The following is a 72,089-nucleotide window of genomic DNA, read 5'->3' as shown; positions in this document are numbered from 1 at the left end:
TATTATATTAGTTTAATGGAATGCTTTGCTTAGGTAAAGAACGATAAAGTGCCCAAATGATTTGTAGATTGATGAATATAATAGCAAAGAAATTTGACAAAATAAACAAATCTCTTCTTTCAGCTCTTGAACATGGAGTGGTAGAAAATACGAAAATAGCCTGCTCTGAACCTGTAAAAGCAAATCAACTAAATGAAGATGAGGAATGTAGGACTGATGTTTGTCCAAGTTTAGGTGGGACGTGGATGAAAAGAGGCCATACTTCATTATATGGTGTAACATCAGTTATCACAATTGATACAGGCAAGGTGTTAGATATGCAATGGGTGTCGAAATATTGCCATATATGTTCCATAACATCAACATTGGACAAAGCCAACGCCAACTTTAAGGGAAACCATCTTTCATCATGCTCCGAAACTACACTGAATCGAGTGGAACCATTTAGGTTTCGGCTGTGAAGATCACTTTCAACAGTTCAGGGAGGAAATTTTGTGTACAATATACAAGATATTTTGGCGATGGTGACTGTAGTGCGTTCAAGTTAGTGGCTGAAAGTAAAAAATTTAGGGAAAGCTATTAAATAGTATAGTTAGAGTGTATTGGTCATGTACAGAAAAGGATGAATAGCAGAAAGAGGCGTCTACTCAAAGATAACAAAGTACAGAAACTTGAAGATGGAAAACCGTTGGGGTTTAAAGGAGGAATTACGGGAAAGGATGTCGATTCTCTACAACTATACTATGGGAAAGCCATAAGAGAAAACTTGGGTGATCTTCAAGCAATGCGAGAGGCTATGTAGGCAATCTACTTTTATAAATAATCATTAACACTTTTAATAATTGAAGACTACACATTGAAAATTACGTATAATTATTATATTTTGAGAAAACTGATAATATCTATACATTTTGTTTGTGAAAACTGATATAAGAAAATAAGATTTGATACACCATCTTTGATGTTAATCCGTATGTGAATGACACATCAAAATTGATATTTTGCAATAATATGAATTGAGTTATTCTAGTTGTAAAATAATACCTTATTTAATTAATCAATGAAAAATTCTCATTAATCCTTTACCTGCAAAACTTGTTGGATTCAAGTAATTTTTTAAAATTATATATTTTAAACTCCTGTTTGAAGATGCGCTCCAACGCTGTGTAAATTTTTAATTTATGTAAGGCTGAAACAATATAAGGGCAAAACAATATTTTGATACAAACATTGTAAATATCAAAAATAGTTACATATTCACCAGTTGGTACAATACATGGTTTTCACAATTGGGAACTGTATGTTTTCTGAAACTGACAATGCTAATGTCTACTTATCACAATATGCGAAGAACGATATGTATTTGGAAGTCAAGTAGACAATAACTTAGTTCTATTGACTTTTTCAAGTATGTACACATTTTAATTTACATTTCAAAACAATTATGATCCAGAAGAGCAAGCGAATATAGGAACAAGACATGCATGAAATAAAAAGAACAACGTTCTTAATGATTATATATAATTTTACATGCTCTTACGTGAGATAAACAGAAATTACTGATGATATGTGTACAGGGATTTTTGACAGCTTTTATCTATCGCGATCCACCAGCTTTGTTACGAGAATTAGGTGTATGTAGTGTAGACGTGTGGCTCCGCTGTTACTCGGTGCCAATCCACCAAAATAGTTATGACGAACTATTTGTGATCTTATCAAACAGTATGAGTTCATTACTTAGAATACCACACTATTCCACTTAGAAAGGATTACAAGTGGAGAATTACTTTATTTATGTGTATAGGTCTTTTGTACGTTAAATGCTAGTATGGCAACTCCTGCTCCGTCTCTTCCTTGCAGCTGACGGGTTTGAAAAAGTCTCTATTACACTGACCGTCATAAATTAAGCAACAAATGGATACTCACGAGTATAAGGAAAGTAAACGCATGGCGGTGAAAAAAACTATTATTGAAATTAAAGAAACATCTATTTTATACCGTACAGCAAGGAAAATTATGAAACGAAAATAAGCTCGCGGAGGAAAAAATTATATTGGACGTAAGTGGCACTCAAACTGAAACACACTGAAGACACAAAAAGATAGTTTGCTGACACCAATAAGGAATATACTCACAGTGCATAGCAATACAGGATTCACAACCTTGTCTTATGCAGGCAATAAGTGTTTCTAACAGATCATTTGGTTTCTGGGTCCATTGTTGACAAGAAGCACATAAAATATCTTGGAAAATTTGTGGAGTGTTATAAGGCTTACAATGCGTTGCCTCAGAACATCTCATATACGCTCGATCGGTTTAAGGTCCGGGGACCTAGATGGCCACTCCATTCGTTAAATATGGTACTGCTCGAAGCAGTGATCGACCAATTGTGCTCTATGGGTACGAGCATGATCGTCCTTTAGAATAAATTCCTGAACTCTAGCACGTGATTGAGGTACAACGTGACGATCCAGAACATTATACCTATAGTACTGAGCTGTCATTGTGTGACGCAAGAGAACGCAGATCAGCACGTCCTCCAATAGAGATGCTACCCCAGAAAGGCAAATATGAACCATCATAATTTTCCCTTTCAAGAATACTGGATGCATGGTAACAGGTTCCTGTTTCTCGCCAGACCAATCTAAGTCAACGATCACTGTCTACAGAAAATCTACTCTACCTTAAAGAAAACTGACTGTCATTGCTCCTGGGTCTAATTCACATGCGCTCTTGTTCAAATTGAATCGCTGCCTTTTGTGACACCGGATAAGGAGTATAGAAACCACTGGTCTTCTGGCATACGACCCAACTTCGTGTAGTTGCCAGTGTAGTGCACTCGTTGAAAGAAGACGTCACGTGGCAAAGACAGTCTCCACATGCACTTGAGTTGATGTTGCAGACATGATTCTTCGACTTGTCAAACGGGTATTTCGATCATGATTTCTGACGTCACTCGCAGACGACCAATACTGCAACGTCACGAAGCAATTTGCATTCTTTGGAACTTTCTCCATAACCTGTTGAACACTGCTCGATCGATAGTGAGCCACCGGGCCACGCCGGCCTGATGCTGCTCTGTTTCCAATCGACAAATGGTAAGCTAGCGTAATTCATTCGGCAAATGATGGCTCGTTGTCATATTCGCGTGTTTCACTCCACTAGACTTGCCTCTGCACTCTACACACAATGTTAGCCAACAAGTCCGTGAGTTTATGCAGTCCTCGCCCGTACCTAATACTTTACGATGTCGTGTGAGGACAGTATAATCGCAAGTTCTTCCTCACAGTCTTTCCCCGATCTTTGTCTATGCTCGTTATATTGTGACATCCATTTTTCTTGTACTTCATCATCCCCTCTCTCGTCTTTTATTTTAATCACACATTTTGTCTTTGTTGCTAAATTTATGACTGGCAGTGTAGTTTCAGACCAGAATACCTTCATTAGTTCGCTGGTTTGAAACTGATCTGAGATATCTGGTACCCCAATTGAAGAGAAGTCTCAGGGGGATAGAAGTATAAGAAATGAGATTCCCGAAAATTCGGTACCAGTATCTACTCGATTCCTACACTCTTTACTGAAAACAACAGGGCTTGGAATATGAATTCACTGAAGTGATAATTCCTTTTCGTAATAAGGTAGATTTATTATTAAAAGATAGGAATATTTACAATAATTTTAGAAAAAACGTTCGTTACAAAATCTGCTAACTTACATAATTGACTGAGAATAACTCCCAGAGTAACATTGAGAATTTACACGCCAGACTGCCGAAAAACCAAAGACGTGATAATCTTTGCTTTAATTAATAAGAACACACTTAGCTGTGAATGATGAACAAAAAGAAAGAGAAAAAATACGAAAAAAAGAATCCAGACTCGAGTAGAATATTACGCTGGTATAAGCCTCCTAATCTCCATCAAGTCTAAGCATGATGCTGCCCGCCGAGTTTTCTAAGTTATCTTCAAGGTTGCCAAGATACTAAAAAATTTTGTTAGCTCTTTGTATGTTCTTTCTGCTTCGGCCTCTGTGGCTGCTGCGCGCCTGCTTTTTGACAGGAGTTGAAGTGATCGAAGACCGTTTCAAGGACAAATCCACCTTCTTTCATAGTGTGCTACGTCCCATTCTCTGAACTTGAGGGGATGGAGGGAGAGGGAAGAAACTGATTATTCTGCACCTTTCGCTTCTAGCACCAATTGCAGTCAGGTGGAATAATGCCTCTAGCGGACTTTGCGCAGGTTTAAAATCACGCTGGGAGAGTTGTTTTAATACTAACTTTTGTTTCTTTTCTCTTTTTTTTTTCTTTTGCAAATGAGACTGTAGTACAAATTTATTTCCTTTTTATAGACTCATTATATGCATACAATTATTTGCATATCTGTGACTAAGAAAAACTACCAGAAAGCTTTTATGCGCGGGAATGATACCCGATGAAGGGTCAAAATTTACCACTTTTTAGCCTGTAAATATCAGGATGCTATTGGGAGTCTAGGTTAGGAAAACTTTGTATAAATAAAGATGTGAGAATTTAACGAATGTAAAATGTACACTTGTTTCCAAAAATTGTCGCATGTCTTTAGAAATTACATAAACAGAAATAACTCCCTTTCTTGTGATAGAAAATGTCACGCTTCTTGGAACTAAGCAGAAAATCAAAACTCATATTTCAAAAAACTATTTCAATAACAAATTAAGAAATAAGTCAGTTATAATTAAAAAAAGAAACTTTCGTCGAAATATTCTAAGTTCCATTTTCGTAAACGTGGCAAAAGCGCTGCGAAATTTCCAAAGAGGGAGAGAATTTTATGCTTTGTTAGAAATACAACGTAAAGCTGTCATTAGGTTACTTACTATACATGTGGCACAGCTCTAACAAACATTGTTTTTAAGTATTTTACATTTAAAGAAAGGACTAAATAGAAATAACGTACAAAAAGTGCGAAGCGATCAGGCATTTTGTGTCAGTGGTTTCGTTATATGCGTCTACCAAGGCGCAGTCTTTACCGTGCCTTTGTAGAGTAGTCGGTTAAAGCTAGTTCTTTACATACTTTATTTTTCCATGACCATCACTTCGAATTCCACACCATACAGTAAGTTTTATTTTAAAGAAAAACTTGATTCTGTGAATTCCTTAAGGAACATTGCTTTGTTCTAATAATGCTCCATAGTATTATTCTCTTCCTTCTAGTTTATTTGAATATTTCCAAATAATTGAGAATTATGTTTTAAAAACATTAAAAATGTCAAGAATTTTATAAAAAGTGGAAGCTTCATTTATAATCGTTTTGATAAACGAAATGAGAAACTTAAAAATAGTGAAATTTTAAGTAACATATGACTATACTTTTATAAAACAGTAATTAAATAAAACATTTACTCCCCATACTTTCTGCAAGGAATATCTAGGAAATAGACAGAAATAATGAACTAAACTATTAGAAGTCGATTAAAAATTACTAGCTATAGTTCGAAAGCAAAGTAGAACATTCTCTCTGCTTCATGAAAATAACAAACATTTTACAAAAATATTGGTATTTTTGCTATATCTGAATTTTTTTTAGTAAACAAATAAATAAAATACAATTATAAAATTCAATCACTGTGACTCGATAGCCTGAAGAGACACTGTGCCGGCGCGATTCTTCGGCTTTCTTCGTAGCACACGAAGGGACACGAAGTTGATACGAACCAAGGGAAAGGGTGTAGAAAGAAGTAATGACACTCAGGGCCTGATAGGTATTGCTTGTCACATGTTCTTTGCAGGATAGTATCTATTGCTTCTTGACGCGATGGAAGATACGAGAAAATCGGTTCAGTTAATGTAATTGACCATAAAAACTTTTAAAAGCAGTGGCTGCTAGTAAATCAACAAAATAAATTACGTTTGCAGATGCAATTTCCACAAAAAATAACACGAATAGTGTAATAAGCAGGGAAAGCAGAGAAACTGTTATATGGTAAGAATATAGCAAAAAGGAAAAAAAGCACCTGAGTATGTGGCATAGTAGATAACGTTCTAATGTAGCAATGAGTTGATCTATGTTCGAGTCTTCGTCAAGTGAATTTCGTTTTCTCTCGCCGAAGGAACAGCCATTATTTGTAATATTTACTTTTTATCTTTTCGTCAAAGGAACAGCCATTACTTGTAGTATTAGAGTTTTATAGGAGATGTTAATGAAATATACCGAAAAACTCTAAGAGGTAATTCCTTATAACGAAAAAAAGTGAAATTCATATGGACCTGTGGGGAAAAGTGCATAGTTTCAGTGTTAAAGCTGTGGAAAATTGCGGAAAACCAAAACTTCAATATGTCATATTTCGATTTTTAGAAATTGTGGCTGGTGGTTTTTATCAGGTCAAGGAAGTCCCGCATACGCAATCCAGAAATGCATATTTCATTTCTAGTGGATATACAGAGTATTCCATACCCGGTGAAATTCCCAGACATACCATCAGCCGAATTTTGAGATACGATCTGACTTCACGATCGGTCCAAGGTAAGCAAATGATTAGCCTTGATAGCAGTGAACACAAACACCTTTAGCGCGATGTCGGAAGTGTTAAGAATCGTCACCACCAAGGTTTCTCGTATCGGGGAAACGCATGCTGCAATGTTTGCTTTCATGCTTATTAGTGAAGAGAACGTGAAATATACTGTGACGAAATACATTGCATCACACATAATTGCGAATACAAAAAAAAAAAAAAAAAAATAAATAAACATAGAACTGCTGGTTCCCAACACTTCCGACTTCCCTCCGAGGCATTGCATGTCCATTATTGTTAAGGCTTACCTTCTGCCTACTTTGGACCCTCTTTGAAATCAGCGTATATGTGAAAACTCTATTGAGAGCATATCGGAGAATTTCAACCTGCAAGGAATACCTTGTATACCAATTAAAAATAGACGAAATATGCACATTTGGATTGTGTAAGCATGGCTGTCATTACGCTAATAAAGACCACCACCCACAGTTTCTGGAATTCGAGACAGGGCCTGTTTAAATTTGGATTTTTTCCGATATTGGTCAGCTCTAGCTCTGAAACTATGCACTTTTCGCCAGAGGTCAATATGAACTTTTTCTCATATTTAGATGTGAGTAATCATCTCTTAGAGTTTGTCGGTAAAGTTCATTAATACCCTGTATATGGTTCCATTCTGTTAGATTTTTTCTTGTTCTTGTCTAAGGTAATAATATAAGACTGAAAGTGTGATAATACCTAGGTAGATCAAAAGTAACGGTGTTGTAGATTTCTTTCCATTAATAATACATCACGCTTACATCCAAAACTAATTATACGAGTAATTGAAGTTTAAGTAGAAAGTTTAGTGAGTCACCACTGAGGAGAAGAGCAAAGAAAATATCCTGAGGCGCTTTAAAGTGTCTCTCTTATCACTGTGTTAACTATGAACTGAACATCTTTTTTTTGAAAAAAAAACAATAATGTTATCAATGAAATACTTCTCTGTGTGGAAACATAAAGGGAAGAAAAAGAAACAATATTAGTAAATTTGTTTATTATTATGTGTTTTAGTATGTTGAAAAAAAGAGATCATGTTGACTATTTAAAGAGAATATGGTTAATAAACTAGTGTTCATACCGAGTGGAGAGACAATATGTATTCTGGAAGGTCATTTTCAATTTTGGAATACAAACGTGAGAATGAAAAGAATGGAACATTTATGGAATCAACCCTATAAAGAGATTGATCCTGATGGTTGATCATTTAGTTTAGGATCCCCAGTTTAGTTGTTGAACCATGTCTTATGTAGTCATGGTGCTGAAAGGGATGTTACACTACCAGTGAACCAACTGATCAGTCTTATAACTATCGGTTTGAGGGAAGAGGATTTGTTTTTGAACCATGAAAGTCTATATTAATCTACAAACCATGCACGGAGGAATTTCCACGTAACCCGAAATAGATTAGTCACAAATCTGTGTAGAGAAGTTGATCACTCCCAGACCTATTGTGACCCATAATTAAAATTGATTTTTAGCTTCCTAAAATTGAGCTTCTAGATTCCTTATACGGGCTCAAAAGATCAGTATATCTACATTATAAAATTGAAACTCACTATGTGAGCCTTAATCTCTTGAACCACGCGACCAATCTCAATCAATTTTTGACGTACATGCGGTTCTGGACAGGGGGTGTTGTTAGCAATTCATTTTAATGGTAGAACTAAGGGTTGAGGGAGGAAGGGTAGATGGAAAAAATAAATAAATCTTAATAACTCTTGAACCACCAGACCGATCTCGATCAAATTTTCAACATAGATGAAGTTCTGAACTGGAATGGATTTTATCATTCCACTTTGACTGAACAACGTAGAGGGGAGGGGGAGGGGGAGATATATATATAGACACCAATATAAATAAAAATAAAGTGACTTTGTTTGTTACTTAATAACTCTTGAACCACTCGACCGATTTCAATCAAATTTTCAACTAAATGAGGTTTGGAACTGGGAAGTTTCTGTATCATTTTACTTTGACGGTAGATTTTAGGTAAGTGGGATGGCAGGAAGGAAAATATATGGAAATGAGTAAAGCTTAGTAACTCTTGAACCATTCGTGCGATCTCGATCAAACTTTCAACATAGATTAGGTTCGGACCTGGGATGTTATTGCCATATCACTTTTACGATGCAACGTACGGGAAGAGTAGGGGTAGATATATATTAAAAAATTAAAATAAAATTGACTGTCTTTGTGACTTCATCACGCTTAAAAACCCTACCGATCTTAATCAAGTTTTCAACATAGATGAGGTTGAGACCTAGAGTAGTTATATCATATCAATTTGACGGTAGAACAAAAAGGTAGGGGCAGGGGAGAGATGTATGGAAATGAATAAAACTTAATAACTCTTGAACCACCCAACTGATCTCGATCAAATTTTCAAGATAGATGTCGTTCTGGCCTTGGATAATTTTTATACTTTAACTTCGACGGTGCAAGGTGAGAGAGAAAGAAGATATGTAAGAAAATAACAATGAAAGTGGCTGTCTTTGTGAGTTCATCACTCTTGAACCACCCAACCAATCAAATTTTCAACATGGATGCGGTTTGGGCCTGGGACAGTATTTACCGATATCTATTTACTTTGACGATAAAAATTAGGTGAGGGGGAGTTAAAAAGTAAGTAAAACTTTTGAACCAAACGATCAATCTCGTAAAAATTTTAAACATAGATGAAATTAGGGTCTTAGTTTTTTTAACATTTCTCTTTGACAGTAGAAATTCATGGAGGGGAGGAGATACCTAAAGTAAATAAAACTTAAAACACTTGAACCACTGGACCGATCTCGATCAAGTTTCCAACCTAAATGAAGTTCGAAACTGAGGTGGTTTTTGTCATATCACTTTGACGGTGTAACTTTAGGGAGAAAAAGAAGAGACATTTAAAAGTGATCTAAAATGACCGATATTAGTTATCAATAGCTCTTGGGCTAGCTGAGATTAACAGTGACACTTCCGATGCTGTTTAAATCGAAATTTAGTCCCATAGTTTGAGATAGGCATGAGGGAGAGATATATAAATACGATAGAAAATGACCGATATTAGTGGCGAATCTATAGATTTCCATGCTGTTGAGACGAACAGTGACACTTCCGATCCCGTGTTTCGCAACATGGGGAGAGAAGGGGTATATAAAAACAATCGAAAATGACCAATATGAAAGAGCGCATTAGTAATAGTAAAAAGTGACTGATTATCGGAATTATAATTTCTGAAATTACTCCAGGGAACCGGATAATTGATGCCCGTATATTCTACAAGTAAAAAATAGAATTCATAATTCGTTTAAAAATATAGGCTGGAGCAATCTTTAAAGGTCAGTTTCGAACTAGTGAAATAGCCATTCACCGAACGAAAAGAATATGTTTATGGAAATATTATGTGCGAAATATTCAAACCTGTTCCCCAATAGAATAGCAAATCAACCGGTGTGAAATTAGTAAGTTCCTAGTGAATCCAACTGCTAACTGTCTTCTAGATCTAATTTAAACAGCTAAAAATTCTTACTGACTTTCCGCAGTTTATGAACACAAAATGGGAAATTAAGATATTGTAGCAGTTGTCTTACTTTCTTTGCTAGAGTTGTAATTTCCAAAAACGATGGATCACATGGTCACAGATTTGCAAAGAGGAGTTTAAATGCCGAGCTCCATCTCTCTATGATGAAACATTCATGAGAAAGTCTCTTTTGGAGTATATTTTTAATATGTTCTTTCCTCGCTAGGTACATGTATTGTATGAAAGTAACATGAGAAAAGCCCTGCCAGAGTTAACTAACATGGGGAAAGCAGAATTTGGTAAATGAACTTCGAGGCCATCGTTCGCGAGGCAGTAGTGCACTGGAGGAGTGCAATAGTCAGAAATAGTGGGAAAAGGCGTCCTAAAGATTCTAATTCAGCGCATGTATGACACGACGTATTAAGTTCTCAAGTGAGGGCATGGCAGAGTTAGGATGATTCACGACTCACGTGCAAAGGGTTCCTGCTCGAGTGATTTTTTTCCTTTAACAAATAAAGTAACCATTTTTAACTAGAAGTAAAATAATAATTCATCATATATTTATAATATATAAAATAATAGAATTGCTCAAATCAGTTGAAAAATGTTTGAATATTCCATGTTAACTAGCAATAGAATGTAACCTATTCCGCGTAGTATATTGATGGCATGGGTTATATTATGAATTAAAATGAAAATTTTGAGTTTTAGGTCCCACGTTATGCCGGCTAGGCTAAAGGAGACGGTGAAGATGAAAAATTAATGAAATGGTGGAAAGAAGAAAGTGGGAGGAAACGGGAATACTCTGTGCACACTGTGTTTGTCTACGACAAAGTTCACTTGGCGGGAGCAGGGTTTGAACCCGGAATCCCGTGACCAGAGGTGAACGCTCTATCACTGAGCCGCCGCGGTCCGGAGTTATATTATGGTTAGCAGAATCGTGTAAAAAATGTTCTTGACGCGTCTATATCTGTGAACAGTGTGCAAATTGACCAGACATTTGCAAGGGAGGATGGATTGTACTTCAGACGACAATAGAATGGCAAAGTATGACAGTTGTATCCAGAGGCGTCATTTAGGGAGAACAGGAGGACAATTACCTCTCAAGAGTTTGAGGAATAGATATCCTTTAATCGATTGTCTACTAATATACTAATCCTAAACGTGAAAGCCTTATGTCGGTGGTGCTCTTGGTCCCTAAATTGAAGTCTGAAATTACGCTGCTAATTACAGTATACATCCACTATTACCAAATTGAATTTTTCGCTCATCCCACTTGTACTTCCCACACTATCCATAAATATAGACACGAAGCGACATGAAATTTTTTTGCACAACGACTGTGCTAACCATAATATAACGCGTGATATCAATGCACAACGCGAAATAGGTTACATTTGATTCCTAGTTAACACAGAACATTGAAAGATTTTACAACTGATTTGAATATTTCTATTGTTTCATGCATTATAAGCATATGGTGAATTAACATTTTATTGCTACTTTATTGGTTGAAGCTAAAGAGAAAAAAGTTTAATCGAGCGAGGAACCAACCCGGATCGATTTGCACGAGGATAGATCCTCCTAACTCTGCCACGTCATCACTTAATAACTTTACGCGTCGCATCATGTATGCGAGAGTCGGAATCTTTAAGACGTGTTTTCTGCACTATTTCTGGTTGTTGTTCTCTCCCAGATTGTAATGTATGTAATTATATGTGCACTAGTATCTTGCGAAGCATGAACCCGAAGTTCATTTACCAAAGTCTGCTTTCCCCTTATTAGTCTCTTGAGATACTGTTGTTAAAGCATAAATTTTTACACACTCTTTCTCAATGGACTTTAGACGAAAGAAACAAAGCCTTCGCTCGTAAACGGTGATAATTATGTTTAAAAAGTAACTTCAAATGGTTGACACTTTTTTACGATGATGCGATAGATAAAAAAATAATATGAGTAAAACAATTGACGGAATCCTCTCTACTATTTCTTAAAAGTGGAATTTTCGAAAATGTTAGGATGTATGTCTACTTATTTATAATAAGACATTTGTATCGAGTTAAACGGCGGTAACTTGAGAGGCTCTGAGGTTTTTTATTATTAGCCTAATTTTTTAATCTTTATCACCTTTTATATACGCGCGTTAATTGAAGTAAAAAATACAGAAAATTGTTAAAAATTACCTATCTTAATATTTTTGTTTTATTAGAACGAAAGACTCAATATATTTCAGGCAAAATTTTCTTGTAGGCCTTATACCTAGAGAAGTACTTATAGTGTAGCCAAACTCATACTCTCATTTAACTCAATATCGTTTGCTTACTTCGCAACAGATTTTGAGGCCGGTCATAAATGATGTGACCCCTGATAAGAGAAACCTCATATATTTCAATCAAAATTTTTCTTCTACTCCTTATATCTTGAGTTCTACATAGATTGTAGCCAAACCCAAACTATCACGTAACTCAGTGTAATGTCCTTATTCCGTCGAAAATACGAACACTTGATTTAGGGACCGTTCAATAATTTTGTGCTTCTGATTCAGAAAATAATTATTGGCCAAGATCGCAATCTTTTGATAATTTTGATTATCATTGATAAAATTGTTGGCCAAGATAGCAATCTTTGGATTCATTTTTATGATCATTCCTAAAATGGTAGGCGTCAAGGAGTAAGCAAGAATTGGTTTCATAACGCTTCTTGACGAAGGTTACAGCGCTAAGCAGGCCGCAGAACATGTAGACATTCACCCTAGAACAGGTCAGCGGTGGGCACATAGATATCGTGTTACCGGAGAAACAATTCGTGGTCGTTGTAATGGAAGATGGCGCGTTACCACAAACCAGCTAGACCGTCGTGTGGTTTAAGAAACCAAGGAAACACCCCATTCAAGTTCGCGTCAACTGCGACAAGCCGCTGACTTTCCTGGATCTCGTCAAACAGCTATTAGGCGACTCAGGGAGACTAATCGCTTGTCTTGGCTTGCAGCCATTAAGGAATTTCTTTGTGCGAAACACATCAGACGTCGACGTCAATCTGCAGAGGAAGATATGCTTCGGAACTGAACAAGTGTCATTTTCAGCTATGAATGTATATTTTCTTCTGCAAATGATGGACCAGTCTGTGTCTTTCGTGAGAGAGGTTCCAGGTTCGATCATCAATATATATGGTAGTAGCGATCCAGCGGACGCATATCAGTGGCTGTCTGTGGCTGGATCTCTGCGGATGCATTTGGGTACCTTCGCAGGTAGTAGTTCTAATCCGAGGAAGGTAGTAATTACAAAAACTGTACCACCGATCGCAACTGAGTCAATGCTAATTAACAAAAGTACATCCTAAAAATTGGATAACAAATCATTGAATCCTTCTGATATAGGAATGAAGCTTGAGGAACTCTGTGCTCAAATAGCTCAATTAACAGCTAGTGCAGCTAGTGTTCTATGTATGTCTAATCAACACGATGAATTGTTGAAGAAACTTGAACTAGAGATTAAGGTTAGTATTCAACGGGATAAAGATATATCCAAGCTAAAAGCGGAAAACATTGAATTGAAAAAGCAATTAAAATTACAGGATGTGGAAATAAAAATCTTAATCAGTATGGACGTAATAAAAATATTGAAATACATGGTATACAGGAGCATACTTCTGAAAATTTAAAGGTAGTTGTAATCGGCATGGCTCAAAAATTAAGAATAAAATGTGGGGAGGAAGATATTGATGTTGTTCGCCGATTATGAAACGGTAAAAGTAAACCAAAAGCAATAATTGTACAATTTACAACGCGCACAGTGAGAGATAGGTGGTTGACTAGAAGGAATACGGGTTTAGTTAGTAATAATTTAGTGTCTGGAAGTAATGATAGTAGAATATTTGTGAATGTAAATTTAACTCCTAAAAATAAGCAATTATTTTGGAAAGCTAGAACAGCTACAAGAAATATACAGCATAAATAGTGTTGGGTAAATGGCAATGGACAAATTTTAATTAGGAAAAACGAAAATAGCCAGGTTATGATTACCAAATTGAAGAAGATATACCAGGATTTCCAAATTCTATTTCAGTGTAATCTTGAAATATGTAGGCTAAAATTTAAGATGGCAGTAGTTAAAGGTACGTTTGATATATATTACCAGAATGTGAATGGGTTAAGAACTAAAATTAACGAATTTTACCTAAGCTCTACCATGTTTAATTTTGATTGTGTTGCCATTACTGAATCATGGCTAAAACATGAAATATTTAATAATGAGTTGTTTGACGATAGATATTTGGTCTCTAAAAAAGATCGCAACCTAGAGCGTAGTAATATGAAAGATGGAGGTGGTGTTCTCTTAGCTGTTCACAATAATTATATCTCTGAAAGAATAACAAGATTTGAATTGCCAGATAATGAGGATTTGTGGGTAAAAATCCAGTTATCAGATTTAACATGTATATATATTTTTATAGTGTATTTCCCGCCACATAGTTCAGAAGAAAAGTATTTAATTTTTTTCGAAATATTGAAAGCTTTAATGAATTAACATTATCTCAAAATGTTTTTATTATAGGAGATTTGAATATGGCTCTTTTAACAGATTATTTGGATGGTAAATATTTTTTAAATTTGCCTATTTTAGAGAACAATGTCTTACATAAAGTCTTTGTTCGGCCGCATTTCATTATTCTTTTGTTTTGTATTTGGCAACACTGGATAATGTATAGTACTTTATAAGTGTCAACGTGGTGTGTGTGACTGCATAGTGTGTAGGTGCTTATGCATAGCAATTATTGTATTTAGTTGTGTGTTTACAATATAATAAATAGTATATTGTACAACAAACTTTGTGTTCAAAATAATACAGTCCACGAACATTAAAGTGGTCCTTACCGACCGGATTTTGTTCCAGTTGTGCATGTGCGTGGTTTGCGAACTTGTGGCGCAGTATCTTCATTTTGTAGTGCATTGTCAAAGTGGTGCAGAATTATAACAATGGAAGAACTCATAGGTAAGAAAACTGTACTTAAACGTGAAGTGACAAGGTTAATACATAAAGTGAACGAGAATAAAGACAAGCCTAACTTCAGTATCAAGCTGTACACTGAACGTGCTACGCAATTACATGGCGATTGCACAGAGCTCATTACAAAGTTCATTTCTTTGGGTGGTGAAAGTGAGTTTGCAAAATATGACGGAGAATTTAATGAAGTGCAAAATAAGTTGGACTCTGTCTTAGAAATTTTGTACAATATGCAGTCACCTAATACTGAACAGGTAAATACATCTAATAAACAGTGCACAGATGTGAAGTTGCCAGACTTAGAACTTCCTACATTTTGTGGTAGAGTGCAAGATTGGCTATCGTTTCGTGACTTATTTGTTGCTGCTGTTCATAATAACAATCGATTAGGAAATGCTCAAAAGTTGCAGTATTTGAAGACAGCTGTATCAGGGGAACCTGCTATATTGTTGCAGTCTATTTCCATATCTGATGATAATTATAAAGTAGCATGGGAGTTACTTAAATCAAGATATGAAGACGTGAGGGAGCTAGCAAATCATATTTTGAGCAAGTTGATTACTCAACCAGCTGTGAAGAATGAGTCATCAGGTGAGTTACGAAGATTGGTTGACAATAGTGTTCAGTGTGTGTGTGAACGTAAATCCTTGGGCCTTCCAGTGGAACATTGGGATGTGATTTTAACTTATCATGTGGGTGAGAAGCTAGATAAGAACACCAGAAAACAATGGGAGCTTTCATTGAAGAAAAACGAACAACCAACTTTCGACCAGCTGAAAGAGTTCACATTACAACGTGCCAAAGCGTTAGCTGCAGTGAGTGCAAGGTCACCGGCAGACACGCCTGCTTTAAAAACAAACAAAAAAGGCAACACGTTAGTGCATCATTCAAGTCCAATTGTGTCATGTATCATGTGTAAAAATAACCACAAGCTATACAAGTGTCAAAAGTTCATAAATATGTCAGTGAATGATAGGCATAGTTTTGTGAAAAAGAATTCGCTTTGTTTCAATTGTTTGACCTTAAATTGTTCCGTGTATAAGTGTAGTGTGAAGCAGGGTTGCCACACTTGCAACAAAAAACATCATACTTTATTGCATTTTGAAAAGAAGGATAAAGTAGATCAAGTAAATTGTTCTCATTCTATAAATCAAAAACTAATTCCTCAGGTGTTGTTGTCCACCGCTGTCATAAATATCAAAGATAATGCAAATAAGTTGATACAATTTCGTGCACTTGTCGACTGTGGCAGTGAATTATCGTTTGTAACTGAGCGTTGCGTCCAGAAATTACGCATAAACAAAGAGAAAATAAACATGAGCATATCAGGTGTTACTGGTTCTAACGTTGGAAATTCTCATGCAATAGTTGATTTGTGTTTTCAGTCATTGTACAGTAATAATAATATTCATACTAAAGCAATAGTAGTCCCAAGAATCACAAGTAACTTACCCAGAGTAACTATTCAAAATATTGGTAATTGGGAAATTGTAAAACAAGTAAACTTAGCAGATCCACAGTTCAATAAAAGTGGCGCTATTGATGTGTTGTTAGGTGCTGATGTTTTCCCATTATTGTTGCTCAGTGGGAGACACGTAGGTACGAATGGAGCTCCGTCTGCCATTGAAACGGTGTTAGGTTGGGTATTGTGTGGTCAGATTAACTTAACGAATAACACATCAAGTGTTCAGTCATATTTTGTTTATGTTGATCTCAATAAAACATTGCAAAGATTCTGGGAAGTAGAGGAGTTGCCAACTGTACAACATTTATCCGTTGAAGAGCAAAAATGTGAGCAGTATTTTGCTGAAACTTATAAACGTGATGTTGATGGTAAATACATTGTAAAATTGCCTTTTAGAGAAAATGTTGAGCCTCTAGGTGTATCACGGGACACAGCAGTAAAGCGATTATGCCAGATGGAACGTAAGTTACAGAAAGATCCTGATTTATGTAAACAATATTGTAATTTCATGAAGGAGTACTTAGACTTAGGTCACATGGAAAAAATTCCTGATGTAGAACTTGATAAGCTTGTATCTGAATCTTATTATCTGCCGCATCATTGTGTCTTAAATGAAAGTAGTTCTACCACTAAATTGCGGGTTGTATTTGATGGTAGTGCTAAAACTAGCAATGGAGTATCTCTCAATGACAACTTAATGGTAGGTCCAAAATTACAAGATGATATTATCCCATTAATATTAAGGTTCAGAACTCATCCAATTGCATTGTGTGCTGATATAGCAAAAATGTACAGACAAGTTAAGGTAGAGCAAACTGATTCTGATTACCAGAGAATAGTGTGGAGAGAAACAGTTGACCAACCTATTAGTGATTTTAGATTGTTAACTGTTACTTATGGAACCAGTTCGGCTCCATATCTGGCTGTAAAGTGTTTGCAACAGTTAGCTGTAGATGAAGGTTATTGTTATCCCAGAGCTGCAGAATTAGTCATGAATGATTTCTTTGTTGATAATTTAGTTTCAGGTGCAGCTGATAGTAGTGAGGCAATGGTATTGTACTCAGAATTAACAGCATTATTACAAAAAGGTGGTTTCGAATTAAGAAAATGGTCTACTAACGACATGAATGTGCTAAATAGTATACCTTCTCACTTAAGAGAAACTCAAACGTTAATTTGTTTTAATGAAGATGAGAATGTAAAAGCTTTAGGTATACAGTGGAATCCATCAAGTAATTCATTTTCATTTTCTATTGTTGTTCCCACTTCTAAGTCAGTAATGACAAAACGAATGTTACTAGCTGATATTGCAAAATTGTATGGTCCGCTTGGTTGGTTATCTCCAGTATCCATTGTTGCAAAATTCTTGCTACAATCATTATGGAAATTAAAAATTGAATGGGATGACGTACTTCCAAATGATATTGCTCGCTCGTGGGAAGCATATTGTCAAGAATTGCCATTGTTGAGACAGATTAAGATCAAAAGGTGTATTTCTTCTGAAAACATTGTGAAATATGATCTAATTGGGTTCTCAGATGTTAGTGAAAAGGCGTATGCTGCAGTAGCATATGTACGTTGTATAGATACATCTGGAAATGTGCAAGTATACCTGATTGCTGCAAAGACCAAAGTTGCCCCTATAAAACAAATATCAATACCTAGGTTAGAATTGTGTGCTGCAGTATTGTTATGTAGGTTAGTCAATACGGTCATTAAGGCAATGTTAATCAAGTTTGAACAGGTTGTCTGTTACACAGATTCTACTATTGTGTTAGCATGGCTTTCGTCGTGTCCGAGTAAATGGAAAACATTTGTGGCTAACCGAGTATCTGAGATTCAACAATCAATTTTTATTAAATGGGCGCACACATCGAGCAAAGACAACCCAGCTGATTGTAGTTCTCGTGGTTTGAATCCGTCACAATTAGAGTCTTATTCACTATGGTGGAATGGGCCAAAGTGGTTGATGGAATCAGAGTTACCTATTGTAAATATTGATGGCAAAAATCTAGATTCTGTTCAATGTGAGCAAAAGACTTCAACTGTTAACATGCACATTAAGGTCGACTGTACAATAGTAGATAAATTTTCATCATTATCTAGGTTAGTTCGTGTTACTGCTTGGTGTAAAAGATTTATTAGGAATAGCAAAAGTAAACAGGAGTTAAGATGTAGTGGACCATTAACTACAAAGGAGTTGTCAAATGCATTAATACATGGGATAAAACAAGCTCAAGAATCTGAATATCCACTTGAGATAAAATACTTACGTATGAAAAAACCTTTGCCTTATAGTAGCAAACTATTGTGTTTAAATCCATTTCTTGATGAAAATGATGTCATGAGAGTTGGAGGCCGCTTGCAAAATGCTAGTGTAACATATGATTTCAAATATCCTATCTTACTTCCAAAACATGCTAGAATTACAGAACTTCTTGTAAAATCTGAACATATTAAGCATCTTCATGCAGGTTTACAGTTACTTTTATCTGTTTTGCAACAAAAGTTTTGGATTATTGGTGGTCGTGACTTTGTAAGGAAGATTGTAAAAAGTTGTGTAACATGTCACAAACAGTCAAGTGTAACAGCCTCTCAATTAATGGGTCAACTTCCTGTTGGTAGAGTAACACCAACTCGTCCATTTTTGCATTGCGGTTTAGATTATGCTGGTCCACTGATGTTAAAAAATATGAAAAGTCGAAATTCAAAATTGTTCAAAGGTTATGTAGCACTCTTCATTTGTTTCAGTGTCAAAGCAATCCATTTAGAATTGGTAAGTGATGCTTCAACAGAATCATTTATTGCAGCTTTGAAACGTTTTATAGCTAGAAGGGGAAAACCTACTGATATTTACAGTGATTGTGGTTCAAATTTCATAGGTGCAAACAGAGAATTAAAATCCTTACTGAAACTTGTAACGAATGGTGATTCAAAAGAGTCTGTATGTAATTACCTCAGTATGCAATCTATAAATTGGCATTTTAATCCACCATCCTCACCTCACTTTGGAGGCATATGGGAAGCTGGTGTAAAGTCTGTCAAGTACCACTTGAGACGTGTAGTTGGTAACACTATACTCACATTTGAAGAAATGTATACAGTTTTGTGTCAGATTGAAGCCTGTTTAAATTCTAGACCATTAACTGCTCTATCTTCTGATCCTAATGACTATCAGGTATTAACTCCTGGTCATTTTTTAATTCATGATGCATTAGTAGCAATACCTGAACCAAATTTATGTGAATTAAAAATCAATCATTTGTCACGCTGGCAATTAACTCAAAGATTGGTCCAACATTTTTGGAACCGTTGGCAAACAGAATATTTGTCTCGGCTGCAACAAAGGCCAAAATGGTGGTGTAAACATGCTAATATCAAGGTCAATGATTTAGTGTTAGTGAAGGAAGATAAGACATCTCCTTAGCATTGGAATTTAGCAAGAGTAGTTGCTGTTCATCCTGGTGTAGATAATATTGTTAGAACTGTTACTATTAAAACTAGCAAAGGTATCTTTAAACGACCAATTGTAAAAATTTCTCCTCTTCCATTTAATGAAAAATAACATGTAGAATGTGTAGTGTAGAGTAATGTGTGGAATTATATGTAGTGTTGAAATGATATTTCAAGGTGGGCGGTATGTTCGGCCGCATTTCATTATTATTTTGTTTTGTATTTGGCAACACTGGATAATGTATAGTACTTTATAAGTGTCAACGTGGTGTGTGTGACTGCATAGTGTGTAGGTGCTTATGCATAGCAATTATTGTATTTAGTTGTGTGTTTACAATATAATAAATAGTATATTGTACAACAAACTTTGTGTTCAAAATAATACAGTCCACGAACAGTCTTTTTTTTTAATTTCTCACAAATCAATAAAGTAAGAAATCTAAACAATAGAATTTTAGAAGTTGTATTTACTAATGTATTACATGTTGAAATTCTTGAATCTGATGTTCATTTTGTTCAACCATAACGTCATCACCCATGTTTGAATATTAGTATTCCGTTTTATAAAAACTGTAAGACACGAAATGAAATGGAAGATGTAGTCTACAACTTTTGTAAGTGTGATTTCTTGAAACTTTATGAGTTATTGAGATGTAAGAAATGGGATTCCTTGTATGAGATTAAGGATATTGATAATTGTGTCGAGTTTTTCTATTCTGAATTATATGGAGTTTTAAATGAATGTACACCTAAAAATATAAAAAGGAAACGCTCATATCCAGCCTGGTTTACTCCTGAAATAATAAAGAAGAAAGAACGTTATAGGAAGAAATTTAAAAAATCAAGACTACTCAGATTACATGCAATTTGTTACACTAAGGACACAAGTAAAAATTAGTATTGCAATAGTTTTTTCGTGATTATAACAATGCAATAGAAGAGCAAATCGTAAGTGAACCTAGGAAATTTTGGAACTATATTAATAAGAAAAAAATCTTCAAACATAAATCAATCAATACTTGAATATAAAAAAGAAAAAATTGTTGACAATAAATTGAAATGCGAAGCTTTTGCTGAGCATTTTCAATCAGTATATAGTTCTGAACTACCTAATATTAAACTATCTGATATTTTTTTTAGACTTTTCTGAATGATGTTTCTTCGATTGTAGATACAATGTAACTTTATAGGATCACTGAAACAGAAGTAATCGAAGCTATTGACAAAATGAAAGGTAAAAGGTCAATTAGTAATGATGGTATACCATCTTACATTTTTAAAGGTTGTAAGGAATTTCTTGTTAAGCCATTGACCTACATATTTAATCTGTCTATCACTCATTGTTATTTTCCTGCAAAATTTAAGATATCAGCAATATGCCCAGTTCCCAAAATTAATCCTGTAAAATTAATACAAGACCATAGGCCGATAAGTTAGATTTCTTCTCTAGCTAAAATATTCGAATCAGTAATTTGTAAACACCTGTTAATCACATTTCACAATATCTCTCTGATTAACAATATGGCTTTAGACATAACAGATCAACAGTAACAAATTTGTTGAATATAGGTCCAGCAATTAGTGAAGCTCTTAACTTAAGGTCTCAAATTGTTGTAGTGTATACAGATTTAAGGCGACCATTGATCTGATTAATCATGAAATACTTCTTAACAAGATTAAAGAATCTGGTATTTCAAATGAATTAATCCGGCTATTTAAGTCATATTTGAGCAACAGAATCCAATATGTAACATATAACAATTGTAAATCTAAACAATATTCTGTATATTCTGGAGTACACCAGGGATCCAATTTAAGGCCTTTACTATTTTTTTTATGATAAACGATTTACCTGAAGAGTTCCAATATTCTTCGTGCCTAATGTTTGCTGACGATACTAAATTATACAAACAAATTTCTACAAGAGATGACTGTGAAAAATTACAGAGGAATCTGGTGAGGTTGAGTGAATGGTGTGAAAGAAACAAATTCGAACTCAATATTTCAAAATGTAATGTTGTAACATTTTCAATCATAAAGAAACCTGTTATATTAAAATATATTATAGGAAATCAAGTACTGGAGAGGAAAGAAGTTGTCAGGGATCTGAGAGTAGGTTTGATGTAAATCTAAAGTTTACATATCATATGAATATCAAAACAAATGAGGCGTTTAAAATGCTTGGATTTATTAAACGGTCGTGCTGTCATTTTAAAAACATAAAAACAATATTAATATTATATAACTCTTTTGTTAGAACAAAATTAGAGTACGCTTCTATAATTTGGGAACCATTCTACCGAACACCAAAGCAACAAATAGAAAAGGTACAAAAAAAATGTTAAAATACATTAGTTATAAAATTGATAATATACTAACTCGTTATGTATCTTACAATATACTTCTCAGGAGGTTTCAGCTTTTGTCACTGGACGATAGAAGGTTTATTCAATGTGTATTGTACTTGAAAAAACTTATTGATAAGCAAGAGGATAATATGTTTTTCTTAGGTAAATTATCATTCTGTTGCCCACGTCAAAACCTGAGATTCAGACAAATGTTTTATATGCCTGACAACAAAAGAAATTTAGCTAAAAACTCTCCGTTGTGTAGGATATGTGATAGAGGCAATAAAATACATTCTATGGGTCTGGACATATTTCAATTAAAATGCTCAATATTTAAAAAAAATGTGTCCAAATGTTGCTTAATAAAGTGTAAAGATTGTTATTATATCTGGTACTTATTGACTGTACGTGAACAAAACACGAGTAATGGTTAGTTGTTAGAATTACTTTGCATGTAGCACATTCTGCACCATTATAAAATTAACAATTTGTTATTTGTAATTATCTTCGGGTGTTAAGAACAAATAAATTATTATTATTATTATTATTAATGATAATAATAATAATAATATTAATAATAATATAGGATTGATGGGCGCCATACAGGTGCGCAATATAAGTTCATCTTGTAGAATATTATGGTGACATCTGTTCGCGAACGTTATCCTGAGGGAGCAATCTACTTTCAACACGATCGGTCTCCTGTCCATGTGTCACGAGTTGTCCAAGAGTGGCTCGGAGGGCGAAATGATGTAGCGTTAATCAATTGGCCTTCACGCGAAGCAAATCTTAATCAAATAGAAAATGTCTTGACAGAAGTAAAGAGGTGTTTGAGGGAAAAATGGGCTAATAAATTTCCTAGAACTTCCAATGAGCTCCGGGACTCGGTCGTTAATGCTTGGGAAGATCTTGTTGCGAATGGCACGGGCTATGTCCGTCGAATGATAGAAATAGTCCAAGAGCCCAGACACATTTATTTAACCCAACGAGGCCAAAAGGTTTGAAAGTCGATTCTAATGTGAAAAAGTCTCAGGAATTCGAAAATGTAACTCTTACAACTGTAAACCAGTCATGATACGCGCTACAGGGTGTTTAAGAAGTAAAAGTGTTACAATTGTAAGATTTCACCTCATATAATTTAAAAAAAATAATTTCATTATCTTTCAAGATAGAAACTTCTTTATTGCTTTATTTCCGAGAATATACTCCAGATCTCAATCTCAATAGTAAAACTTTTTATATGGCCGCCATTTTAAAATATGGCAACTGAAAACAGAAAAGAGTCATTTCTGAACTACAATTCTTGTGTTTCACGACCAATAATGAGGAAACAACTATGTTTTTGAAAACAACTTGAAGTAAATGTAATTAAGCATTTTAAGAGCTTGCAAATGACACCTATATCATTGCTATATCTTTAAAAATAATTGAGCTAATTAATTTTATGTAGTGTTATGTGTATTTGTTTTAAACTTAAATGTGAAAAGTTTTAGGAGATTTATAGCAAGAGTTCATACACATTTATTTAACCTAAGGAGGCCAAAAGATTTGAAAATCGAATAAAATGTGAAAATGTCTTAGGAATTCAAAAATGTTACTCTTACAACTCTAAACCAGCCATAATTCGCGCTACAGGGTGTTTAGAAAGTTAAAATATTTTTAAAAAATGATGCTCTAAGAACATTTATGTAGTGCAAACTGTTACTTGAAACTGTAAAAGCAATTCCTAATAGTGTCATGTTTCAAAATGCTAATAATATTATTTTTACACAATATTTAACTTTTTGTGTTATACAGGGTGGTTCGAAACTGGCCATTTTAATACAAATTCTGATAAATACCGAAATTAACTGTAGGATCATACAAGAGTATACATATTGAAACTGTTGACAGACATGTGTGAAAGCAATTGACAGACTTGTAATATTTTTTTCTTAATTTTCATCACTTTCACTTTTAATATCTTCTTCACTGGAAGATCCACTCTGAACTTCTTCGTCTGTATCATAATCACAATCATCTTGTTCTGCTGAAAACTGGTGTAGTATCTTTTGAAGAATGTGTTCGCCCTCAAACCACAAATTCATAATTTCCTTCAATTATACACCAAACATTGTCTTCAGGACTAAAGAGAACAGAGTTCTGGATGTTGGCATTTTTCCATAAACTTGCAATATAATTTCCTCTTTCTTATTTTTTGCATTAAGACTGGTAGTGATGGTGGAATAGAACTCTGATCAACTCCTTTTATGTTACCAAGAGGGTTTTTACCTTTGTTAGGACCATACTTTCTTACAAATAAATCGAATCGTGCATTGTTAACAGAAGTACACTTAGGTAATGAATACATGGAGCATACAAAATATTCTAAATTTCTGATAACGTTATCACTGATGTCCTGCGAATTTCCTAGAGTGGCGAAAGTTTGCTTAAAACAATTTGAAGCTTCCAGTATGTGCATGGGCAGAATTTTACCTTTTCGCATAAAACATGCAGTAGAGTCGCATCCTGTAAAAGCATGGAATGATGGAAGAGCATTACAAAGATCAGGTCCAAGTATGTTGGCAAACGCACTGATTTCTATGTACCTTCTTGTGTTGTTACCAGAGATGGTCATTTTTCCTAACCCTCCCTCACCCTCACCCTCAATTGACGCCCCTCACCCTCACCCTCCATCACACTCACCCTCCATTGACGCCCTCCACTCACCCTCCCTCACACTCACCCTCCATTGACGCCCTCCACTCACCCTCCCTCACACTCACCCTCCATTGACGCCCTCACACTCACCCTCCCTCCCACTCACCCTCCATTGACGCCCTCCACTCACCCTCCCTCCCACTCACCCTCCATTGACGCCCTCACACTCACCCTCCCTCCCACTCACCCTCCATTGACGCCCTCCACTCACCCTCCCTCACACTCACCCTCCATTGACGCCCTACACTCACCCTCCCTCACACTCACCCTCCATTGACGCCCTCACACTCACCCTCCCTCACAATCACCCTCAATTACTTTATCGCCCTCACCCTCCAACGCCCTCACCCTCAACTACTAAAATGAGGGTGAGGTGAGGGTGAGGGCGGCCCTCATGAGGGCAAAACCCTAAAGATGAACAGATCATGTGATGCTTTGTATTTACCAAGAATTCGCGGTATTTACGGTTGAAGACACAGCACAGATGGATAAAATAATTCTTGGAAATGCTGTCTGTTGTTACAAAGCAATATCATTTTTGCACCTGTTACTGCTGTCCACATCGAAGGAAGGTATGAATGTGCATTACAGTTAGAAAAAAAAAAAAAGCTGAAGCAATGAATATAACATTTTCGCACTTTTCTTTCTTCTTCCTGGCCGGGGTCTATATGAATAGTTAACAGAGTTCAAGTAACTTTTTAAACAAAATATAACACTTGTTATTATCCTGGTGCACCTTTGGTCCACGTGGTACCGGGTTCGAATCCTGATGGCCAAAGTTTTAAACGCATTACGATAATTAACATTCCACCTTAAACTGTAGGTGTAGGTCTGGTATAACACTGGTGGTGAAAAGGGACGATAAACTCAAAACCTTTGTAAATCAGTAATCGAGTAAAGTTTGGCCTTTAGATCAGGAGCGTCATTTGAGGTTTTGCTTGGAGGGGGCAAGACCCCATGATATAAGTAAAATTTCGCATTTTTCACAGATTTACTACCATTTTATTGATAAGATCTATATAAATCTCATACTCAGAGGGGGCTATTGCCCCTCCCTGCCCTCCCTAAATGACGCCCCTGCTTTAGATTCTACAATGCTTCTATAGAATATTGTATTAATATGACCGTAGTAAGAAATGGAAAAAGAAATAGTGGCAAGCAGGAGAAAAGGCAGGCAGGTATTGAAGAAAGAAAAAGAATACTGTCTCCTAAAAGTATTTTTCAAACAATGTTCTGTTTGGCCTACTGCATTATAATTTTCATAATGTATGTTGGCTATTTCATTTTATTTTATTATGTTCGTAAATAAAATAAATAAATAAATAAATAAATTTGTAAACATACATTATGAAAACCATAATGGAATAAGCCAAATAGAGCATTGCCTGAAAAATACTTTTAGGAGACAGTCTACCTGTACTGACAGAAACCCATCGGTTCGGAGAAGAAATCTTACTGTTTCAACAGAGCTAGTGATGTAGTGCATGGTAAAGCGAGAGATATTATTATTATTATTATTATTATTATTATTATTATTATTATTAATAATAATAATAATAATAATAATAATAATAATAATAATAATATTATAAAATATTTTTATCGCCTTATTCCTTATCAATTTCGATTGCAACTAGCATGAGAAATTCTCAATTTTGAAAATCAGATTTTTAAAACTAAAGTTAACCCTTTTTTTTTTTTTTTTTTTTTTTAATCTGGAATGGAATAGATGAATTCACGTCTGAGTGTGAACCCAAGAAATATGGCTATAAGGAAACCTCACAAAATATGCACCATACTACATCAAAATAAAATTTAAAAAAAAAGCTTTTCCGATGGCAATCGTAGAACACATTTACAAACTAATAGTAGAGCCACTTGTACACCACGTGAAGTATGCGGAATCTTGCTGAGATTTTCCGCTTCAAACTTGCTCTGTTTCAGAGATTTTAACCATACCAAAACTGTTCTTTTTCGGCTTGGGAAAGGAATGCCATTCTATCTGTGTAGCTGTGTAGATTTGAATTCGACATGGACAATATACCGATTGTAGATTTGGTCTTAAGTGTGATAGTAATGCATACAATTGTATTAGGCGTATATTACTACACGCTAATGGGAGAAAGAAACGGACGTGGATGAGTTACTGGATCCGGCGTCATCATGGACACGGGATTTATTCCACTCTTTTTTCCAGAACTAAGACTACAAGGCTCATTATCGTACCAAATTTTGTTTTCGTTCCTTATCCATTAGTTCTTTTTCGTTTCTCACCAGTATTAACGTTCATTGCATCCATTTCTTATATGCAAGAGTGCATAAAATTATGTTTACTAGTATAATATGTCACAAAATAATAGGAGAGGTATCAAAACGGATATCACAGGAAAAAATAGATGTAGAAATGAGAAGTTCCCATCCTATCTTAGATTGTGGAGAATATAAATACTAACGTGTCCATACAAATATTTGCTGAAACTACAAAATGTTGGTACTCACGACTAAAGCAAAACCACAAGTTATCTTCCGTGAAATAAAAGAGCTTGGGCCAATGTTAGAAAAAATCTTATCTATAGCATATGTATGTACATATGGGAAATAGAGAACCATATAGAGCCAAAAAAGAAACAAAATGTGAAACTATCAACTCAGTTATTTTTTTTTCACCTGTCAGTTATCCAGGACCGCAGTTAGGGGTTAGTAGACGGGGTACGTGCCCCGGGCGCCGGATTGAGATGGTGAAAAACGAAGATTTTTTTTACTGTAGCTATATATTTACGTTTTACGTTGGGGAAGGGGGCGCCAAAACAAGATCTCGTCCCGGGCGCCAAATAGCTTAGTTACGTCTCTGAAGTTATCAACTCTCAGAGTTTAATGTGCCTTGCATTCTTCATTTACAGTTCTAGATCTGTAGTTCTATAGTAATTCATCATGCTAAATTGAAGTCTAAAATCAAAATTTCGTTATCATTGTTGCTTTTTCAGTAATACAGGGTGTTACATAAGTACAGACACATGTTCAAAAAAGTTCTCTGAGAATGAAATAGTGATTAAGAAGTTACTGGTTTATATTATGTTTTGTAGTGGGTGTCTTTGTTGTCTCTACTGATACATAAGCAGTCGTCTAATAACATACTGGTTCATGTTTTTCTTGATTTCTCATTCATGAAGACCTGAGCTTTAAGTAGGGGGCAGCGGTGGCTCAGTGGTAGAGTGTTCACCTCTGGTGTTTGGGGTCGCGGGTTCGATCCCAGCCCTCGCCAAGTGAACTTTGTGGTGGACAAACACCGTGTGTGTGGGTTTTCTCGGGGTTCTCCCGTTTCCTCCCACTTTCTTCATTCCACAATTTCATTCATTACTCATCATCACCGTCTCCTTTAGCCTAACCGGCATAAGCGTGGGACGTAAACCTCAAAGATTTTTTTTTGAGTTTTAAGTAAGTAGAGTAACAGCTTAACCTCACAAGAATCAAAGTTAGTATTAGATTGGATTCATTGGAAGAATAAACACTGGTGGAAAATCTTGTTAATCTCTGAAAATCGAAACTGATAGTGTTGCCAGATATTACATTGGAAATTTCCTTTTCTAAATATACGCCGTGTTGTGTACATATATATACATGAACTTAGGTAATTTCGTCACCGGAAATTTCGCCACCGGAATTTTCGTCACAGTAATTTCGTCACCGGTAATTTCGTCACCAAAATATTAGTATGTAGGTTATTTCGTCACCAAAACATTCATTGCTCTTGTACCGTTCTGTGAATCCAATCTCTTGGACTTTTCTCCACGTCTAGTGAATCAGGTGAAAAAAAAAAAAAGCAATGCTGTACACGAGTTGAGATTCCGAAAGTTGTCTTTAAAGTGTGCATTTCCGCTATCTCGAAATCCATAACCACAGTTACAGGGTCCGGGTATTCACTAAATTCACTGCACTGATGCACCACCGCACAAAACAGTTCTTCATATGAATGTTGTGTCTTGCTCTGCATTAAGGCATACACCTAGTAAAGGATTTTTTTTTTTTTTTTTTTTTTTTTAGGAGCCATTGGAAAGTAGTCAATCCTCCATCCATGTTTCACTTCTCAATAGCTCCATAAGGCTATATTTAAAGAAAATTGTTAGAAATATTTACAGTATATGTTTTTCTTCCTTTATATAAATTTGCTTTCTTGACATATATATCCAATAACAATTTGGCCAATGTTTAATCAGAGTTGAAATATTGAAATATAACATTCTTCTTTCAATAGCCCCTAAAAAAAGATCACTCTTTTCACATGACTCAGTTGACGTGGATGAAGGTTCAAGAGTTTGGGCTCAGAGAACGGTACAAGAACGATGCAAATTTCCGTCTAGTTTGCGGGAAAATGAACGGATTGGCATATCTTCCCATATTTATTTGCAATTTTCTGTTCTGAAATTTTGATATTGGCGAAGCTTAATATTTGTAAATAGTGATACACCCAATAGTTCCCCACGTTGCCTTTGCTTTTAACATTTGCTGAAGCTGGCACTATTTTCTTGCACTGGTGCTTGCTCCTGCGTCGAGTACCCGAAACTTAAATTTTGCAGAGTTCAACGTCAACCGAATTGTTTTCCAAGTTTGATTAAAATAACGTAAGTTGTCTAGGTCATTTACTTTGCCTCTACTTAGTTCAAGAAAGATGAAAAAATAACCATGACAAAATTTCCTATTTGATAATATTTCTGACAGAATCACTAAAAACTTTTATCTCATATCTCAAATACGATATACAAAATATGTAACTATTTATTTAATAATAATAATAATAATAATAATAATAATAATAATAATAATAATAATAATAATAATAATAATAATAATAATAATAATAATAATAATAATTATTATTATTATTATTATTATTATTATTATTATTATATTTCGATTTGCTTCAGTTGAAGATTAAAGAAAGCAATTTCAGAAACGGTTTCTATTCATTCATTGTACTTGTATTATGTTCTAAAAGACACTGGTGATGAAATTATCATGACAAAATTTTCGGTGACGAAATTACCTATATGGTAATATTTTGGTGACAAAATTACCGGTGACGAAATTACCCTGACGAACTTTCCGGTGACAAAATTACCGCCGCCCATGTATACATACCGTATATGCCGTCAATATTCTTAATACTTAGCAGTGCCATGTACTTCTGGGACACCTGGTAGCGAAATTCTAATTTCAAATTTGAATTCAGAGTAGTGAATTATTACAAAAATATGACCCTTGTGAAACTGTGTTATTAATTAAGATAGTTTTCATTCCACCAAATTTAAACCAAAAATGGTGCTTTTTTTCACCTTTCCACCTACCAATTTCATTACTTTTTTCCACCAAAAAATTCTTTCGTTTTTTTCGCTCCGTGGGTTTTTGGTGGTGTCCTAAATTCAGTATGAGGACAGATTGTATTAAAATTTGCAGAACTACTCCTAAAATTAGGCCAAACTTACAGAAAAGTCGAGATTTCGTGGAGGGGAAACCGAGTGTCCAACACAGCATACGCCCCTGACCTCAGGCAATTTTCAAGAAATGTGTTATTTTCTTCCTCAACTCCCCTCAGCTCTAACACTCTAATTTTTCATGTACATCTGTAATTTTGTCAAATTATTTTCGACTTGAGAGCATCAAAGATGGATTTACGAGATGCTTACATATTTCACATTAATTACTATATCATCTATGAGGTTTCCATATATATATATATATATATATATATATATATATATATATATATATATATATATATATATATATATATATATATATATATATATATATATATATATCTGTGAATTCATGTGCCAGTGTTATTGTAAATTTGTATACAAGCCTAGTATTAATACAGGGTGTCAAAAATCAACTTAAACTTCGGGAGATGAGTGTTTATATCAAATCAAAGTAAAACGTTTTAATACATATAGGTCTTAAAACGAGTTCTTTCAGTATTATAAGCCGAAAAAGAATTAAAACGCCCTAGCTTAAAAATAATGGGACTTTTTCGCAAGCGGTTGCAAAAATTAGGCAATACCTAGTATTCCCTCTTATCTAAATACCCACGTTTCACAATCCCCTGATATCAACGTAACGATTTGTAAAAGGTAACGTAGTGTACGAGGATACACTTTTAAATACTAATTGGGTACTCTTTTCGTGGATACCAGAAGACTGTTCCACACAAATAATTATTACTAGCGCATATGAGTTCCTGCGAAATCCGTCGAATCACGTGCGATAGACTCCATAACTTTTGTGCTAGAGTGTTTTTAAAACGTGATTTTCCTCATTTTTGGCGGATTATAAATTTGAAAAGAGACATTTTTTGACCCACAGTATGTTCATCAAAACCTTTTTTTTTTTTTTTCATTTGATATAAGAAATAACGTTCCAAACTTAGTAGGTTGATTTTTTGACACACTGTATATTAAGCTGGGTAGTATGTGGAAATAACAAATCGAATATTTTTTAGCTATATTTCAAAGAACCAAACCTATTTCAAAAATACAAGGGTGGGGTGAACTGTCCCCTCTTGCTCTCTGCTGCAGGCAATCATAGTCGAGAGTCTCATATTCCATATAAACATTATTATTATTATTATTTTTTTTTTCTAGTGAAGGGCAAGTTTTATTTTCGTAGACAGTCACAGTAGACACTGGATTAAGATTCAAGGCGGGCATTGTTTTGCTCCCAGTCTTTGTCATAAAGAGCCTTCAAAGTTCTGAAAAGAAAACTATTTTTATCTTCATACCAGAAATGAGCACGCAGTATAACGTATTGTTCCATCTGATGGAGTATGAACCTTTGAGATCTAGAAAGAAGAACTTGAAAGTAACGTTATCGTAGTATTAATCTAACATAAGTACGATGAACATTCTTTCTTTGCCGACAGGAAGACTTGGTGATTCATTCCGGTGGCATTGAAAGAAAGAACTAAACTAAAAATACATTGATGACGAATTCCATTAGACATACAGAGGTAAAGGTTCTTTACATTGTACCTTCCCTTCCCATCCAAGGTGTTTGGGCTAACAAAGATAATGAATGAGAGTAGTACAGAAAATGGGAAAAATTGAACGTGACTCTGTTGTTAAGCCAAGTTCGTTGTTTAAAACTAGCTTTAGCCTGTGTCAGTATAGCAGTAAATCTATTTTGTAGCATGTATATAATAATAATAATAATAATAATAATAATAATAATAATAATAATAATAATAATAATAATAATAATAATAATAATAATAATAATAAGTTGTTGAATCAAACAACTCAGACACAATTGCTTTTAATAGACCCAGTGAATAGGCCTATAGGTATTGTGACAACTTAAGTAACCTGGATTGCAATCAGGAGCGGATTAAAGGCGGAGCTAATGGAGCCCAGGCTCAGGGGGTCCCCTAAAATTCCCCTCTTTAATACTAAAATACATCAATCAACTTATTATAGTATAGGCTTCAGATCCATGCTAATTTCTTTTCCCGCTCGGTAGGCTTGCGGTATCGCTAAGTCTTCTTCCACCAGCTTGGGCTCGTGCCTGCAAACATCAGACTTTCGTGGCACCGCCGGGCGTGGATAAATAAACTGATTGATGTGATGAATAAACAAATAAATTCAAACATCATTCACACAGAAGACCTTCAAATTCGGAACTTTGATCACAGTGTAACCTTGTACAGGTTTACTATTTGTATATGATTTTTCTCCTTTTACTCTATTAGTGTTTTCACAGGGACTGTTGACCATTTGGCTCGTATTCGGCATTTATGTGTTACACTGAAGTATATAGGCATTTAACTGTTAATAACGAATGTAATTAAACTAATTATTGTAAACTTGGAGCACATTAAAATGTTACAGCATACTCCTCGGTGTTTCAATAAGCCTATGAGGCTGTGGAAGACAGCAAAGAAAAGTTATGCGCTGAAATTATTCGTAACATAGGGCCCTTTGAAATAGTCGGCTGCAGGGTCCCAAAAACCTTAATCCGCTCTCAGTGCTATGCGCAGAGACGTACGCAAGAATTTATTTCGGGAGGGGTCCAAAGCATTTCGGGGGGGGGGATGTCCAAACACAATTTCTGGCTAAATTATACTAAACTTTGTACCTAAAATTAGACTAAATTGACAAAAAAGTCCGGATTTCGAGGGGGGTTCCGGACCTCAAGGACCCACCCCGTGCATACGTCCTTGGCTATGCGCACAAAATATCCACTTTTTTTTTTTTTTTTTTTTTTTTTTAGAAATAAAGGGGACCGCGGTGGCTCAGTGGTAGAGCGTTCACCTCTGGTGCGTGGGGTCCCTGGTTCGATCCCAGTTCGCGCCAAGTAAGCTTTGTGATGAACAGACACCGTCTGCGTGGGTTTTCTCGGGGTTCTCCTGTTCCCTCCCGCTTTCTTCATTGCACAGTTTCATTCATTTCTCATCATCACCGTCTTCCTTAGCTTTGGCGCATAATCCTGGGACGTTAAACTAAATATATCATTTTATTTCATTTCATTTCTTTAGAAATAAAGCTTGACTTTTCGTGCCTTTCTTTCAATATGTCTGATTTACAATTGGTAGAGAACATAGATTAAAAAAATCTAAAATAATGGTTGCCAAATGTTTGTTGATATTCAACTTTTGGTGAAAAAAACTTAAGAGATGCAGAAAGAAGATATTGAAGTTATGACTTTATATAACACCATATTTATAAATGAAGGACGGAACATACTTCGGATACAAGCAACTTTAAGGACGAATGAATGAAATTACTCTTCATTACGAAATTCATTCTCAAGCAAACTCATAATTTCAGGGAAGCTCAGGCCCCATGGGTATGGGAGTGATCTGTACGATTATTGACTGTTTGCATTCAACAAGTAGTGGCGTAACTAGGATTTTTAAAAAGGGGACTGAAAAACCATTTTGGGGCCAAGGTTCCCAACACTCCAAAATTCCATTGTTTCGGTATTTTAGGTTTATCTTTAATCAAGAACATAACACAATTTGCGAGCATTTGGGGCAAAAGAATTGTGGTTACTATTTCAGTCTTGCACATTTTTAGCAACATAGTCATGTTTGTTTTATTCTTTATTAAATTAAAGCTATTGTTTCTCAAAATAACTCGACAAGATTCGAGACAAGACAGGGTTCTTCCAACAGAAAAAGATACATTTTTCGAGGCATCACTTTACACAACATATTTTCGAGGCGAGACAACCTCTAATCTTGTCTCGTGCGCATCCCTATTTGCACGTAATAATATTAGAATACAGTAAAAAAAAGAAAATATTAGTTACCTTATAAAGTAATCAAACCTTAAAAGTCACCTATTTAAAATTTGCCCTGTGAAATAGTTCATATTTTAAGGGGGCTATTCATATAGTAACAGAATATTAATAATCAACGATCAATTACTCTGTGAAGATGCTGAATTTTAAGGTGTGTGTGCACCTTCTGTTGCATTTGGGTGCAAATTCGGTAGATTTTCTTAGTATCCTCTTTTCTAGAAGTATGTAACATAGTGAAATTTAGCTGGGCTTGTAAGAAATTGGGGAGGCTTGAACACCCCAAATTAGACCTAGTAACGCCACTGCCAACAAGCCACCAGTCACGAAAGACAAAGGGAAATATTTAATTTAATAATAATAAAAAAGTTGAACTGTGTAAATTTAGGACTATAATTGTATATGTAAATCATTATAAATACAATTATGTTTTATATTTAATTGAGCTTTTCTCCCTATCGCGGAACTTATGTCCGGTACGGAATCGAACCCGGATAACCCAAAGATCTCTGCTTCAGATAATCGCTGGGTAGAAATGTTCTCCTTCAAATAAAATAAAATGAAATATTCAGTCTAACGTCCCATGATTATGCTCCGAAGCTAAGAGAGACGATGATGATGAGAAATGAATCAAATGGAGGAATGAAGAAAGTGGGAGGGAACGGAAGAACCCCGAGAAATCCACCGCATACGGTGTTTGTCCACCACAAAGTTCACTTGGCGCTCCTTCAAATAAAGTACAGCTACAAATAAAACATTTTCTACCCTAGAAGAAAGAATCTCCTTTACATTGTTCCGTCCATTAAATGTACATATTAACAATTACTCTACTGAAACCATCCCTGCATCTAGTGATGTGAAGTGGAAAATTTTCCGCTTAAAACTTCCCATTTCTGAAAATTTTCCATTCTAAACAAATATTCACTATCAAGTATTAACTCCACATTAAGCCATGATATTGATTGAATCCATGAATAGAAATATGACATTACAGCAAATTATAATCTTCCAACTTTCTAGGTACTGTAATGGGAAAATATATAAATATTACTGAGTACCTGGTAATAAACCTAGTATTTGATAACACAAGAATTATATGATAGAACAAGCGAGTATCGTTCTACAGTATGAAACTACGGTAAACTTCCAAACTAGTAGAACTGGAAATAGTAGAAACCTGAAGTAGTTTATTTCTACCACTTACGGTTTAAATATTAGGTTGTCGAAGGAGATGGGACCTATTATTGAAACGACGAATCGTTTCCCGAAAACCGTTTCTCAATAGCTCTACCGTTTTTGAGTTATGACCAATATTGTTGAAACCAGAAGTGGTTCAACATAGCTTCTGGTTTAACTCGAAGATTGGTGAAAGAGATGGAACCTATTTTTGGGATGCTGAATCGATTCCCGAAAACCGCTTGTCGATAGCACTTACCGTTTTAGGTCTAGGAATATCAATATTGAGACCAGAAGTAGTAGTGAATTTATACCACTTCCGATTTTAGTGGAAATACAGGAGTACAGGTGGTTTGTCCCCTTAAGAATTAAATCGATTTCTGAAAACTCTTTATCACTAGCTATGTTTTATATTCGTTTATGAGTTATGAATATGTTTGTTGAAACCAGATATGGTCGACTTCTACCACTTCCCGTTTAAGTAAGATTGTTGAAAGAGATGGAACCTATTCTGGCAATGCAGAATTGATTCCCGAAAACCGTTTGTCGATAGCTCTTACCCTTTTAAGTTTATGAAAATAAATATTGAAACCTGAAGTAGTAATGGATCCTACCACTTCCAGTTTTAGTAGAAATGCAGGAGTTAAGGTGGTTCCATTCATATCCACTTATTTCCGAAAACCGTTTGCCGATCGCTATTACCGTTTTTTACTCGTGGTCTTTAATTTGAAACCGGAAACTTCCGATTTCTACCACTTCCGGTTTAACAGATTGACTGCCAAGGTGATTTGAGGGTACCTGTTAAGTAGGAGGTTGTTGAAGGAGATGCAACCTATTATTGGGATGCTGGATCGATTCCCGAAAACCGCTTGTCAATAGCTCTTACCGATTTTGATGTGATACCTTTTGACAGACAGACACACAGACGAACAGAGCCGTTCTATATGACTTCCCTTTCATATGCATAGCGTAGTTTGGAAATCTGAAAGTAGGTATATAGCCAAAAGCAGGAAATATCTTTTTATTTGATAATTAAATATAAAGTTATTTATTGCGGCTTGCAGCTTTGTACTTTTCTTATATATATTTTTTTCTCTTAGAAGCAGAAATAAAGCTTTTTCTTAGTTACAATTTCAGAATGAATGAATATATGAATATTTATTAGTTTCTCTTCTGAACGAATATATGAAAAAAAAACATAATTTCCTGAGAACTTCTAGTATTTTTAATGAGTTACTTTCGTTAAAATTTGAAATTTTCGGTAGCCAAAAACTTGCAGTAGATATTTTTATATATTTCGTAATTATTGTTTCTATAAAGTGAAAATATATAAATATAGAAAAGTAATAAAGCTATGAGAAACATCTTGTCTTCGCGCATGAAAAGCGTATGAAACTGATAGAATATTGATATGACGATTTTCTGTGAACGACGATTAATTCTAAGAAAAAAACTACATTACATTTTCTAACATATTTTCCAGAAATGAAGAATTGCAAGATAATTAATTTTATGAACCCTTACCCTCACCCTCACCTCCCTCACACTCACCCTCAACTGACACCCTCACCCTCCATCACACTCACCCTCCATTGACGCCCTCCACTCACCCTCCCTCACACTCACCCTCCATTGACGCCCTCCACTCACCCTCCCTCACACTCACCCTCCATTGACGCCCTCACACTCACTCTCCCTCACACTCACCCTCCATTGACGCCCTCACACTCACTCTCCCTCACACTCACCCTCCATTGACGCCCTCCACTCACCCTCCCTCACACTCACCCTCCATTGACGCCCTCACACTCACCCTCCCTCACACTCACACTCAATTACTTTATCGCCCTCACCCTCCAACGCCCTCACCCTCATCTACTAAAATGAGGGTGAGGTGAGGGTGAGGGCGGCCCTCATGAGGGCAAAATGAGGGAGGATGACCATCTCTGGTTGTTACTGTTGTTTCCCGCATCTAACCAAATGTAACCTTCAAGATGTTTTTGATGAAACAACAGCAGGATACAAACATCTGCGTCTGACGAGTGCACAATTATATTGGGTTTCTGTAGTTCTTTGCATACATACACTGCATGACAAATAAGCCTTGTATCAGCCTCTTCATGTTGGCACAACAGTGTTGGTTTAATGATGTTAGTTACTACATCACTGTTGGAAGAAAACTCGTAACATGTGTCATGTATTGCTAGATAGAGAATATGGTTTTCAAGGATTGTAGCATACTGATTTTTCCCTCACTCCATATATAGAAATGTAAACAGTGATTCCTTAAAATGTAGTGATCTTAAAGCTCGCTGAAAATCTTTTGGTCGTATTTGCTGTCCACCAGTTACAGAAAATAATGAAGAGCATGAACCTCTATTTATTGTTTCTACATCCTTAAGGGAAGGACTTTGATATGTATCACAAATGAAGTGCACACAAGGTGCTAATTGACACAGACGAATCAACAATACCTTGGCAATCTCAGAATACGTTAATGGTAAATTAGTCTGAGAATGAATAAAAATCATTGCATCTACAAGAGACACATCAATGTGGATGGGAGGCTGGCTTTCGTACTTTTTCTCAAGATAATGAACCAACTTTGATTTGTCTGTTTTGTTCAATGATCCATCACATTGGGCTAATGTAAGAGGCACTGGTGTCATAGGATATGTAAACATATATTCCAGATCAATATTTGCAGTTGAGGCAAGGAAAAGTAATCTTCCAAGAAGGTCACGAGTGCATTTGAGTTCTAAGATTTTTTTATCTTTCACTGATAATCTACATTTCACTGAATCAGTTGTAAAATTCTTAATTGTCCTTCTTTTCAGGGGTTTCTCAAATCTGGAAGGATCTTCAAAACATTCCGTTGTAAAACCATCGAACCAGTTTTGACCTGTTTCCACACATCCAAGAAGGTCTCTCGAGACATCTGAAGATACAAATTTTCCAGTTGATATATTGCATAAAGTTTTTACATTATCCTCTGAAAAAGGAATCATACTATTGTTTATAACATCAGATAGCTTATCAACATCGTGGTGGTCTTTCTGTATTCTATTGTTTTTGCACTCTTGAGAAACATGTTCCTTGCATTGCAGTCCAACTAATCCATCAACACTGAAACAATAGTTCTCATTGCTCTTGTAACCATCCATCTTTTACGTGCAGATATGAACTGTGAAAAGGCTGAGACTCCTGTGAAGCGAGAAGCGGCATCTGCATTCACTGTTTGTTCTAATGCCATATCAACCGCGGCACGGGTAAACCCCTTTGCTGTTCTCTTAACTGACAAGCCACCATCTTCTAGCATTTTACGGACACCAGGGTGTGTTATGTCCATATTAAGCAGATTTAGAAAGTATCTTGTAATCCATCGTGCATAGTTTGGACGGTTAACTGCAAAGAATACATAGCATATCTTGCCCAAACAACAAGTGAACAAGTCCACATCACAAGTTCGATATTCTCTACTGCAATTCAAGTATAGCTGAACTAGATCGATATACATAAACCAGAACTGAGCTGTTTCACCATGTTCACCAGATCTTGTTTTAGCAGTGTATTCCTCGTATTTGTCAAGGAAACTACTCATTGTCTCAGACTCAAAAATATTGGTAATGGATTCCTCCCTTAGATCTGAGGATAGCTGGATCAGTTGGTGTCTAACTGAGCTGGCAGCAGCCTCATTGCTTTGTACAAACTGTTTGAAGTGCAGTTTCCACATCGTAAGCATTATGTCATGCAAACATTTACAACGGTTAAAGTGCTTTCCGTTTATGAAACCATTCAGGGAATCTTGGGCAAGAATATCAACGGAAGTCATCAAAGCCGGTAATCCAGATTCATAAATTATATATCCAAGGCATGCAAAGAAAGTCATTGAAATATGGAATGCACCGAAGCATATGAATATGTTGTCGTACAAAGGTTTTTCTTGAGCCTGAATTTGCATTGCTGGTTTAGCAATAGCGAGGTCGTATGTGACAACAGCATATTCTTGACCACATTCATTGGCAACTTTCTGGGCTATCTTCAAAGTTTCTGCAACCACATCTAATCTGGTTGGAGGTTCCGTTATATTTTCCATATATCCAATTCCCTGTCTAGGAAGATTGTCTCTAGAGTAACTGGAATTCCAACCTAACCACATAGGTGTTGTTGAAACACAATCAAACATCATCCAAAGAGCGTCATTCTTATACCCAAGTTGAAACGTAATTGAATCAATCATGCTTTTTATAGTATAATTGAATGCAGTTATTTTAGGCTTCTTCCTGTAAGGCTCGAGATCTTTTTCTTCTGCTGTATATGTTCTCCTGAGTCGGGTTATCTTTTGTCGGTGCTCTCTACTAGTATGTTCCGATTCTTCAGGTTTGACTGAAATATTTTGATAACAAATTCCTGTTGTATCATGTAATGTTCCTTTTCCAGAGAATGTCTCAGAATTCTCATCAAAATTATCCCATGCTAAACAGGTGGATAGACTGTTTTCTGCTTGAAGGCCATCTGGCAGTAGAATTTTTTTTAAATTATGTAAGAATAATATTATTAGCATTTTGAAACATGACACTATTAGGAATTACTTTTACAGTTTCAAGTAACAGTTTGCAGTACATAAATGTTCTTAGAGCGTCATTTTTTAAAAATATTTTAACTTTCTAAACACCCTGTAGCGCGAATTATGGCTGGTTTAGAGTTGTAAGAGTAACATTTTTGAATTCCTAAGACGTTTTCACATTTTATTCGATTTTCAAACCTTTTGGCCTCCTTAGGTTAAAAATAAATGTGTATGGACTCTTGCTATAAATCTCCTAAAACTTTTCACATTTAAGTTAAAAACAAATACACATAACACTACATAAAATTAATTAGCTCAACTATTTTGAAAGATATAGCAATGATATAAGTGTCATTTGCAAGCTCTTATAATGCTTAAATGCATTTACTTCAAGTTGTTTTCGAAAACGTAACTGTTTCCTCATTATTGGTCGTGAAACACAAGAATTGTAGTTCAGAAATGACTCTTTTCCGTTTTTAGGCGCCATATTTTAAAATGGCGGCCATATAGAAAAGTTTTTACTATTGAGATTGAGATCTGGAATATATTCTCGGAAATAAAGCAAGAAAAAAGTTTCTATCTTGAAAGATAATGAAGTTATTATTTTTTAAATTATATGAGGTAAAATGTTACAATTGTAACACTTTTACTTCTTAAACACCCTGTAGCGCGTATCATGACTGGTTTACAGTTGTAAGAGTTACATTTTCGAATTCCTGAGACTTTTTCACATTAGAATCGACTTTCAAACCTTTTGGCCTCGTTGGGTTAAATAAATGTGTCTGGGCTCTTGCTCTAAAAGAATGCCTCGTCGAATGTTAGCGGTTGTTGAAGCAGGTGGTCACTGGATATCATATTAAGAACGTCTGTAGTTTCAAACAGATTTTTAAGTACAACATTTCAACAAAAGAGACACTGACCAAAGCTTAAAACTTTATTTTATTTTAAATTATAATTTGTAACTGTTTCGGATATCTAGCATATCCTTCTTCAGACACGATCGAAATTAATGAAAATACACACATATAATTTTGAGTTGAAGTTAAGTTTAGTTGAATTGAGTTGAGTTGACTTTGAGTTTAACGTCCCGTTCAGCAGCGAGGCTATATTAGACGTGGACCTACTAACTCATGTGGAGTCCGACCCACATTATCTCCCACCGTGAATCAAATCCTAGTCCTCTACGCCATTAAAATAAAATAGATTCGTATCTTTAAATTAGGATAAATTTCTTAAAGTACTTTTGAAATTCTTAACTAGATTTTCGCGTTTCCAAAACAAATTTGATAAACTTTACTGAATTTTGATTATTCTTTTTTATACTTCTGAACCATATCTATTATTTGGTATCAAATATTCATAATGTTTCAAAACAACACCGATAACGTTTGGGAGGTGATTCCTAAACCAAGACAAGAAAAAAAATATGGACCAACCTGGATTCACAAATGTTTCCTTTCGGAGTTATAGGCTGCCAAAAACATGGAAAGAAAATTAATTTTAAAGGTCCATAGGTCCAAAACTATGGGACCTACCGAAGTCGGGTCAAAACTTCACTCAGAAACTAATATGTGCGTTATTCAAAATACATGTTTCAGAATCTTAAGGTACTCACGCAATAATTTTTATCAAGGGAGTTTCGCTAAAGACATAATTTGAAGTACTCAAACACTACCTCTATTACAATTGTTGCGAAAGTACCGCAGGATTGGAAATTTGGATATTTGGAGAGAGCACACATAGGTCCTTAGTGAAGTCTTGACCCGACTACGGTGGTTGCCATAGTTTTGGATCTATGGATCTTTGAAGTTCATTTTTCATATTTTGGGCAGACTATAACTCCGAAGGAAAGCATTTGTGCACCCAGATTGGTCTATACTTTTTGTCCTATCTTGGTGTCATTAATCACATCCCAAATATTGTCGGTGTTGTTTGAAGGACCCATTATAAAATCATCAACTAGAAGGAATGCTCATATTAGTATTTAACCTTATATGAATAACTGAGTCTCTGAATTTAGGGAAATTATTTGATTATCAGTATACATACAATATGGTATTCACATTTATTTTAAACGTTCATTTAGAATAAATAATTTATATTTACTGTCTTCTTTGAGCTGTATAATGTTTTGTAAGAGTATGCTTTGACTTCACTTTTGTACTCAATGTGGGATCAAATTATGGTGATTTCGTTATGTGTTTTATTTATTTAAAAGATTTTAGGTAAAGTTGATAGCCCAAAGGATCCAGGTGCACTGAAACATTAACAAAAATTAAAGAATATTTATTAACTCCGCTATGGCCTATATATTAAAAATATGTATCCCTGCCTCCGCGTAATGGGATGGAGAACCTCTAGTGAAGATCGCATATATTTAATTGAAACATAAAGACTCCTGATTTTGAAGCGCCAGTGCTAACTGCACACCTACACTTATTAGTTACCATTCACGTGATAAAGTTTTTTAAATAATTGTTTTTGTAAAATGTTTATTATTCTCTGCAAGAGTTAATTGAATTATGTTCCCTCTTCAAAATAATGTTAAATAATAAATAATAATTTAACAATAGAACAATCCTTAATCTCGCAACCCTTAGTAGTTAATACACTCTATAGTGGCCTAATCATCAGATAGCTAAACACTTTCTTCCTATAACTTTTACGTTATATACTCTCAAGCTGATATAACATTTATACCAAGAGTTACACATCATATTAAATTAGAAATAAGTGTGGTTATAATAAATTCTTTGTAAGTAAGAAAGAAGTTTCTTTGATTAATATCATAGGTATTAATCTATGTGTTTTCGTGTACAGAAAAGAAATAAAGAATTACGCTACGAAGCCAATTAACTCGTTAGACAAGAACCTCTGCTATTTTCGTCACTTAGAATATAAACGATCTCAAATTTTTGAATTAGGAATTTCAATTAGGAATCCATCAAATTGTTTTGAATATGTTTAAAATTTTCTCAATGCTCAACGAATTATTTTTGAATTGAAAGTTCTGAATAAAATCTAAAGATGACACTGCGTTTTTCTTTCTTGTGCACTCCCCTTACGAACAATTGTTAGGCATACCTTACATAGTACGGCAAAGTACTACGTATCACCTGTAATCCATAATGTTTAAGAAGTATACATTTGAAGTCACCCTTTGTCTGAACGAAATTCTATTCAAAAATATTTCGCTAAAACGTAAATTATGACTACCGCCCCAGCAGACATGGCTACAAGATTAGATACAAAAATCAGTATTCCGTGAAAGCACTGTTTCTTTCAGAATTAATGTTCCGGGGCGGAACACTCACAAGGAGAAAACAGACTTTTAGAATAGTTAAAGAATTAATATTGCAACCTGGGAGAGCGAAATGGTCAAAAATAACGGAGAAAAACCGTCTTCTTCTTGTCAGTATTACAGGGGGAGGCATGTCAGAACTTGCCCGGAAGAAACACTGGGTGAAGTATAACGTGTTAAGTATGAAGCGTTTAAGATCAATCCTTCAAACACTACTGAAGGGGGAGTTCTAACTTAATTTCATACACATACCTTAAAATATATTATTTCGACTAAAACTGCCACTTTAAATACTTCATTTGAGAGAATGACTATGAGAAACACTAAGGGCACTGTAAAATACATTATAAATCACACATTCCAAAAATTCAGGTTTCTCAGGCCTGAAAATGTTAACCTTTCTGAAATTCATGCAAATATTTAATCTTTCTTCCGAAATAAACTCTTTCAAGTTACCTCCGATAGTGGTTTTTCCTTGAAGTGAAAACTGTTCCATCGTGATTATAAGGTTCACGTACGCCTTTTCGCCGCAAAAGATCCAGTTCAGATTCCCGGTGAGAGCGCATGTGTTTCGGAACCGACTTTAAGCTGTAGATCTTTTTGCCATATAGCCTCAGTACTCAAAGAGGCGAGAAACTCAAGATCAGCCATCAAACCGAAAACTTATTTACGTCGCCTTTTCAAACTCATCAAAGAATATTAACCGCTTTTTTAAAAAAATACTGTATTTACAATCAAAGAAATTAACTTGGAGTGCTGTCTTTAAAAATATTTAATTTTAATTTCACATATATATTAGACAACTTTGTGTAAAATGATATTTGTTGATCTTGATGTTGACGGAGACTTTTTTCAATCACCAGTTGATATATATTTTTATATTATATTAATTATTTCAACCACATTTGCGTATAACTTGCAGTGTATATGTAGAGTAAACAAGAAGAATCAATCCTATTATGGTTATTTTTATGCAACAAAACATTGAATGATGATTTTAAAATATTCTGCATTGGATTAGAAAAAAATCGATAAAATTGTTGATACTTTCATACTTGTTTATGTAGTAATGTAACGATTTATCACAGCATTGTGTACAAAAGGAATTAACAAATGAAGTTACTTTTTCTAAAATATTTAAATTAATTTTGTATTGAAAAATTATACAACAAATATAGTTAGAACTACATGATGCATAATAAATAGGAAAGTAATGTTTTATTAAAGTTGCGGGTATATTGGATAAACTTTTATTAAAGTTTCATTTTCAGGTTGTTAAAATCAAGTTCCTTCTTGAATGAAGATTTTATTGAAATCTTGCTAATTGTAATATTTGATAAATATAAAAGTCTGAATTAAACTTTATATACATTTTCAATTTGAGTAGCATTATATTAGTATATTGAGAAATATTTTTGGATTAAAAGAGATTGTTGAGTTGAGTTTAAGGTCCCGTTCAGCAGCGAGACCATGTAAGACGTAGACCTACTGATTACCGTGACATCCGAACCACATGAGCTCCCGAATGGAATCGAGCCCGGACCTCCCACGATGGATTAAAAGAGAGTTGTTTAACAAAATATCACTAACAAAATGAAAACATAATAATAAATTTTAAAAAATACTAGTATAACGGATTTGAACTGCTGATCATCACCTAAAATGAACATTTAGTAAGTGTCCATTAATTGACTGCTCTACGATTGCTAGGTTACTAAATACATATAGATAACACATATAAACAAATTATACGAAAAAGTGCGGTTGTTTCATTTTTTAGTTTAGTTAAATGGTTTTCTGAACATAATTAGCATTGTCGTCTTATCAATGTTTTGTTAAGATTTGCATGCTAAAGGGGAAATTGAATTTTAAAATTTAACTTATAAATAAAGTATCTCGAAAGTTTCTTCGGGAACCGGTCAAAACCCCCACAGCCAAAACCCCCACACTCAAGAAATGTCAAAACGCCCACACGATCGGTCATAACCCCCACACAAATGGACAAATCCCCCAAACGCACGAACGGTCAAAACCCCCACAGCCAAAACCCCCACACTCAAGAAATGTCAAAACGCCCACACGATCGGTCATAACCCCCACACAAATGGACAAATCCCCCAAACGCACGAACGGTCAAAACCCCCACACTCAAGAAATGTCAAAACGCCCACACGATCGGTCAAAACCCCCACACAAATGGACAAAACAGCCACACATAGCAACGGTCACAATCCCCACATAAATGGACAAAACCCCCACACAAATGGACAAAACTCCCACACAATCGGTCAAATCTCCCACACTCTGAAATGATCCTGGTTGTATGTCTTGCCCTTGTACTTTTTAATAACATTTTTTATTCCGCTTAAACCGATATTGCAACTATTCTTCTTGCACTGTTTTGTAATGACAGAAACACTAAGGTGGGCGTCGTAAAGAGCCGCAACAAAGACGTGCAATCACGGTATTTTCAGAGTGTGGGGGATTTGTCCGATTGTGTGGGGATTTTGTCCATTTGTGTGGGGGTTTTGTCCATTTATGTGGAGATTGTGACCGTTGCTATGTGTGGGAGTTTTGTCCATTTGTGTGGGGGTTTTGACCGATCGTGTGGGCGTTTTGACATTTCTTGAGTGTGGGGGTTTTGGCTGTGGGGGTTTTGACCGTTCGTGCGTTTGGGGGATTTGTCCATTTGTGTGGGGGTTATGACCGATCATGTGGGCGTTTTGACATTTCTTGAGTGTGGGGGTTTTGGCTGTGGGGGTTTTGACCGTTCGTGCGTTTGGGGGATTTGTCCATTTGTGTGGGGGTTATGACCGATCGTGTGGGCGTTTTGACATTTCCTGAGTGTGGGGGTTTTGGCTGTGGGGGTTTTGACCTAGACCCTCTTCACTTACTTCATTGACGATTTTATATAAGTAGATTGAAGTAACTAATGACGGACTCGCAGGAAACACTAAAATAAATGGTTCGGTGTAATCGGTGTAATCAAAGGAGATTCAAAATACATGACAAAAATACTGTTTCCTGCGAGTCCGTCATTAGTTACTTCAATCTACTTATATAAAATCGTCAATGAAGTAAGTGAAGACTTATCCCAGCGTTTACGATAGCTTGGCTTCTAAAAGGAGAAAGGGCAATTTGTAAAAATAAAGTTGATGTTGATTGCCACGTCACCACGTACTAATGACTTCAGGGGGTAGCACATGGCCACATTTTCTCCTTCGGACAATGAAACTCATACCACTCCCGTCCAAACTTCCGAAGAAAGCAGTATTTTTGCAGTGTTAATTTAACGCATATAACGAAACCACTAATACAAAATGCCTGATCCCTTCACACTTTTTGTAGCTCATTTCTATTTAGTCCTTTGCTTAAATGTAAAATGCTTAAGCAATGATTGTTAGAGTTGTGCCACATGTATAGTAACTAATAGTATGACAGATTTACGTTGTATTTCCAACAAAGCATAAAATTCCCTTCCTTCTTTGTAAATTTTGCTGCGCGTTTGCCACGTTTACGAAAATGGAACTTAGAATTTTTTGATGAAAGATTTGGAGGCTTCTTTTTTAATTATAACTTGCTTATTTCTTAATTTTTTATTGAAATAATTTTTGGGAAATATGTGTTTTTTTCCTTCTTATTATTTCCAAGAATAAGTGTGACATTTCCTACTACAAGAAACAGAGTTATTTCTATTTATGTAATTTCTAATGACATGTGACAACGATTTTGGAAATAAGTGTATGTTTTATGTAATTTGTTCCTGTGTTCAGTTTTTGCATGGTTCTTTTCGTATAATATATTTTTCTACTAAAGATGTATTTTTCCGTCCGTCTAGGAGTTTTTGATGTCAAGAACTGGCAGCACCTTCTTTCCTGCCTCTAGTCAGCGCATTCTCATTAAAAATGGTACGACATGCAGTGTATCTTTCAAATAAAATGTTCCGTTGGACACACACAGTATTCCGAGGGGCATTGCTGGTACTACTCTATTTATTATTATATTATAGACATGTTATTTTGGTCTCTACCCGAGATACGCTCTCAGAGCTCCGGGGGCAGTGCTCCCCCAAAAAAACAAACGTGTAGAAGAAACGCTGACTTCATGCATGTTTGCAACCAAGGTTGTTTTATTTAATTTTACTCCATGAATTTTTATATTTGGATGATGTTTACTTTGCTGAGGTGCTAGTTTGTCTTTTGACTATGGGAAGAATTGAAAGAGTGTATATAAAACGTAAATTCAGTGGGAACATATTTACATCGCATTTGGTATATAAAACAGTGCCCAGAGGAGCTTTGAAAATAAAGTTTGATTTCGGACGTGCAAGTGCTTCCATGAGTAAAGTTACAGCGTCTCTCCATAGTTGTTCTGGCATTTCTGATTGTTCTAAAATGAAAGTAAGTTTCCTCTATTTCACTTAACACTGTTTTCTGCAGCAATTTGAAATGCATGTTCCTGTGTTTCTTGTACTATCTCTGGTCAGATGTCTTTAGTGGAGTACAAGAATAAGCGTTGTGGTGTTACATTACCAACAGAAATACATTGCCAAGCTTATGGAGCCACGACTGATTTCTACGTTTCAAACATAAAAACATCAGGCCTTGAGTATAATATTATATTAGTTTAATGGAATGCTTTCCTTAGGTAAAGAATGATAAAGTGCCCAAATGATTTGTAGATTGATGATTATAATAGCAAAGAAATGTGACAAAGTAAACAAATATCTTCTTTCAGCTCTTGAAAATGTAGTGGTAGAAAATACGAAAATAGCCTGCTCTGAAGCTGTAAAAGCAAATCAAAAAAATTAAGATGAGGAATGTAGGACTGATTTTTTTGCAAGTGTAGGTGGGACGCGGATGAAAAGAGGCCATACTTCATTATATGGTGTAACATCAGTTATCACAATTGATACAGGCAAGTTGTTAGATATGCAATGCGTGTCGAAATATTGCCATACATGTTTCACAACATCAAAATTGCACAAAGCCAACGCCAAATTTAAGGTTAACCATCTTTCATCATTCTCCAAAACTACACTGAATCGAGTGGTACCATTTAGGTTGCGGCTGTGAAGATTACTTTCAACAGTTCATCGAGGAAATTTTGTGTACGATATACAAGATATTTTGGCGATGGTGACTCTAGTGGGTTCACGTTAGTGGCTGAAAGTAAACCATGTAGTGAAAGCTGTTAAATAGTAAAGTTAGAGTGTATTGGTCATGTACAGAAAAGGAAGAATAGTAGAAAGAATCGTATACTCAAAGATAACAAAGTACAGAAACTTGAAGATGGAAAACCGCTTGGGGTTAAGGGAGGAATTACGGGAAAGGATGTCGATTCTCTACAGCTGTACTATGCGAAAGGCACAAGAAAAAACTTGCGTGATCTTCAAGTAATGCGAGGGGCTATGTAGACAATCTAGTTTTATAAATAATCAACCGAAAGCAAAATAAACTATGTATGTTCTGTGTCCAAATGGGAGAAAATTAATGGTGTGGTTACAACAGAAACCAAGTTACAGGGGAGCATTACGAGCACAAACACTTTTTACCATAAACAGTAAAGAATCATATTAATCCAACCTTTAGAGTATTTGCTGCCCAACAGCTCCTCAATAAAGAATTATCTTCGCGGCAAGATTCGAAATCCGAATGAAAGTTTCAATAGCATGATTTGCAGCGCTGTCATATACCTGTATACGGTGGTACATATACCTGTATATGGCGCATTGTAATGTTTTAATATTGGTTCTTCAATCAGGTGTGAGTTTCTGAAGAAGTTAAGAATAACATCAGGTGAGTAGAAGTTAGGAATAACATTAGACAAAAGACTCAAGGAAAAGGAAAAGAACAGAGAAGAGAAATGAGAAATACACAGAAGACAACGTAAAATATGATTACGGTGCATTCTAAGTGCTTCAAGTAACCAGTAATTCATTTAAACTCTGCTAACCTTTATACGTTTCTCTCAGAAGCTCATATTTTCTACGTATATGTACACTCATGTCCAAAATGATTGTGGTATACCTAAAACTGTCTTTGCCGATTATACACATAGCATCGTAAGAAATACCGGGCATATTCGTTAACAAATTATTTCTCTTTATTATTATCGTGTAACTCTAAAGTATAATGCCTAATTATATTCTTGGACTTATGTTTTTTTGAAGTTGTGTATTGTAATATTAATTAATACATATATATTACTTAATGACATGCATATTAGATCCCCCTTACGGGCATTAACATTAAAGAAAATGTAAGTAAGTGAGTTGAATCACACTTGCATCATGGGTGTTATTTAGAGAGGACAGGAGCGGGGAATTGCCTTCTTTCCCCAAGAGCTTGACGAATACATATACTTTAATCGATTTTCTACTAATGTAGTGGTAAAAAACGTGAAAGTCTTATGTCGATGATGCTCTTGGCCACCTAAAACGAAGACTGAAATGACGGTGCTGACTTGCATATATATAAAATAGAAGTAATTATGTATTGATCAACAGAGGAAAAATTGAAAGAAAAAAATATAATTAAATTTAGTATTTATCAAGTGTATATCTAAAAAAATAATTCTAAAAAAACAATAGTATTAGGAGCATATTTCGTATATTTTGAGATGGCATTTCTTATCTACGCTGTTTAAACTTGTATTTATCTATTCAAATACCTACGGCAGAACTTCAATCCCGTCGCCCTTGGTTTCTAATTTCAGGGCTCTAGTATGTTAATTTTAATTAATTGATAAACAATTGAAATTAACTATTTAGAAATTGCGTATATTAGTAATCTGTTGGCAGTTAAATTACGCGCTTTCTAATGCTTAATATTTTGTTTAATTGGCGAAGGGAGTAAGATGTTTGATTACTCGTATTACATCTCTCAAGGAGTAGAGAGAGAGGAAAATGTTTTCAAAACTGCGTGAAATGAGATAGTGGAATGTGAGAAAATATTTTACACTGTATACTCGAAAAAAAGTTAGTGCGACTTTGCTTCTTCTTATGAATATTATAAGTAAATATTATATCAAATTCTACATTGTAATTAACAGTTATGTCATTAACCCTTTTCATAATTGAAGACTACACATTGAAAATTACGTATAATTATTATATTTTGAGAAAACTGATAATATCTATATGACATATTATTTGTGAAAACTGTTATAAGAAAAAAAAGATTTGATACATTATCTTTGATGTTAATCCGTATGTGAAGGACACATCAAAATGGATATTCTGCAATAATATGAATTGAGTTATTCTAGTTGTAAAATAACGCCTTATTTAATTAAGTAGTGAAAAATTCTCATTAGTCCTTTACCTGCAAAACTTGTTGGATTCAAGTAATTTTTTAAAATTATATATTTTAAACTCCTGTTTGAAGATGCGCTCAAAACGCTGAATTCTCGTTCGTATATAACGTGCGTGTTAAATAACTAAAATGTAAAGCTGTGTAAATGTTTAATTCACGTAAGGCTGAAACAATAGAAGGGCAAAACATTACTTTGATACAAACATTGTAAATATCAAGAATAATTACATATTCACCAGTTGGTACAATACATGGTTTACACAATTGGGAACTGTATGTTTTCGGAAACTGACAATGCTAATGTCTACTTATCACAATATACGAAAAATGATATGTATTTGGAATTCAAGTAGACAATCACTTAGTTCTATTGACTTTTTCAAGTATGTACACATTTTAATTTATATTTAAAAACAATTATAATCCAGAAGAGCAAGCCAATATAGGAACAAGAAATGCATGAAATAAAAAGAAAAATGATTATATATAATTTTAATGATTCTATATAATTTTAATGATATATATTCTTAAATGATTAATGATTATATATAATTTTACATGCTCTGACGTGAGATAAATGGAAATTACTGAAGCTAATGTATGACCCAATTCGCATTTTTGGAATAAAACAAATGAAAATTTGGCTTTACAACAAGAAATCGTACATGTATGTTAACCTATCCTAACAAGATATGTGTATAGGGATTTTTTTACAGCTTTTACGCAGCGCGATCCCACCATTTTTGTTACGAAAACTATGTGTATGTAGTGTAGACGTGTGGCTCCGCTGTTACTCGGTGCCAATCCACTAAAATAGTTATGACGTACTATTTGTGATCTTATCAAACAGTATGAGATCGTTACTTGGAATACCACACTATTCAACTTAGAAAGGATTTCAAGTGAAGAATTATTTTCTATATGTGTATAGCTCTTTTGCACAAGAAATTCTAATATGGCAACTCCTTCTCCGTCTCTTCCTTCCAGCTGACGGGTTTGAATAAGACTCTATTACACTGACCGTCATAAATTAAGCAACAAATGGATACTCACGAGTATAAGGAAAGTAAAAGCATGGCGGTAAAAAAACTGTTATTGAAATTAAAGAAGCATCTATTTTACGCCGTACAGCAAGGAAATTTATGAAACGAAAATACGCTCGCGGAGAAAAAAATTATATTGGACGTAGGTGGCACTCAAACTGAAACATACTAAAGACACAAAAAGATAGTTTGCTGACACCAATAAGGAATATACTCACCGGGCACAACCACAAGAATTCACAACCTTCTCTTATGCTGGAATAAGTGTTTGTACCAGATCACTTGGTATCTGGGTCCATTGTTGACAAGGAGCCCATTGAATATCTTGGAAAATTTGTGGAGGGCTATAAGGCTTGCAATGCGTTGCTCCAGAACATATCATATATGCTCGATCGGTTGAAGGTCCGGGGACCTAGATGGCCACTCCATTCGTTGAATATGGTATTGCTCGAAGTAGTGATCGACCAATTGTGCTCTATGGGTACGAGCATGAACGTCCTTCAGAATGAATTCCTGAACTCTAGCAGGTGCGAGGGGTAACGCGTGACAATCCAGAACATTATATCTATAGTGCTGAGCTGTCATTGTGTCACGCAAGAGAACACAGATCAGCACGTGCTCCAAGCGAGATGCCACCCCAGAAAAGCAAATATGAACCATCTTAATTTTCCCTTTCAAGAATACTGGATGCATGGTAACGGGTTCATGTTTCTCTGCAGACCAATCTCCTTCAACAATCACTGTCTAGAGAAAATATACTCTTCCTTAAAGAGAAATGACTGTCATTGCTCCTGGGTCTAATTCACTTGCGCTCTTGTTCAAATTGAATCGCTGCCTCTTGTGACACCGGATAAATAGTATAGAAACCACTGGTCATCTGGCATACGACCCAACTTGGGGAAGTTGCCAGTGTAGTGTACTCGTTGAAAGAGAACGTCATGTGGCAACAACAGCCTCCACATACACTTGAGTTGATGTTGCAGACCTGATTCTTCGACTTGTAAACGAGTATTTCGATCATGCTTTCTGATGTCACACGCAGACGACCAATATTGCAATGTCTCGAACCAATTTGCATTCTTTGGAACTTGCTCCATAACCTGCTGAATACTGCTCCATCGATAGTGAGCCACCGTGCCACGCCGGCCTGATGCTGCTCTGTTTCCAATTGACAAATGGCAAGCTAGCGTAATTCATTCGGCAAATGATGCCTTGTTGTCATATTCGCGTGTTCCACTCCACTAGACTTGCCTCTGCACTCCACACACACTGTTAGCCAACAAGTCCGTGAGCTTATGCAGTCCTCGCCCGTATCTAATACTTTACGATGTGGTGTGAGGACAGTAAAATCGCAAGTTCTTCCACACAATCTTTCCTCGATCTTCGTCTATGCTATTTATATTCTGACATTCATTTTCCTTGTATTTCATCATCCCCTCTGCCGTCTTTTATTTTAATCACACATTCTGTCTTTGTTCCTAATTTACGACTGGCAGTGTAGTTTCAGGCCAGAATACCTTCATTAGTTCGCTGGTTTGAAACTGATCTGAGATATCTGGTACCCCAATTGAAGAGAAGTCTCAGAGAGATAGATGTATCAGAAATGAGGTTCTCGAAAATTCGGTACCAGTGTCTACTCGATTCCTACACTCTTTACTGAGAACAACAGGGCTTGGAATATGAATTCACTGAAGTGATAATTCCTTTTCGTAATAAAGTAGATTTATTATCAAAAGATATATATATTTACATTAAGTTTAGTAAAAAAGTTCGTTACAAAATCTGCTAACTTACATAATTGACTGAGAAGAACGCCTAAAGTAATATTGAGAATGTTTATACCCAGAATGCGGAAAAATCAAAGACGTGATAATCTTTGTTTTAATTAATAAGAACACACTTAGTTGTGAATTGTGAACATAAAAGAAAGATAAAGAGTTCGAAAAAAGGAATCCAGACTCGAGTTGAATATTACGCTGATATAAGCATTTTAATCCCCATTCAGCCTAAGCACGCTGCTGCCCGCCGAGTTTTCTAAGTTAAGTTCATAGTTGCCAAGATACTGAAAAATTTTGTAAGCTCTTTGTATGTTCTTTGTACTTCGGTCTCTGTGGCTTCTGCGCATCTGCTTTTTGAGCACAGGAATTGAAGTGATCAAAGACCGTTTCAACGACAAATCCACCTTCTTTCATAGTGTGCTACGTCCCATTCTCTGAACTTGCAGGATATGGAGGAAGATGGAAAGGACAGAGATTGTTCTGCACCGTTCGCTTCTAGCACCAATTGCAGTCAGGGGGAATAATGCCTCTAGCGGACTTTTAGCAGGTTTTAAGATCACGCTGGGAGAATTGTTTTAATACTAACTTTTATTTCTTCTCTCTTTTTGTTTTACAAATGCGACTGTAGTACAAGTTTATTTTCTTTTTATAGACCCATTATATGCATACAATTATTTGCATATCTGTGACTGAGAAAAAGTGCAGAAAGGTTTTATTCGCGGGGATGGTACCCGATGAGGGGTCAAAATTTGCCCTTTTTTAGCCTGTAAATATCACGAAGCTATTGGGAGTCTAGGATTGGAAAGCTTTACTTTGTATAAGTAAAGATGTGAGATTTTTAACGCATGTAAAATGTACACTTGTTTCCAAAAATTGTCGCATGTCTCTAGAAATTACATAAACAGAAGTAACTCTTTTTCTTGTGATAGAAAATGTCCCACTTCTTGGAAATAAGCAGAAAAAAATTAAATTTCCATAAACTATTTCAATAACAAATTAAGAAATAAGTCAGTTATAATTAAAAAAAGAAACTTTCTTGGAAAAATTCTAAGTTCCAATTTTTAAACGTGGCAAAAGCGCTGCGAAAATTACAAAGAGGGAAGAAATTTTATGCTTTGTTAGTAATACAACGAAAGAACACGAAGTTGATCCGAACCAAGGGAGAGGGTGTAAAAAGAAGTAATGTCACTCAGGGCCTGATAGGTATTGATTGTCACATTAAAAAATGCATATTCTCCACAGATAGAATGTGTTGCTTCTTGACGCGATGGAAGATACGAGAAAATCGGTTCAGTTAATGTAATTGACCATAAAAACTTTTAAAAGCTGTGGATGCTGGTAAATCAACAAAATAAATTACGTTTGCACATGCAATTTACACCACAAATAACACGAATAGTGTGAAAACCAGAGAAAAGCAGAGAAACTGTTATATGGTAAGATATCAGAAAGAAAAATCTCAAACTGGATGTTTAAAGTTTATAGCAAAAAAAAAAAAAAAAAAAAAAAACCTGAGTATGTGGCATAGTAGATAACGTTCTAATCTACCAATCTACCAATATCTTTTCGTCATATTAACAGCCATTACTTGTAGTATTAGAGTTTTATACAGGATGCTAACGAACTATACCGACAAACTCTAAGAGGTGATTCCTTCCATAAAAAATAGTTTATATGAACCTGTGGGGAAAAGTGCATAGTTTCAGAGCTAGGGCTGTCGAAAATCGCGAAAAAGCAAAACTTCAATATGTCCTATTTCGAATTCCAAAAATCGTTGATGGTGGTCCTTATCAGGTAAAGGAAGTCATGCATACGCAATTCAGAAATGCATATTTCTATAATTTTCAGTGCGTGTAAAGAGTATTCCATACTGGGTGAAATTCCCAAACATGCCATCAACCGAATTTTGAGATATGCTCTTACTTCATGATCGGTTCAATGTTGGAAAATGATAAGCCTTGATAGCAGTAAACACAAAATCCTTTAGCGCGATGTCGGACGTGTTAACGATCGTCAGCACCACGGTTTCTCGTATCGTGAAAACGCATGTTGCAATGTCTTCTTTCACGCTTATTAGTGAAGAGGACGTGAAATATACCGTGACGAAATACATTGCATCACACATTATTGCGAACACAAAAAACATGGAGTTGCCGGTTCCTAACACTTCCGACTTTCCTCCGAGGCATTGGATATCCATTATTGTTAAGGCTTACCTTCTGCCTACTTTGGACCCTCTTTGAAAACTCTATTGAGAGCATATCTGAGAATTACACCCTGTAAGAAATACCTTGTATACCTATTAAAAATTGACGGAATATGCACTTTTGGATTGTGTAAGCATAGCTTTCATTACGCTAATAAAGACCACCATCCACAGTTACTGGAATTCGAGATAGGGCCTGCTGAAATTTGGCTTTTTCCCGGTTTTGGTCAGCCCTAGCTCCAAAACTATGCACTTTTCGCCATAAGTCCATATGAACTTTTTCTCCTATTTTGATGTGAGGAATCACCTCTTACAGTTTGTCGGTACAGTTCATTAATACCCTGTTTATGGTTCCATTCTGTTAGATTTTTTCTTGTTCTTGTCTAAAGTAATTATATAATTCTGAAAGTATGATTATACCTAGGTGTTGTAGATTTCTTTCCATTATTAATATATCAAAATAAGCTTACATCCAAAACTAAATATACAAGTAATTGAAGTGAAAGTTAAAAGTTTGGTGAGTCACCACAGAAGAGGAGAGCAAAGCAAATAATCTGAGGCGCTCTAAAGTGTCTCTCTTATCTATGTGTTAACTGTGAATTGAACACCTTTTTTTAAAAAACAACAATAATGTTATCAATCAAATATTTCTCTGTGGGGAAACATAAAGGGAAGAAAAAGAAACAATATTAGTAAACTTGTTTATTATTATATGTTTCAGTATGTTGAAAAAAAAATCATGTTTACTATTTAAGGAGAATATGACTAATAAACTAGTGTTCATACTTAGTGGAAAGACAATATGTATTCTGGAAGGTCATTTTGTACTTTGGAATACTCACGTGAGAATGAAAAGAATGCAACATTTATGGAATCAACCCTATCAAGAGTTTGATCCTGATGGGAGATCATTTAGTTTAGGATCCCAAGTTAAGTTTTTGAACCATGTCTCATATAGTCTCCGTTCTGAAAGGAATGTTACACTCCCAGTGAACCAACTGATCAGTCGTAAAACTATCAGTTTGAGGGAACATGATTGGTTTGTGAACTGCGAGAGATCTATATTAATCTAGAAGCTATGCACGGAGAAATTCCCACGTAACCCGGAATAGATTAAAGTCACAAATCTGTCTAGAGAAGTTGGTCACTCGCAGAACTATTGTGACACATAATTAAGCTTGATTTTTAGCTTCCTAAAATTGTGCTTCTAGATTCCTCATTCGGGTTCAAAAGATCAGTAAGTCTATATTATAAAATTGAAACTCACTATGTGACCCTTTATCTCTTGAACCACCCGACCAATCTTAATCAATTTTTTGATGTAGATGCGGTTCTGGACTGGGGGTGTTGTTAGCAATTCATTTTAATAGTAGAACTTAGGGTTGAGGGAGGAGAGGTAGATAGAAAAAATAAATAAATCTTAATAACTCTTGAACCACCAGACCGATCTCGATCAAATTTTCAACATAGATGAGGTTCTTTACTGGGATGGATTTTATCGTTCCAATTTGACGGAACAACGCAGAAGAGAGGGGGAAGGGGAGATATATAAACACCAATATAAATAAAAATACAAGTGACTAGGTTTGTGACTTAATAACTCTTGAACCATCCGACCGATTTCAATCAAAATTTCAACTACATGAGGTTTGGAACTGAAAAGTTTTCTTCTTATCATTTTGGTTTGACTTTGGATTTTAGGTAAGGGGGTGGCAGGAGAGGAAATATATGGAAATGAATAAAACTTAGTAACTCTTGAACTACTCGAGCGATCTCGATCAAACTTTCTACATATATTAGGTTCGGACTTGGGTTGTTATTGCCATTTCACTTTTTCGATGCAACGTGAGGGAGGGGTAGGGGTAGATATATGTTAAAAAATGAAACTAAAAGTGACTTTCTTTGTGACTTCATCACGCTTAAAAACCCTACCGATCTTAATCAAGTTTTCTTCATAGATGAGGTTGAGACCTAGGGTAGTTTTATCATATCAATTTGACCGTAGAACAAAGAGGTAGGGGGAGGTGAAAGATGTATGAAAATGAATAAAACTTAATAACTCTTGAACCACCAATCTGATCTCGATCAAGTTTTCAAGATACATGACGTTCTGGCCTTGGATAATTTTTATAATATAACTTTGCGGTGCAAGGGGGGTAAAAAATTAGATATGTAAAAAATGAAAACGAAACTGGCTGCCTTTGTGACTTCATCACTCTTGAACCACCCAACCAATATCGATCAATTTTTGTGCATGGATGCAGTTTTGGGCCTGGGATAGTATTTGTGGTATCTACTTACTTTGACGATAAAAACTACGGGAGGGGGAGGAAGGAGTTAAAAAGTAAGTAAAACTTAACTCTTGAACCAAACAATCAGTCTCGTTAAAATTTTAAACATAGATGAAGTTAGGGTCTGAATTTTTTTATCATTTCTATTTGACAGTAGAACTTAAGGAAGGGGATGGTGTACCTCAAGTAAATAAAACTTAATAACACTTGAACCGCCGGGTCGATCTCGATCAAGTTTCCTACCTAAATGAAGTTCGAAACTGAGATGGTTTTTGTCATATCACTTTGACGGTGTAATTTTAGGGAGGAGGGGGAAATGATCTAAAATGACCGATATTAGTCATCAATAGCTTTTGGGCTAGCTGAGATTAACAGTGACACTTCCGATGCTGTTTAAATCAAAATTTAGTCCCACAGTTTGAGAGAGGTAGGAGGGGAGATACATAAATACGATAGAAAATTACCGATATTAGTGGCAAATCTATAGATTTCCAGGTTGTTGAGATGGACAGTGACACTTCTAATCCCGTGCCCCGCAACATGGGGAGAGAAGGGCGATATATAAAAACTATCGTAAATGACCCATGTAAAAGAGCGCATTAGTAATAGTAAAAAGTAACTGACTAACGGAACTATAATTTCTTAATTTACCCCAGGGAAGGGGATAATTGATGCCCGTATATTCTAAAAGTCAAATATAGAATTCACAATTCCTTTAAATATATAGGCTGGAACAATCTTTAAAAGTCACTTAAGAACTAGTGAAATAGCCTTCATCGAACGAAAAGAATATGTTTATAAAAATATTATGTGCGAAATATTCAAATCTTTTCCAAATAGAACAGCATATTAATCGAAGTGAAATGAAAAAGTTCCAAGCGAATCCAACTGCTAACTATCTTCTAGATTTAATTAAAACAGCTAAAAATGCTTGCTGACTTTCCGTAGTTTATGAACACAAAATGGAAAATTAATATATTGAAGCAGTTGCCTTACTTTCTTTGCTAGAGTTGTAATTTCCAAAAACAATGGATCACGTGGTCACATATTTGTAAAGAAGAGTTTAAATGCCGCGTTTCATCTCCCTATGATGAGACATTCATCAGAAAGTCACTTTGGAATATATTTTTGATATTTTCTTCCTCTCTTAGAACATCTATTGTATGAAACTAACATGAGAAAAGCCCGGCCAGACTTAACTAACATGAGGAAGGCAGAGTTTGGTAAGTTCGTTTCGCGGTCATCCTTCGCGAGGCAGTAGTGCACATTTAAAATGTTAATATTACAAACTTATGAAGCTCAATAGTCAAAAATAGTGGGCAAAGGCGTCCTAAAGATTCTAACTCAGCGCATGTATGACACAACGTATAAAGTTCTCAAGTGAGGGCGTGGCAGAGTTAGGATGATCCACGACTCACGTGCAAAGGATCCTGGGTTCCATTCCTGCTCGAGTGAATTTTTTTGCTTTAACCAATAAAGTAACCATTTTCAACTAGAAGTAAAATATTAATTCATCATATGTTTATAATACATAAAACAACAGAATTGTTCAAATCAGTGTAAAATGTTTGAATATTCAATGTTAACTAGCAATAGAATGTAACCTATTCCGCGTAGTATATTGATGCCACGGGTTATATTAAGTAATAAAATGAAATTATTGAGAATTACGTCTCGAGTTAATGCCGGCTAGGCTAAAGGAGACGGTGAAGATGAGAAATTAATGAAATGGTGGAAAGAAGAAGTGGGAAGAAACGGGAGAACTCCGACGGAACCCACGCACACGGTGTTTGTCCACCACAAAGTTCACTTGGTGGGAGCAAGCTTTAAACCCCGAACCTCATGCACCAGAGGTGAAGGCTCTAACACTGAGCCAATACTGTCCGGAGTTATATTCTGGTTAGCAGAGTCGTTGTGTAAAAAATGTTCTTTACGCTTCGTGCCTATATCTGTGAACAGTGTGCGAATTGGCCGGGCATTTGCAAGGGAGAATGGATTGTACTTCTGACGACAATAGAATGACAAAGTATGACAGTTGTAGCCAGGGGCGTCATTTAGGAAGAGCAGGAGGGGCAAATACCCCTCAAGAGCTTGAGGAATAGATATCCTTTAATCTTTTGTCTACTAATATAAAACAATACTAAACGTGAAGGCCTTATGTCGGTGGTGCTTTTGCCCCCTCAAATGAAGTCTGAAATTACGCCGCTTATTACAGCATACATCCAGTATTACCAAAGGGAATTTCTCTATGATAGTAGTAATGGGGATACTCTGCCTAACCTTGGACTTTGACCCCGACATTTATGACGTCATAGGTCAAAGGTCAATGACCTTGGCCCGGGGTCAATAACCGAGGGGTACCTAGGACCACCCCCTCTAAATTCTGGCAGGGGTACCTTGGCCCACCCCTAAATTTCGGCAGGGGTTCTTAGAACCACCCCCCTTAAATTTTGGAAATTGCCAAATCTAAAAATTTGCTATGGTAGCCTAGGACTATAGTATTTACCTCTATCAGTATTTGGTGTCTATGTCGTTCCGTTTCATGGGTATAAAATTGCCAAAAAGTCAAATTTCGGGGGATTCTGACCTAATTTATCCCATTTGATGAGGTGTTATTACCCTATATGGTTATATGGACGTATACAGGGGTCCATTGCCTTTCATAAGACATGGGCATATTAATGCACCCCTTGAAAAATTGGGAGGGGTACCTTGGCCCACCACTTATATTTTGGAAATTGACCAATTTAAACATTGCGTATTATAGTACAGGACCCTAATATGTATCATGATAAATTTGGGTGGTCCACCTCATTTCCTTCTAGGGGTACAAAATTGCCAGAAATATAAACGTAAGCCATACGTTATACCACGTGTTTGGTTTTTGGTCGATTTTATCCCCTTTGATGAGGTGTTATTATCCTATATAGTTATATGGTCATGTATAGGGGTCCATTCCCTTTCATAAGATATGGGTATATTTGTGCAGCCCTTTAAAAATTTGGCAGGGGTACCTTGGCCCACCCCCTTAAATTTTGGAAATTGTCCAATTTCAACATTTGGTATTATAGTACTGGACCGTAACATGTATTATGATAAATTTGGGTGCTCCACCTCATTCCCTTTTAGGGGTACAAAATTGCCAAAATTTTAGTACAACCACGTGTTTGGTATATGGTACATTTTATCCCCCTTTGATGAAGTCCTATTACCTTATATGGTCATGTATAGGGGTCCATTATCTATCATAAGACATGGGTACATTGGTGCACCCCGGGAGGGGTACCTTGGCCCACCCCTTAAATTTTGGAAAATGCTCAATTTAAACATTGGGTATTATAGTACAGGACCTCAATATGTATCATGATAAATTTGGATGGTCCACATCGTTCCCTTTTAGGGGTACAAAATTGCCAAAATATAAACGTAAGAAATATGTTGTAACACGTGTTTGGTTTCTGGTCCATTTTATCCCCTTTGATGAGATTATATTACCTTATATGATTACAGGGGTCTATTTCCTATCATAAGACATGGGTATATTGTTGCACCCTTCTTAAATTTTGGCAATGGGGGTCCACTGAAATTGTCCAATTTAAGCATAGTACAGGACGTCAATATGCTTCGGTGGTCCTATTGTCAAAATTTTAAGTACAACCACGTGTTCGGTTACTGACTCAATTTATCCTATTTGATAAGATATGGACGGGTATCCCCTTTCAATTTGGTAGGACCCTTCGGGTGTAGTACAATCACGTGATCGATGATTCGGTTTTGATGGGCGACGAGGTCCCTGGTCAATGTTCTCTAGGAATTAGGTGGAAACTATGCCCAGGGTTCTCGTCTTATATCGCACAGTTCTTTAGGAGAATCTGATAACGTTGTATGTGGAATGGACAATAAAAACACATAGATAAGCATAAATTGTATTTTATTCATTTTTCTGGTTTCTTCTTTTTCTTTCTTATTGACACCATTGGACCGCCTCCTCTTCTTGATTGTGATGATTTGTTTCCATGTTTTGCAGCATAGCACCAGTTTGCAAAGCTTCGTATTGTGAATTCTGTAAAAAAGAACGAGGAAAAAGATGATTAGTGTAGAAATATATGATGATAAAACAAATACACTTACAATGATAAATATGATAAAATTACCTGGAAGGTATATTGCAGCAGTCTACGATCATTCACCGTAGGTATTGTTGTCAACAAGTATTGAATTTCACGCAGAGATTTTCCTTGGGCTTTACAGCACAAATAAAAATAAGCATAATAGCCACATACAGATGAACCAAGACTTTGCATTTGGCTACTATTATATTTATAGTACATACAATGGAGTTTTAAGAATGCAACATGTTGTGGTACATAAGGAGGAATTCCATAGCTGTCAAAATATTCTCCAACACCGCGATTATCAATATAAATTGCAATCCAATGGCTTCCTAGTTTTGTAGATGGATCTGTATTTACAGTGATTGCCAGAGGTAGAGAAATCCGTGAGGGCAACTCATCGCTTGCAAATATCCCGGTAAAATGATTTCTGAACAATGAACTACCGTTTAAAGCACTAGCTAATTGTAATGTATTAAACAACGTGAATGGAAATGATACATAACGTATACGTACCTTGTAATTTAAAAGTCCAGGATAATGTTGCTCTGGTGGTCGATCTCTAGGAGTGAGGAAAACTCCCCATACACAATACAGTTTGCAGGTGCTGCTAATTCCTCTTGGAAATGAAGTTCCAATCGGATGGCTCCATGTCGTTGTAAATTCCAATAGTGACAATCTCCAGCAGAAGAATCGGGAGTTAGGTCAAATACAAACAGTATATATCCATTCTTGTAGTCGACTCTTGAAATTGTATTTCCAGTATTGGTAAAATGTATGCCAGAGCCTGAGAACAATGTGTGGTACGATTAAATGTAGAGATATTCTTCAAAGTTGGGTTGCAATGGTTTTGAAGGTACAGCTTTTCCATCCACGTACAATGTAAAGAAATTAATGTTTAGATGTTGAAATTCAAATAGATTGGTGGTAATAGTTCCACTGGATGCTTCATTCGATGTAAATCCTACAATAATACGATTTGGCAATGTTCCCATAAACAGGTTATCAACAGTTTTGGATTGTATATCCTTCGGGATGGTAAATGATTTCATTTGAACCCTTGTCAGAGGATACTTTGCCGGTGTAGATTGTAAAATTTTATTGTGTGCCAATTTACACTAGGGCTGATGTTGACTTTTTTCACCTGCAACGATGCATCTAGAATATTGATTTTTGAATTGACGCCACTTTCACCGGCCATGAGACAAAAGTTTGGCTTTGCAGGAATAAGTTTCACACGTAATTCCACTCCATGAATTAAATATTTATCTTGATTAAAAATGTCACAATGAAGATGTCCAATCATATCGAATTTCATACTTTGTTTTGTCAGTTCATAGCGTTGTTGAAATCCTTTGTTCTTTCTTGTGGTTGCGTTCATATGACCAGTCGTATCTTGAAACCACATTGCTGTTTGTAAATGTGTATTTTTAGCTCCATCACTATAATTGAGCAGTTTTTCCAGGTACGAACGATATGGATGATTATGTGACGGAAATGAAATCAGTTTATTGTTCAAGTAGATTTGTACATCACTAAACATAGCATTTAGAAAATCATTGACAGGTGCAATTGCTTTATCCGTATTGATGAAGGGGGAAAAATCTGGTTTCACAATTTGTGCTTGGATGTATAATAAGGTTTGTGGCAAATCAATATATTCATCACTGCTAGCACTCACTACAAATTCTATTGGTGAATTTTCAGCTATTGAACTAATTGGTTTGTAGCCAATAGTACGATTGTCCAGAACCCTGGTTTGCGTGGGTAATGTTGAAAAATTTCCAATTCACTTCTTACACATTCACAGGATTGATGATGTAAGAAAGCCATCGTTGAATTAATCAAAAATATCTGGTGACGATGTCAATGATCTCTTCTTCTTCTTATGTGATAATTTACGTCTCTTTGTAGGATTGATGTTGTTGATCGTTGGAAGGTCAACCTCAAACTGAGAGCAGTCATCCCATTTTCGTTTATGATATCCACTTCCCAGCATAGTTTTCAACTTATTTTTATCTTTTTCTTGTAAATTTAATTTTGCCTCTTGCATACGTTGATGATACGATTCTTCCAGCGGTTGATTCGAGATCACAATATCATTAATCATATTGGCACCTAATTTTAATAATTCTTTTTTCACAGTTTTAGCTCCTTGCTTGACAAGTGGTAACACTGAACGAAATAAGCCACCAAGGAAACTTCCAATGCCATGTCCTGCTTGATAGGGACTTCCCACATAGACGTTGCCGATACCGGATAACGCTTGTTTTTGGTAGTATTGCAAATAAGGATAAGTCATGACGACGACGACGGAAATGTAGTTTTGTACACACCGTTCCAAAGGTGAATGGCATACGATGACCTGTGCTATCCCTTATATCGATTTGTATTTGCTCAAAATTAATTTTTTCCACCAAAACATAATGTGCAAAATTAAAGATTTGTACTGCATGACTTCCAAAAGTATGATTCACAGGATCCATGTTGACAATTCGTAGCAAGGGTACCATTGTATCTCCAACAATGACAGATTCAATAATGTCACAATAGACGTACATTTGTGATGGTAAGCCTAATCGTACATCCGGTGTATATTGTTCCTTTTCCATATCTTTTAAATCACTTTTCGGGTCAGGTCAAATCCAAGCACTAAACTAACACTTGGTGAGAATTGTACAGAAGTATGGATTTCCTTTTTGGGATGTCTTATGAGGCATATATTATTAGTTGCGTCATGAGATATAAATAAATTGGTTTCTTTATGATGTATATTAATTGCATGAATAAGATCCCGTATATTGTTATAATAGCGTACAGGGATCGTTACAACCTTCCACGGTTCTTGATCATTACTACTTGATGATTTGTAATATATTTTATTGTTTTCACTGTTAATGTTCAGCAAAGAATGTGGATAATGAATCTCTACAATTGCCACATCCCATTTCTGGCGAAACTCTACACGTCGTTGTAATTTCCTAATATATGAAGTCAATGTATTTTCTGGAAAATAATCCATGGAACTATTACTGGGAAGTGTAACGTAAAAATCTTGATCAGGTTCCATTCTTCTTCTTGAATGAAGTTGCAGGGATCCACGAATTGAATGAGGAATTATATCCTTTCCACTGGGCGAGATACTTCTTTCTGCGACCTTTTGTTCTTGTACGTAATATTTTATCGATAAGGAACGTCGAAGGGAGCGGTACTGGTTGTAATTCTTCTCTGTAGAGAACACCATCGATGAGTTGATGATTTAAATCCTCTAGTCGATACACTGGTGGGTTTCTTGGTACAATGCCTTTTACTCTGAATATTTCCCAAGTACAGTTCTAGAGGTAACCCTTGTCAAAGATACGTTTTGTTTTACTTATACGAACAGTATCACCAATAGATAAAGCCGTATCTTCTTTTGAACGTTGTAGCTTTTTGTCGTATAAGTTATGACACACGTCCAGTAAATTGTCCTGAGAAACGTTTGCAGGTGCCATTTTAATACTGAAATGCCGACTTTTATTGTATGCTTTTACAAGTAAAGGCAATACTTTGATGTAATTGTATGTTTGATATTTGGTAAAGTATTTCCACATACGATGTTTCAATGTCTGATTAAATCTTTCTGCGATGCTGGCTTTAATATCTGGATCCTTTGTTGTAACATGTTGCACATTGTGTTTCCTGAGAAACTTCTGTACTGTCTTGTTGGTAAATTCAGTTCCTTGATCACTACGTAACACAATTGGTTTCCTCTCCTGGAAAATCATTTCAAATGCATTCACTATATCCTAGGCACTTTTTGATTTTAGTGGTACAGCCCACCCGTACCAACTAAACACATCAATCACTGTAAGAATATAGCGGTATTTGTCATTATAGTTTTGAAGTGATTGTAAATCATTTAAATCACATTCCCATTGATCATCAATATTCTTGACAAGATAAAAATCTCTACGAAAACGACGACGTACAAAACGATGTAACGTGTAGGTAGGTTGTTTGTTTAGCCAAAGTTTTATTTTGGCTAGAGGTATAGATTTTCCTGTGGCTTGCCATAATTTCTTTGCAGTAGAAAACGATGCAGGATGTGCTGGATTGTAATAAATGGATTTCAACTTTTTGTTCATGGCTTGTACGTTGACCATTGTGGAATGATACGTTTTCTTTTTGGTCGGACTTCTAAAACATCATCATCATCTTCTTCTTCTTCTCCGGAAGAAAATAATTCAGGTGCCGGTTTTGGTGGTGCAGATCCTTCAGATGCTGTTGTACTATTATGCTTGACATAGTTTAATCTCCGTGGATTACCAATCAATTCTTGAGGTGTGTTTGACGATGCAAGGTAGTTGCAAAACAATTCCCAGCCTTGAGGATTAGAATGTTTCCTCGGTCGAGTCACATCGCACATTAAATCTACAATATTGGATCTATGTAGTTTATTATCTTTGATGTACACTGTTCGTTTATGATCCCACGTAATTGCGTCATCTTGTTTTAAACGACGGAATAGTAGTTCGGCTTTCTTACGATACATTTGTGGTATTGCGGCTAAAATTTCTTGTTTCGTGCTATCGTGAACATTCGGGACGTCACCATTTGGTTTCATTGATGTAATTGTAAGTGGTATTGGTTCTTTTTGTTTACGTATCGCATAAAGATATTTCTGTAATATTCTATTGTACTGATTCCATTTTTCTTCATCACTTGGATACGATGTATTCAATATAGATTGCATTTCACGATCGAGATTAGATTCTCGATTTTCACTCACACGGGATGATGATGCATGCATTCGTTGAAGGATTTCTGGTGGCACTAAAACCATCTTCTTGCTATGTTCCATGATGTTTATTGTTTAAACAAAATACTGGATAACACACTTCCTACAATAGGTGCAAGTAATGCAGGTAAGAATCCTCCTTGTTGTACGGCTAAATGTTTCTTCTTTTTATCCAGTGATTTTGTATTGTCTACGAGATAGCGGAGCGTGTTCTTGTAACGCTTTAATCTTGACTTCTGCGCACTTGTCAGTGGAACATTGCCTTTTAAGACATTATAACAACATTCACAAATACTATGAATTAATGAAGCGTCTGCATTGGCAATAATAGCTTTACGCAATCTTGGTTTAGCTTTGTGCAGAGCACGTAGCAGATCAGCGGGGTTCACTGTAGGAGACATCGTGACAGACTAAGTCATTCCTTTCACATGGACAATAATTTAAACATGTTTTGTTGGTACGTAAACATAATGATGCAAATCGTCGGGAAAAATATTTGTACGAAATCGCATTTCATCGGGTGTATCTTGTTTAAGATCCATCAGTAAATAATCATGTGGATTTCTTGTTGCGTCTGCATAACTTTCTTGTAGAAACAGTGGATGCTCAGGCATGATTTGATAACTCATATGCTTGATTTGTGACTTGTCACGTGGATTTTTAAACAACACCAAATACGAACAATTTAAACTCATATTTCTATTTACTTTACTTTGATGAAATACATTTTGTGTTATAAAAATCACACTAATATTTCGATGATGTGATCCTTTCGTGAACATATCAACAATATCACTATTCACTTCTCGCATATGGTCATCAATAATAATCAAACGTGGTCCATCTTGAGGCTGAAAATCTTTCATTCGTGGAAGTACTTCGTGAAATTCTACTGGAACCGGCATTGTTGCATACACGTCTTGCCATTCTGCATAATACCAATATATCTTACGAAATTTTGCATTGATCATGGTTGGGAGATGTGACAGTAATCGCTTCACAAAATACGTTTTTCCACGCCCACTAGGCCCTGCGAGAATACAGGTAAATGGATGTTTCCACTGTGTATCCATGATGAGCACTAACACCATGTTTCAAAAATGATGCGTATTTAAAGCAAGTACAATTTTTTTTTTGTTTTAGTTTGTAAATTCTTGCACTCACTGGTGTGAAAAGGAAAAAACAGTTCATCTGTTTATCGAGTAGCTGAAAACCGTTTATTTGTTAATCGAATAGTTAAAATGTTAATCGATAAAGTTTAACGGTTAACCGTGAAAGCTGATCACTGTTTGATTTAAATTCTATTTGAAAAATTTTTCGTTTCAAATTTGTTTTGAAATTTTTGTTTCAAAAATTTTGTTTGAAAATTTTTTGTTTCAATTTTTTTCAAATTTTTTGTTTGAAATTTTTGTTTGTAAATTTATTGTTTCAAAATTTTTGTTTGAAAATTTTTCGTTTCAATTTTTTTGTTGAAAATATTTTGTTTCAAAATTTTTCTTTCAATTTTTTTCGTTTCAAATTTTTGTATGAAAACTTTTTAGTTTCAACATTTTTGTTTAAAAGTTTTCGTTTCAATTTTTGTTTTGAATTTTTTTAGTTTGAAAAGTTGAAAAAAAAGTTTTAAATTCCAAGAATCTTGTTCAAAGTTTCCACCTAATTCCTAGAGGACATTGACCAGGGACCTCGTCGCCCATCAAAACCGAATCATCGATCACGTGACTGTACTACACCCGAAGGGTCCTACCAAATTGAAAGGGGATACCCGTCCATACCTTATCAAATAGGATAAATTGAGTCAGTAACCGAACACGTGGTTGTACTTAAAATTTTCACAATAGGACCACCGAAACATATTGACGTCCTGTACTATGCTTAAATTGGACAAATTCAGTGGACCCCCATTGCCAAAATTTAAGAAGGGTGCAACAATATACGCATGTCTTATGATAGGAAATGGACCCCTGTAATCATATAAGGTAATATAATCTCATCAAAGGGGATAAAATGGACCGAAAACAAAACACGTGTTACAACATATTTCTTACGTTTATATTTTGGCAATTTTGTACCCCTAAAAGGGAACGATGTGGACCATCCAAATTTATCATGATACATATTAGGATCCTGTACTATAATACCCAATGTTTAAATTGGTCAATTTCCAAAATATAAGTGGTGGGCCAAATTACCCCTCCCAATTTTTCAAGGGGTGCATTAATATGCCCATGTCTTATGAAAGGTAATGGACCCCTGTATACGTCCATATAACCATATAGGGTAATAACACCTCATCAACTGGGATAAATTAGGTCAAAAACCCCCGAAATTTGAATTTTCGGCAATTTTTTACCCATGAAACGGAACGACATAGACACCCAATACTGATAGAGGTAAATACTATGGTCCTAGGCTAGCATACCAAATTTTTAGATTTGGAAATTTCCAAAATTTAAGGGGGTGGTCCTAGGTACCCATGCCAAAATTTAGGGGTGGGCCAAGGTACCCTTGCCAAAATTTAGAGGGGGTGGTCCTAAGTACCCCTCGGTAATTGACCCCGGGCCAAGGTCATTGACCTTTGACCTATGACGTCATAAATGCCGAGGTCAAAGTCCAAAGTTAGGCAGAGTATCCCCATTACTACTATCATCCTCCTTGTAATTCGCACACTGTCCACAAATATAGACACGAAGCGACAACAATATTTTGTGCACAACGAATGTGCTAACCATAATATAACGCGTGATATCAATGCACAACGCGGAAAAGGTTACATTTTATTCCTAGTTAACATAGAACATTCAAAGATTTTACAATTTTTTTGAATATTTCTATTTTTTATGTATTATAAGCATATTGTGAATTAATATTTTATTGCTACTTTATTGGTTGAAGCTAAAGACAAGAAAAGTTTAATCGAGCGATAAACCTACCCGGAACCATTTGCACGGGGACGTAGATCCTCCTAAGTCTGCCACGTCGTCACTTGATAACTTCACGCGTCGCATCATGTATGCGAGGGTCGAAATCTTTGAGACGCGTTTTCTCCAATATTTCTGGCTGTTGTACTATCCCAGTTTTTAATATATACACTTAAATGCGCACTACTACCTTGCGAAGGATGAACCCGAAGTTCATTTACGAAAGTCTGCTTTCTCCTTACTAGTCTCGTGAGATACTGTTTTTAAGCATAATTTTTTTCCCCATCTTTCTCTATGGACTTTAGACGACAGTAACATAAGAAAGCCTTCGTTCGAAAACGGTGATAATTATGTTTAAAAACTGCCTTGAAACGGTGGAAATGTTTTTTGTGATGATGCTGTGGATAAAAAAATAATATTAGTAAAACAATTGAAGAAATCCCCTCTACTACTTCTTAAAGGTGGAATTTTCGAAAATGTTAGGATATATGTCTATTTATATATAATAAGACATTTGTATCGAGTTTCACGGGCCTAACTTGAGAGGCTCTGAGGTATTTTATTATTAGCCTAATTTTTTAATACTTTATCACCTTTAATATACGCACGTTAATTAAATTACATAATACAGAACATTGTTAAAAAGTACCTATCTTAATATTTTTGTTTTATTCGATCAAAAGGTTCAGTATATTTCAGGCAAAATTTTCTTGTTGGCCTTATACCTGGAGAACTACATGTAGTGTAGCCAAACTCATACTATCATTTAACCCAGTATCATTTGCTTACTTCGCAAAAAAAAAAAAAAATGAAAACTCGATTTAGGGGCCGCTCATAAATGTTGTGACCCTTGATAAAAGAAATCTAATATATTTTATTGAATCAAAATTTTTCTTCTACTCCTTATATCTTGAGTTCTACATATAGTGTAGCGAAACCCAAACTATCACATAGCTCGGTGTAATGTGCTTATTCCGTCGAAAATACGAACACTTGATTTAGGGACCATTCAAAAATGTTGTGCCTCTGATCCAGAAACTAATTATTGAACAAGATCGCAATCTTTTGATTTATGTTTTTGATCATTCCTAAAATACTTCTTTTTTTACGTTTCGACGATATTGTCAAGGTTGATTTCATTTATGCAGTATACTAGTTGAAATGTCGGTTCTTGTCACGGGAAGATTAGATGTATGGAACATATTTGAAAGGTATATTTGGGCACTCTTCCCCCTTTAGGATGCCCCCTATGAATTAAAGTGAGATGATAATAACTCAGGTAGACGCAAGTCACAAATTCAATTTAAACGACGTAACCATTTTCACATTTTGGTTATTTTATAAATAGACTATGGGAAACTACAATAATGTGGAAATTGATATCCTCATACCCATAAATCGAAATGTTCGAAAGCACTGGGACTCATACCAGCTTAGATTTAATAATGAACTTTTATTCTGAGTTTCATCTGTTAAACTTGAGTCATTTCCAAGATATATTTTTGGCATACAATTTCAATATCTCTAATCTTTTGGCAAACATATTTTAATGAAGGTAACATGGTAATAGTTAGGCATAGTTAGCACCATCTTCCACCTCAATTATTTGTTTATTTATTTATTTTACTTTGATAAGGACGGGAACATATACTAAGAAGTGAAACATGATTCAAAGTATACATAAAAATAGAGTATCTTACGAGATCTTTAAGTTAAGAATATGAAAAAAAATGAAATGAAATCTTTGAGTTTTACGTCCCACGATTATGCCGGTTAGGCTAAAGGAGACGGTGATGATGAGTGATGAATGAAATGGTGGAATGAAGAAAGTGGGAGGAAACGGGAGAACCCCGAGAAAACCCCCGCACACGGTGTTTGTCCACCACAAAGTTCACTTGGCGGGGCTGGGATCGAACCCGGGACCCCAAGCACCAGAGCTGAACGCTCTACCACTGAGCCACCGCGGCCCAAGTTAAGAATATGAAAGTCACCGTATATATCCCTAATGTAAAATATATAGGCATTTGTTCTAGTATTTTGAACAATTCCATTTTCACGTAGGAGGAACGACCAATATATTGTATCTCACGAACCGCAAATAGTTGGAATATGAAATCTGACTCCTTGTTTAAACTCGATGGACACAAAATCCAAAGTTTCCGAAATTTTCACTTTTAGGAAGAAACCCAACTATTCCTCTATGTTTTCTCAATAAAGAGTACAAAATTGCATCGATATTTTCTGTTTCACTACGAAAAACGACTCAACAATTTGAAAAGAATTTGTGGAAATAGTAAGCACTTGAGTAGAGCTT

The 72,089-nt window shown here is 35.5% G+C and overlaps 1 protein-coding gene across 1 annotated transcript; it reads left to right on the top strand.

Moving 5' to 3' along the window:
- The first annotated feature begins 15,002 nt into the window (after positions 1 to 15,002).
- LOC145669858 (uncharacterized) lies at positions 15,003 to 19,922 on the top strand. The gene has a single exon (XM_081738204.1). It carries the CDS (start codon positions 15,003 to 15,005, stop codon positions 19,920 to 19,922), a length of 4,920 nt encoding a protein of 1,639 aa, XP_081594330.1.
- Positions 19,923 to 72,089: the final 52,167 nt, after the last annotated feature.

The sequence above is a fragment of the Thermobia domestica genome, chromosome 14, assembly GCF_964235325.1.
Source record: "Thermobia domestica chromosome 14, izTheDome1.hap1.1, whole genome shotgun sequence".
NCBI classification, from domain to species: Eukaryota; Metazoa; Arthropoda; class Insecta; order Zygentoma; family Lepismatidae; genus Thermobia; species Thermobia domestica.
The sequence above is the reverse complement of the archived record's forward strand: the minus strand, read 5'-3'. Positions and strand labels throughout refer to the sequence as shown.

What these genes read in the sequence shown, in the direction of transcription:
- LOC145669858 (XM_081738204.1), top strand. Translation starts at nt 15,003, where the DNA reads ATGGAAGAACTCATAGGTAAGAAAACTGTACTTAAACGTGAAGTGACA.